Source organism: Odontesthes bonariensis, chromosome 6 (genome assembly GCF_027942865.1).
Source record: "Odontesthes bonariensis isolate fOdoBon6 chromosome 6, fOdoBon6.hap1, whole genome shotgun sequence".
NCBI lineage: Eukaryota > Metazoa > Chordata > Actinopteri > Atheriniformes > Atherinopsidae > Odontesthes > Odontesthes bonariensis.
Window position 1 is genome coordinate 21,246,880 of NC_134511.1, and position 72,089 is coordinate 21,318,968.

The window sequence follows — 72,089 nt, forward strand, 5'->3', positions numbered from 1 at the left end:
AAGTTCGATGACTCGCCATCACTCGCCACAACAAATGAAGTCGCTTATAACTCCCACATACATTACCCAATCTGTCCCAAACTTCATACGGTGAATGCTGGACCCAGCCTGAACGCGTACATATTATCATAACGACATCCACCTATAGCGCCACCTGCTGGTGGTCGGAAACATCTCTTTTTTTCCACATCTCGCATTTGATCGAACTCGTCCTACAGATTTAATGCTACAAGCTTCAAACTTGGCCAGGTTACTCTTAAGACATGGGGGGAAAGAGTCATGGAGAAACTTTTTCAAACCTCAAAGGGCGTGGCCGTGGCGACGCCTCAAAGTTATGACTCACCATGAAAAATTAAGTCGCTTATAACTTCCACATACATTATCCAATCTGTCCCAAACTTCATACGGTGATAGCTGGACCCAGCCTGAATGCGCATAGATAAAATAGTGACATCCACCAACAGCGCCACCTGCTGGTGGTCAGAAACGTCTTTTTTTTCCATACCTCACATTTTATCAAACTCCTCCCACAGATTTAATGCTACAAGCTTCAAACTTAGCCAAGTTACTCTTAAGACATGGAGGCAACAATTCATGGAGAAACTTTTCCAAACTCTGAACGGTGTGGGCGTGGCCATGCGGTGAAAATCGTGTGATGGCGTTTGTGATTTGAAAGCCTTATCATCATCTCAAGGTAATGAAACTTGGTACACACGTCCACCCTGACGACCTCGTACGTATGTAAAGGGTATCGTGTGTGGGCGGAGAAAAATGGCTCAGTGGCGCCCCCTAGAAATTTCAAACTTTCGTAAGTACACAGCGGGTATCGTGCGTGTGGGCAGAGCTGCAGCTCCAGCGTCCAGCGCATGCCCAATGTACGCACATCCCAACGTACGCACACCTCGGTCCCGCTCACAGCTGCTTGCAGCTTTCTAGTTATTATTCTTTCTTTCTTTCTTTCTTTCTTTCTTTCTTATTCTTTGCAAAAGGTATGCGAAAACTCACGAAATTTTGCGAGCGCCACGTGCTAGTCGACGACATGAAAGAATCTAAACATTATATCTTTGGGAGTTGCTCATTGGCTCTGTAGCGCCCCCTACGATGCTTAAAAATGGTGCCCGCAATGGGGTTAGTTTCGCGTAGGACAATGAAATTCGGTACACTCATTCACCATGCCCAGACGCACAAAAAAGTCTCTTGCCTCCATGGTCCCACGTACACAGGAAGGCGGCCATATTGGATGGAAAGTGCGTTTTCGTGCCATTTTTGGCCGATTCCACGCCTTGCTTAAGATCGAACTTGTCCTACAGATTTAATGCTACAGACTTCAAACTTGGCCAGGTTACTCTTAAGACATGGGGGGAAAAATTCATGGAGAAACTTTTTCAAACCTCAAAGGGCCTGGGCGTGGCAACTCCTCAAATTTCGATGACTCGCCATCACTCGCCACAAAAAATGAAGTCGCTTATAACTCCCACATACATTATCCAATCTGTCCCAAACTTCATACGGTGAATGCTGGACAAAGCCTGAACGCGTACATATTATCATAGTGACATCAACCTACAGCGCCACCTGCTGGTGGTCGGAAACATCTCTTTTTTTCCACATCTCGCATTTGATCGAACTCGTCCTACAGATTTAATGCTACAAGCTTCAAACTTGGCCAGATTACTCTTAAGACATGGGGGGAAAGAGTCATGGAGAAAATTTTTCAAACCTCAAAGGGCGTGGCTGTGGCGACGCCACAAAGTTATGACTCGCCATGAAGAATTAAGTCGCTTATAACTTCCACACTCATTATCCAATCTGTCCCAAACTTCATACGGTGAATGCTGGACTCAGCCTGAACGCGTACATATTATCATAGTGACATCCTCCTATAGCGCCGCCTGCTGGTGGTCGGAAATGTCATTTTTTGACACACCTCACATTTTATAAAACTCCTCCTATAGATTTAATGCTACAAGCTTCAAACTTAGCCAGGTTACTCTTAAGACATGGGGGCAAAAATTCATGGAGAAACTTTTCCAAACTCTGAACAATTCGGGCGTGGTCAGGCGGTGAAAATCGTGTGATGGTGTTTGTGATTTGAAAGCCTTATCATCATCACAACGTCATGAAACTTGCACACACGTCCATCCTGAACACCTCGTACGTATGTGAAGGGTATCGTGTGTGGGCGGAGCAAAGTGGCTCAGTGGCGCCCCCTAGGGTACTTAAAAATGGTCCACACATTGGGGTTAGTTTTGCGTGGGACGACGAAATTCGGTACACTCATTCATCATGCCCAGACGGAAAAAAAAGTCTCATGCCGCCATGGTCCCACGTCCACAGGAAGTCGGCCATTTTGGATGGAAAGTGCGTTTTCGTGCCATTTTTGACCGATTCTACACCTTGTATAAGATCGAACTTGTCCTACAGATTTAATGCTACAGACTTCAAACTTGGCCAGGCTACTCTTAAGACATGGGGGGAAAAATTCATGGAGAAACTTTTTCAAACCTCAAAGGGCGTGGGCGTGGCGACGCCTCAAAGTTCGATGACTCGCCATCACTCGCCACAACAAATTAAGTTGCTTATAACTCCCACATACATTATCCAATCTGTCCCAAACTTCATACGGTGAATGCTGGACCCAGCCTGAACGCGCACATATAACATAGTGACATCCACCCATAGCGCCACCTGCTGGTGGTTGGAAACATCTTTTTTTTTCACACCTCGCATTTGATCAAACTCCTCCTACATATTTCATGCTAAAATCTTCAAACTTGGCCAGGTTACTCTTAAGCTAGGGGGGAAGAAAACCCTTGAGAAGCTTTTCCAAACTCTGAACGGTGTGGGCGTGGCCAGGCGGTGACAATCGTGTGATGGCGATTGTGATTTGAAAGCCTTATCATCATAGCAACTTAATGAAACTTGGCACACACGTCCACCCTGATGACCTCGTTCGTATGTGAAGGGTATCGTGTGTGGGCTGAGCAAAATGGCTCAGTGGCGCCCCCTAGAAATTTTCAAAAACCCCTCCGCATTGGAGTTATTATGTCCTCGTACGTACGCAGAGGGTATCGTGTGTGTGGGCAGAGCTGCGGCTCCAGCGTCCAGCGCATGCCCCAACGTGCGCATATCCCAACGTACGCACACCTCGGTCCCGCTCACAGCTGCTTGCAGCTTTCTAGTTATTATTATTCTTTCTTTCTTTCTTTCTTTCTTTCTTTCTTATTCTTTGCAAAAGGTATGCGAAAACTCAGGAAATTTTGCGAGCGCCACGTGCCGGTCGACGACATGAAAGAATCTAAACTTTATATTTTTGGTAGTCGCTCATTGGCTCTGTAGCGCCCCCTACGATGGTTAAAAATTGTCCCCGCAATAGGATTAGTTTCGCGTGGGATGACGAAATTCGGTACACTCGTTCATCATGCCAAGACGCACAAAAAAGTCTCAGGCCGCCATGGTCCCACGTACACAGGAAGGCGGCCATTTTGGATGGAAAGTGCGTTTTCGTGACATTTTTGGCCGATTCCACGCCTTGCTTGAGATCGAACTTGTCCTACAGATTTCATGCTACAGACTTCAAACTTGGCCAGGTTACTCTTAAGACATGGGGGGGGAAATTCATGGAGAAACTTTTTCAAAACTTAAAGGGCGTGGGCGTGGCAACTCCTCAAAGTTCGATGACTCGCCATCACTCGCCACAACAAATTAAGTCGCTTATAACTCCCACATACATTATCCAATCTGTCCCAAACTTCATACGGTGAATGCTGGACCTAGCCTGAACGCATACATATTATCATAACGACATCCACCTATAGCGCCACCTGCTGGTGGTCGGAAACATCTCTTTTTTTCCACATCTCGCATTTGATCGAACTCGTCCTACAGATTTAATGCTACAAGCTTGAAACTTGGCCAGATTACTCTTAAGACATGGGGGGAAAGAGTCATGGAGAAACTTTTTCAAACCTCAAAGGGCGTGGCCGTGGCGACGCCTCAAAGTTATGACTCGCCATGAAGAATTAAGTCGCTTATAACTTCCACACTCATTATCCAATCTGTCCCAAACTTCACACGGTGAATGCTGGACTCAGCCTGAACGCGTACATATTATCATAGTGACATCCTCCTATAGCGCCACCTGCTGGTGGTCGGAAATGTCATTTTTTGCCACACCTCACATTTTATAAAACTCCTCCTACAGATTTAATGCTACAAGCTTCAAACTTAGCCAGGTTACTCTTAAGACATGGGGGCAAATATTCATGGAGAAACTTTTCCAAACTCTGAACAATTCGGGCGTGGTCAGGCGGTGAAAAACGTGTGATGGTGTTTGTGATTTGAAAGCCTTATCATCATCACAACGTCATGAAACTTGGCACACACGTCCATCCTGAACACCTCGTACGTATTTGAAGGGTATCGTGTGTGGGCGGAGCAAAGTGGCTCAGTGGCGCCCCCTAGGGTACTTAAAAATGGTCCACACATTGGGGTTAGTTTTGCGTGGGACGACGAAATTCGGTACACTCATTCATCATGCCCAGACGCACAAAAAAGTCTCATGCCGCCATGGTCCCACGTCCACAGGAAGTCGGCCATTTTGGATGGAAAGTGCGTTTTCGTGCCATTTTTGACCGATTCTACACCTTGTATAAGATCGAACTTGTCCTACAGATTTAATGCTACAGACTTCAAACTTGGCCAGGCTACTCTTAAGACATGGGGGGAAAAATTCATGGAGAAACTTTTTCAAACCTCAAAGGGCGTGGGCGTGGCGACGCCTCAAAGTTCTATGACTCGCCATCACTCGCCACAACAAATTAAGTTGCTTATAACTCCCACATACATTATCCAATCTGTCCCAAACTTCATACGGTGAATGCTGGACCCAGCCTGAACGCGTACATATTATCATAGTGACATCCACCCATAGCGCCACCTGCTGGTGGTTGGAAACATCTTTTTTTTTCACACCTCGCATTTGATCAAACTCCTCCTACATATTTAATGGTAAAATCTTCAAACTTGGCCAGGTTACTCTTAAGCTAGGGGGGAAGAAAACTCTTGAGAAGCTTTTCCAAACTCTGAACGGTGTGGTCGTGGCCAGGCGGTGACAATCGTGTGATGGCGATTGTGATTTGAAAGCCTTATCATCATCGCAACTTAATGAAACTTGGCACACACGTCCACCCTGATGACCTCGTTCGTATGTGAAGGGTATCGTGTGTGGGCTGAGCAAAATGGCTCAGTGGCGCCCCCTAGAAATTTTCAAAAACCCCTCCGCATTGGAGTTATTATGTCCTCGTACGTACGCAGAGGGTATCGTGTGTGTGGGCAGAGCTGCGGCTCCAGCGTCCAGCGCATGCCCCAACGTGCGCATATCCCAACGTACGCACACCTCGGTCCCGCTCACAGCTGCTTGCAGCTTTCTAGTTATTATTCTTTCTTTCTTATTCTTTGCAAAAGGTATGCGAAAACTCAGGAAATTTTGCGAGCGCCACGTGCTAGTCGACGACATGAAAGAATCTAAACATTATATCTTTGGGAGTCGCTCATTGGCTCTGTAGCGCCCCCTACGATGCTTAAAAATGGTCCCCTTAATAGGTTTAGTTTCGCGTGGGACGACGAAATTCGGTACACTCATCCATCATGCCCAGACGCACAAAAAAGTCTCATGCCGCCAATGTGCCACGTACACAGGAAGGCGGCCATTTTGGATGGAAAGTGCGTTTTCGTGCCATTTTTGACCGATTCCACGCCTTGCTTAAGATCGAACTTGTCCTACAGATTTAATGCTACAGACTTCAAACTTGGCCAGGTTACTCTTAAGACATGGAGGTAAAAATTCATTGGCCAACTTTTTCAAAACTTAAAGGGCGTGGCCGTGGCGACGCCTCAAAGTTTGATGACTCGCCATCACTCGCCACGAAAAATGAAGTCGCTTATAACTCCCACATACATTATCCAATCTGTCCCAAACTTCATACGATGAATGCTGGACCCAGACTGAAAGCTCACATATAAAATAGTGACATCCACTTATAGCGCCACCTGCTGGTGGTTGGAAATGTCTTTTTTTTTCCACACCTCGCATTTGATCGAACTCCTCCTACATATTTAATGCAAAAACCTTCAAACTTGGCCAGGTTGCTCTTAAGACATGGGCCGAAAAAATCATTGGCCAACTTTTTCAAAACTTAAAGGGCGTGGCCGTGGCGACACCTCAAATTTATGACGCGCCATAAAAAATTAAGTCGCTTATAACTCCCACATACATTATCCAATCTGTCCCAAACTTCATACGGTGAATGCTGGACCCAGCCTGAACGTGCACATATAAAAAAGTGATATCCACCTACAGCGCCACCTAATGGTGGTCGGAAACTTCATTTTTTTCCACACCTCTTATTTGATCAAACTCCTCCTACATATTTCATGCTAAAATCTAAAACTTGGCCAGGTTACTCTTAAGACATGAGGGCAAAACTTCATGGAGAAACTTTTCCAAACTCTGAACGGTGTGGGCGTGGCCAGAGGTGAAAATCGTGTGATGGCGTTTGTAATATGAAAGCCTTATCATCATCGCAAAGTCATGAAACTTGGTACACACGTCCACCCTGACGACTTCGTACGTATGTAAAGGGTATTGTGTGTGGGCGGAGCAAAATGGCTCAGTGGCGCCCCCTAGAAATTTTCAAAAACCCCTATGCATTGGGGTTATTGTGTGCTCGTACGTACGCAATGGGAATCGTGCGTATGGGCAGAGCTGCGCGACTATGGCGTCCAGCGCATGCCCAACGTGCGCACATCCCAACGTACGCACACTCGGTCCCGCTCACAGCTGCTTGCAGCTTTCTAGTTATTAGGGACCGAGCAGTGAAACTGCAAGGACCCTATTGTATCTGTAAGGTTTATTATTATTAGGGACCGAGCAGTGAAACTGCAAGGACCCTATTGTATCTGTAAGGTTTATTATTATTATTATTCTTTCTTTCTTATTCTTTGCAAAAGGTATGCGAAAACTCAGGAAATTTTGCGAGCGCCACCTGCCAGTCGACGACATGAAAGAATCTAAAATTTATGTTTTTGGGAGTCGCTCATTGACTCTGTAGCGCCCCCTATGATGCTTAAAAATGGTCCCCGCAATAGGATTAGTTTCGCGTGGGACGACGAAATTTGGTACACTCATTCATCATGCCCAGACGCACAAAAAGGTCTCTTGCCGCCATGGTCCCACGTACACAGGAAGGCGGCCATTTTGGATGGAAAGTGCGTTTTCGTGCCATTTTTGACCGATTCCACGCCTTGCTTAAGATCGAACTTGTCCTACAGATTTAATGCTACAGACTTGAAACTTGGCCAGGTTACTCTTAAGACATGGAGGGAAAAATTGATTGGCCAACTTTTTCAAAACTTAAAGGGCGTGGCCGTGGCGACGCCTCAAAGTTCGATGACTCGCCATCACTCGCCACGAAAAATGAAGTCGCTTATAACTCCCACATATATTATCCAATCTGTCCCAAACTTCATACGGTGAATGCTGGACCCAGACTGAAAGCTCACATATAAAATAGTGACATCCACCTATAGCGCCACCTGCTGGTGGTTGGAAATGTCTTTTTTTTTCCACACCTCGCATTTGATCGAACTCCTCCTACATATTTAATACAAAAACCTTCAAACTTGGCCAGGTTGCTCTTAAGACATGGGCCGAAAAAATCATTGGCCAACTTTTTCAAAACTTAAAGGGCATGGCCGTGGTGACACCTCAAATTTATGACGCGCCATAAAAAATTAAGTCGCTTATAACTCCCACATACATTATCCAATCTGTCCCAAACTTCATACGGTGAATGCTGGACCCAGCCTGAATGTGCACATACAAAAAAGTGATATCCACCTACAGCGCCACCTAATGGTGGTTGGAAACTTCATTTTTTTCCAGGCCTCTTATTTGATCAAACTCCTCCTACATATTTCATGCTAAAAACTTCAAACTTGGCCAGGTTACTCTTAAGACATGAGGGCAAAACTTCATGGAGAAACTTTTCCAAACTCTGAACGGTGTGGGCGTGGCCAGAGGTGAAAATCGTGTGATGGCGTTTGTAATATGAAAGCCTTATCATCATTGTAAAGTCATGAAACTTGGCACACACGTCCACCCTGACGACCTCGTACGTATGTAAAGGGTATTGTGTGTGGGCGGAGCAAAATGGCTCAGTGGCGCCCCCTAGAAAATTTCAAAAACCCCTCCGCATTGGGGTTATTATGTGCTCGTACGTACGCAGAGGGTATCGTGCGTGTGGGCAGAGCTGCGCGACTACGGCATCCAGCGCATGCCCCAACGTGCGCACATCCAACGTACGCACACCTCGGTCCCGCTCACAGCTGCTTGCAGCTTTCTAGTTATTCTTTCTTATTCTTTGCAAAAGGTATGCGAAAACTCAGGAAATTTTGCGAGCGCCATGTGCCGGTCGACGACATGAAAGAATCTAAACTTTATATTTTTGGGAGTCGCTCATTGGCTCTGTAGCGCCCCCTACGATGCTTAAAAATTGTCCCCGCAATAGGATTAGTTTCGCGTGGGACGACGAAATTCGGTACACTCATTCATCATGCCCAGACGCACAAAAAGGTCTCATGCCGCCATGGTCCCACGTACACAGGAAGGCGGCCATTTTGGATGGAAAGTGCGTTTTCGTGCCATTTTTGACCAATTCCACGCCTTGCTTAAGATCGAACTTGTCCTACAGATTTCATGCTACAGACTTCAAACTTGGCCAGATTACTCTTAAGACATGGGGGGAAAGAGTCATGGAGAAACTTTTTCAAACCTCAAAGGGCGTGGCCGTGGCGACGCCTCAAAGTTATGACTCGCCATGAAGAATTAAGTCGCTTATAACTTCCACACTCATTATCCAATCTGTCCCAAACTTCACACGGTGAATGCTGGACCCAGCCTGAACGCGTACATATTATCATAGTGACATCCTCCTATAGCGCCACCTGCTGGTGGTCGGAAATGTCTTTTTTTGCAGCACCTCACATTTTATAAAACTCCTCCTACAGATTTAATGCTACAAGCTTCAAACTTAGCCAGGTTACTCTTAAGCAAGGGGGGAATAAAAATCTTGAGAAACTTTTCCAAACTCTGGACGGCGTGGGCGTGGCCAGGCGGTGAAAATCGTGTGATGGCGTCATTGATTTGAAAGCCTTATCATCATCGCAAAGTCATGAAACTTGGTACACACGTCCGCCTTGTCGACCTCGTACGTATGTAAAGAGTATTGTGTGTGGGCGGTGCTAAATGGCTCAGTGGCGCCCCCTAGAAATTTTCATAAAACCCCTCCGCATTGGGGTTTTTATGTGCTCGTAAGTACGCAGAGGATATCGTGCGTGTGGGCAGAGCTGCAGCCCCAGCGTCCAGCGCATGCCCCAACGTACGCATATCCCAACGTACGCACACCTCGGTCCCGCTCACAGCTGCTTGCAGCTTTCTAGTTATTATTATTATTCTTATTCTTTGCAAAAGGTATGCGAAAACTCAGGAAATTTTGCGAGCGCCACGTGCTAGTCGACGACATGAAAGAATCTAAACATTATATCTTTGGGAGTTGCTCATTGGCTCTGTAGCGCCCCCTACGATGCTTAAAAATGGTGCCCGCAATGGGGTTAGTTTCGCGTAGGACAATGAAATTCGGTACACTCATTCACCATGCCCAGACGCACAAAAAAGTCTCAGGCCGCCATGGTCCCACGTACACAGGAAGGCGGCCATTTTGGATGGAAAGTGCGTTTTCGTGCCATTTTTGGCCGATTCCACGCCTTGCTTAAGATCGAACTTGTCCTACAGATTTAATGCTACAGACTTCAAACTTGGCCAGGTTACTCTTAAGACATGGGGGGGGGAATTCATGGAGAAACTTTTTCAAAACTTAAAGGGCGTGGGCGTGGCAACTCCTCAAAGTTCGATGACTCGCCATCACTCGCCACAAAAAATGAAGTCGCTTATAACTCCCACATACATTATCCAATCTGTCCCAAACTTCATACGGTGAATGCTGGACCCAGCCTGAACGCGTACATATTATCATAACGACATCCACCTATAGCGCCACCTGCTGGGGGTTGGAAACATCTCTTTTTTTCCACATCTCGCATTTGATCGAACTCGTCCTACAGATTTAATGCTACAAGCTTCAAACTTGGCCAGATTACTCTTAAGACAAGGGGGAAAAGAGTCATGGAGAAACTTTTTCAAACCTCAAAGGGCGTGGCCGTGGCGACGCCTCAAAGTTATGACTCACCATGAAGAATTAAGTCGCTTATAACTTCCACACTCATTATCCAATCTGTCCCAAACTTCATACGGTGAATGCTGGACCAAGCCTGAACGCGTACATATTATCATAGTGACATCCTCCTATAGCGCCACCTGCTGGTGGTCGGAAATGTCATTTTTTGCCACACCTCACATTTTATAAAACTCCTCCTACAGATTTAATGCTACAAGCTTCAAACTTAGCCAGGTTACTCTTAAGACATGGGGGCAAAAATTCATGGAGAAACTTTTCCAAACTCTGAACAATTCGGGCGTGGTCAGGCGGTGAAAATCGTGTGATGGTGTTTGTGATTTGAAAGCCTTATCATCATCACAACGTCATGAAACTTGGCACACACGTCCATCCTGAACACCTCGTACGTATGTGAAGGGTATCGTGTGTGGAAGGAGCAAAGTGGCTCAGTGGCGCCCCCTAGGGTACTTAAAAATGGTCCACACATTGGGGTTAGTTTTGCGTGGGACGACGAAATTCGGTACACTCATTCATCATGCCCAGACGCACAAAAAAGTCTCATGCCGCCATGGTCCCACGTCCACAGGAAGTCGGCCATTTTGGATGGAAAGTGCGTTTTCGTGCCATTTTTGACCGATTCTACACCTTGTATAAGATCGAACTTGTCCTACAGATTTAATGCTACAGACTTCAAACTTGGCCAGGTTACTCTTAAGACATGGGGGGAAAAATTCATGGAGAAACTTTTTCAAACCTCAAAGGGCGTGGGCGTGGCGACGCCTCAAAGTTTGATGACTCGCCATCACTCGCCACAACAAATTAAGTTGCTTATAACTCCCACATACATTATCCAATCTGTCCCAAACTTCATACGGTGAATGCTGGACCCAGCCTGAACGCGTACATATTATCATAGTGACATCCACCCATAGCGCCACCTGCTGGTGGTTGGAAACGTCTTTTTTTTTCACACCTCGCATTTGATCGAACTCCTCCTACATATTTAATGGTAAAATCTTCAAACTTGGCCAGGTTACTCTTAAGCTAGGAGGGAAGAAAACTCTTGAGAAGCTTTTCCAAACTCTGAACGGTGTGGGCTTAGCCAGGCGGTGACAATCGTGTGATGGCGATTGTGATTTGAAAGCCTTATCATCATCGCAACTTAATGAAACTTGGCACACACGTCCACCCTGATGACCTCGTTCGTATGTGAAGGGTATCGTGTGTGGGCTGAGCAAAATGGCTCAGTGGCGCCCCCTAGAAATTTTCAAAAAACCCTCCGCATTGGAGTTATTATGTCCTCGTACGTACGCAGAGGGTATCGTGTGTGTGGGCAGAGCTGCGGCTCCAGCGTCCAGCGCATGCCCCAACGTGCGCATATCCCAACGTACGCACACCTCGGTCCCGCTCACAGCTGCTTGCAGCTTTCTAGTTATTCTTTCTTATTCTTTGCAAAAGGTATGCGAAAACTCAGGAAATTTTGCGAGCGCCACCTGCCAGTCGACGACAAGAAAGAATCTAAACTTTATATTTTTGGGAGTCGCTCATTGACTCTGTAGCGCCCCCTATGATGCTTAAAAATGGTCCCCTTAATAGGATTAGTTTTGCGTAGGACAACGAAATTCGGTACACTCATTCATCAAGCCCAGACGCACGAAAAAGTCTCATGCCACCATGGTCCCACGTCCACAGGAAGGCGGCCATTTTGGATGGAAAGTGCGTTTTCGTGCCATTTTTGGCCGATTCCACGCCTTGCATAAGATCGAACTTGTCCTACAGATTTAATGCTACAGACTTCAAACTTGGCCAGGTTACTCTTAAGACATGGGGGGAAAAATTCATGGAGAAACTTTTTCAAAACTTAAAGGGCGTGGGCGTGGCAACTCCTCAAAGTTCGATGACTCGCCATCACTCGCCACAAAAAATGAAGTCGCTTATAACTCCCACATACATTATCCAATCTGTCCCAAACTTCATACGGTGAATGCTGGCCCCAGCCTGAACGCGTACATATTATCATAACGACATCCACCTATAGCGCCACCTGCTGGGGGTTGGAAACATCTCTTTTTTTCCACATCTCACATTTGATCGAACTCGTCCTACAGATTTAATGCTACAAGCTTCAAACTTGGCCAGATTACTCTTAAGACATGGGGGGAAAGAGTCATGGAGAAACTTTTTCAAACCTCAAAGGGCGTGGCCGTGGCGACGCCTCAAAGTTATGACTCGCCATGAAGAATTAAGTCGCTTATAACTTCCACACTCATTATCCAATCTGTCCCAAACTTCACACGGTGAATGCTGGACCCAGCCTGAACGCGTACATATTATCATAGTGACATCCTCCTATAGCGCCACCTGCTGGTGGTCGGAAATGTCTTTTTTTGCCACACCTCAAATTTTATAAAACTCCTCCTACAGATTTAATGCTACAAGCTTCAAACTTAGCCAGGTTACTCTTAAGACATGGGGGCAAAAATTCATGGAGAAACTTTTCCAAACTCTGAACAATTCGGGCGTGGCCAGGCGGTGAAAATCGTGTGATGGTGTTTGTGATTTGAAAGCCTTATCATCATCACAACGTCATGAAACTTGGCACACACGTCCATCCTGAACACCTCGTACGTATGTGAAGGGTATCGTATGTGGGCGGAGCAAAGTGGCTCAGTGGCGCCCCCAAGGGTACTTAAAAATGGTCCACACATTGGGGTTAGTTTTGCGTGGGACGACGAAATTTGGTACACTCATTCATCATGCCCAGACGCACAAAAAAGTCTCAGGCCGCCATGGTCCCACATCCACAGGAAGGCGGCCATTTTTGATGGAAAGTGCGTTTTCGTGCAGTTTTTAGCCGATTCCATGCCTGGCATAAGATCGAACTTGTCCTACAGATTTCATGCTACAGACTTCAAACTTGGCCAGGTTACTCTTAAGACATGAGGGGAAAAATTCATGGGGAAACTTTTTCAAAACATAAAGGGCGTGGCCGTGGCGACGCTTCAAAGTTTGATGACTCGCCATCACTGGCCTCAAAAAATGAAGTCGCTTATAACTCCGACATACATTATCCAATCTGTCCCAGACTCCATACGGTGATTGCTGGACACAGCCTGAAAGCGTACATATTATCATAGTGACATCCACCTATAGCGCCACCTGCTGGTGGTTGGAAATGTCTTTTTCTATCCACACCTCGCATTTGATCGAACTCGTCCTACAGATTAAATGCTATAGACTTCAAACTTGGCCAGCTTACTCTTAAGACATGGGGGGAAACAATCATGGAGAAACTTTTTCAAACCTCAAAGGGCGTGGCCGTGGCGGCGCCTCAAAGTTATGACTCGTCATGAAGAATTAAGTCGCTTATAACTTCCACACACATTATCCAATCTGTCCCAAACGTCATACGGTGAATGCTGGACCCAGCCTGAACGCGCAAATATAAAATATTGACATCCACCTATAGCGCCACCTGCTGCTTTTTTGAAACGTCTTTTTTTCCCCACACCTCACATTTTATCAAACTTCTCCTACAAATTTAATGCTACAACCTTCAAACTTGGCCAGGTTACTCTTAAGACATGGGGGGAAAAATATATTGAAAAACTTTTCAAAACTCTGAACAGTTTGGGTGTGGCCATGCAGTGAAAATCGCGTGATGGCGTTTGTGATTTGAAAACCTTATCATCGTCGCAAAGTCATGAAACTTGACACACACGTCCACCCTCTCAACCTCGTACATATGTAAAGGGTATCGTGTGTGGGCGGAGATAAATGGCTCAGTGGCGCCCCCTAGAATTTTTCAAAAACCCCTCCGCATTGGGGTTATTATGTGCTCGTACGTACGCAGAGGGTATCGTGTGTGTGGGCAGAGCTGCAGCTCCAGCGTCCAACGCGTGCCCCAACGTACGCATATCCCGACATACGCACACCTCGGTCCCGCTCACAGCTGCTTGCAGCTTTCTAGTGTTTTATTACTCCTTGTGTATTCTTTGTGTTAGATTCATTTTCAAAGTTGGTGTGCTCTCCCTCGCCCCTTATGTTCTGCCATCTCTCCCTCTCTCCTCAGTTCATCTCCTGCCCTCTGCTCTCTTCACTCTCCCCTGCAACCTGTTACCAATCAGCCACCAGTTCCTGCTCCAGTAATCACCTCCCCAGTATATATCTTTCTAGTTCCACCACTCCTTGCCGGATCCTTGTCTTAAATGTCTGTATTCCTTGTCTTATGGCCGGCGCACACCTTTACGATGTCATCGTTGCATGGTTTGTCGGGTGATCGGCATAACAATTCGGACCATATTTGACACGCTCGCACGTCCACCGCACACACTTGCGAACCTACGATTTTTTTTGACCGAATGTTATCACATGACCGAAATAGGAAGCCACAAATCACGTGACTTTCAAACTGAAAATGGCAATCGATTTTCCCCGGCTTGCATTATTTATCATAATTCTACTGCGTCGATGACGCCGTAATCGTGCCATTGAGAAAAGGGAGAAGAGAAAGTTGTGGTCACCAACGTGACTAAGTGCGCTATTCCCATTGGCTGTTTAAATAATCCTGCGCGATGACATCGGAACAGAGACCGCACACACATACGATTGTATTCGGCACAAGGAAAATCCGTAAGGAAATATCAAACATGTTTGATTTGATCCGATGAAACGACAAACGACAAAATCGTTTGTCGGCTGCTACCGCACACCTTTACGATTCCCATGCAAAGTCATCGGGCCGACAAAATCGTACACGAATCGTAAAGGTGTGCACCGGCCTTTACTCGTCGTATTCCCCGTCTGAAATCGTCGTTTGTATTCCCCGTCTTATTCCCCGTTATATTACTCGTCTGAGTTCCTCGTCAGTCCTTGTCCTGCAAGTATTCAGTCTGGTTTTGTTATTCTCTTAGTTTTCTGTTTAGTTTAGTTTTTCAGTACTCCAGCTTTGTTGCGCCTCTTGTTTATATTGAAAATAATTTCCTGTAACTTAATTTCTGGCTCTTGTCCGTGTCTGCACCTGGGTCTTCCCTTACCGCACCATGGGGGTATTCCTAGAAAGTAGCTAAAGAAAGCCAGGCTATAGCCGGTAAGTGTCGCTTGAACTAGCGCCATCTCCCATTTAAGCCTCAAGTCGTTCCTCAAAGATATTTTAGCTGCATCTCGGTGAGGCTAATCCAAGCGAGGCTTACATAGCCTAGCTTAGTGCGAGTGCACGAGGAACGTAAGAAGCCCTGACGAGTGGATGGTGGAAAAACGGAGATCTCTGTGAAAAGGAGAGCGAGACAAGAGCTGTTATTTTTTCGGCAGCTGAACAAATAATGCTGATGGAGCTGTATGAGGATTTTAAAAGTGTCATCACCAGAAATTGTAATACAGCTGCGATCAATAAAGCGAAGAAACGGCATGGCCAGGCTAACTGCTGACAGACTAAATGTGTAAGTTATGAAAGTTTCATACCATTGACATTCATTTTACTGTCCTCATGTATTTATACTCTCCTCTTTGTGTTATAATTTGTTTACATAAAGCATGCTAAATTGTCTCTGTATGAGATGTATAGCACAAATATACTGGCCCTGCTCAGTTTATTAATAACCCAATAATCGACACGCATCATCATACTTTGTGACTATATTATCCTGTGTGTGACCCACATATTATTTTTCACTGTTACATCTCAACAGGAGCAATCTTAACAGCCAAAAGCGTACCTGGCAGCAGGTGAAAGTAAAGTACAGGAAAATATTTCAGAGTGGTAAGTAGCCTTTGAAGAAATGTGTTTGCCCAATAAATAGAGCAACAAACTAGATACAAGAAACTGAAAATAAAAAAGATCAAGCTAGAGATTATGAAACTGGAGAGAGATGTTAGTATAAATTCAGATAAAGGAGAATTTCGTGTTGTGAACTGTATTTAATTCTGTTTTCTCTCCACAGCTTGAGAAACATGTAATAATAATTAAACAATTCAACACAACTCAAACCTGTCATTATTGTACGGTTCATGCAACGTGTTAGACATGTGTTTATACATTTATATTCACAGTGGGGTGCCATGACCTAAACGTGTGGAAAGTTATAAATCATCTCTATCCATTTAGCCTTCTTACACTTGCTCTGACTTAAACTGCTACTGTGTCAATGATAAATTATGAAAAGAAGTTCTAACTCAAGGCTAGGCTTTGATGTTGCATACAACTTCATTTCACTTTCGAAAGAAATACTGGACTATGTTTGTAAAAAGAACGGCAACGAAATTGTGACTTTCCAGAGCGTGTTACTCCACACTCGGCAAGCAACTACGGACTCACGTGACGTCTCGCGTGAGGTAGCCTCCTGTTGACGGAAGAGCTCTGATTGAGAGCAGGTACTGGCTTGATTACATTCATTCTGGACTCTATATCCGACCACATGAAGACCTCGGGACACTTCGGTTTGGCTTTAGGGACCCTCTACTCACTACCACGTAAGTGTTATGTTGTTTGGAGCTGTCGAAGAGGTGTAAAAATAGCATTTAAAACACAATATAAATTGATGCCCCCATGGCGTTGTCAGTCCGAAATCTCCGTGCAAGCAACACTGTCAGGGTTGGATGACATTTTTTTGCGTCTTTGCTTCGTACGAAAAAAATCGAGAAAAATTTAGAATAAAAATGCGAAAATGTTCTTGAATGAGGCCTAATGTCTGTGAACCAATTCACTGTGTCATTTATAAATACCGGTTAATACACTATCATGTAAAGAAGATGTGAACATGATCCAGAATCATTTGAAATGGAATGCGGCAAAGTGGAAAATTGTTTCCACTTCAGATGAATTAAAATGTGAAATTCTTTTTGGGAATTGTGGACGCTGCATCCTCTGGACTGAGGGAGAGGTGGTGGTATGGGGGTGCATTAGTGCTTTTGGGCCTGAGAGCTTGCACATCTAAAAGGCACCAACCATGCCGAAAGGTGTACAGAGGTTTTAAAGCATTTTTGGATCTGGGATTGTAAATATAATGTTTCTTCCATCAGTATAAACTGGCAATATTGGGAAGACGACAGCAACAACAAAATAAATCAATAATTTAACAAATCCAGCTTTGATCTCTAACAAGATTCATGTATGCCTGAGATGTCTCTAATTCTTATTCTTAGCAGGCTTTCTCGTCATTTGCGTTAGCACGCCGGCATTTTTTTACTGTGTAAGGCTTGATCTAAATTTTTCTGTAGGATTTTCACTGAGACGGATTTTTGCAGGATTGGCCAATGCTCTATTTCCCTTGTAGCCCTTCTTCCTTTGCATGTGTCATCTGCATGTGACTAAAATCACTGATGCATATCTGTCAACTGTATATTTCCCTAGAAAGCCCTCCAATGAAATGCCTTAAGAGAATAACCAAGAATGAATTTAGCTGTCAACTGGTCCCACAGGAGCAACTTCAAGCTTCGTCTCTTCACTGTCAATCATTTGCATGGAATTATAAGAGAGAAATATACTTTGCTGTAGAAATACAAAGAAATCCACTGTCAAGCAAGGGAAATTAACTTTAATATGAGAACAAACTCAAAGCCTGCTTTCCTCCATCTGTTTATTTCATGAAATTACAACAGATAGTAAACGAACATCACTGTCCCACTACATAAATTAGGATATTAAGTTGGATTACTCCATCCATGTTTTTCAAACTGGAACATCTCCTATGGGTGAAATATAACATCTGTACATTGGTGAAAATTCAAGATGAGATTGTACATTAAAAAAAAAACAGCTTTTCTGATAAACATGAAACATTTGATACTATTTAATGTTTAAAATAAGTTTGCAATTTCATCATTACTGATCTTGAGCATGTTACAGCTTAATTTAGGCCTGGGACCAACCGTAAAAACATCCGATCTATTAGTTACATGGATGCCATATGGTAGACTGGCTAAATATCAATATTGGTACATTTTGGCTTCCTCAAATGTTTGTTTTTCTGCCTGAGGTTTTACCAAAGCATCAACTACCTGGAAATTATAAAGGATCTGTTTCAGTTGAGGCATTTCATCTTCCAGTTGAGTGAGGGGGGCTGGTGAGGGGGGCTGACGGTTGATTGGCATGTCAGAATCCAATAGAAGTAACTCTCTTCATTACTTCTATTGGTCAGACATTTCCTCTTGCTACACCCTCTACAATGGACTAAAATATATATATTTTTCCAAACATTCTATTTTAGTGGGTGCAATGGGGTCGTGAGGAGGTTTTCACACAATATGATAAAAAATGCTCCAGAAAACATCTCATACCCCACCTTTAAAATTTTACATCCGTTATTCTCACAAAGTTAACACATTGAATACCGGCGGTGTTTATGGAATTATGTCGTAGAATCCCAGCGTTCTAAACCGTTTTTTGACGTTTTTTGTACAGTCACAGCATATTATGTGATAGGGCCACTGAAACATGTTATGGCTCGTTTGAAAGCTGATACTTTAAACTCTTTGTGGGTCAAAACTGCGTGTCTCTAGGTGCCGCCATTAGCGAGCTATCCTTAGCTAAACCAAGGCGGGTATCCACCAAAATCAACAACAAACTGAGATATCGGGGCTTTTGTGAAACGTGCGCTCTTTCAGCCTGTCGCACTTTAGATACTTACATATCCGGGTCAGAGGATTTGCATCGTGTCGCATGTTGCAAAGCTAACCTGTTCATAAGACCGCCTCCTTAGACTTGTCGCGTGTCTTCTTCTCCTTCTTGTTGTTTGTTTATGTTACTTTACCGCCACCCTCTGGAAACCGACACGTGCGATTGGACAAAATGCGGAAATGCACAACAATCAATGCAGCGTTATCAAAATTGTTCTTGAGTTGACGCAAAGCCATTGGCGTGATGATCAAAATGTCCAGATGATGACACCAGTTTTTGACTGCCATCTATGTCAGTTCTGTTCATCACATAATTACAAAAATCACACAGAATGTGCATTAGAATGTATAGATTCAGAATCCATAAAAAAACCCGTAAAAAACGTATTTTTACCATTTGGGAGCCAACGCATGGGCAGTAAAAACATAGTTTTACGTGACTTGGGAGTCAATGTGTTAACAATCCTAACATCATGTTTTATCTATCGTGCAATTTCAAGCTCTTCTCAACAGTGGTATTCATGACATTGGCAGTGGTATATGTACAGATGAAGGTATTCGGTCATTCACGTAAGTCGCCAAGGCTTCAGTCTAACAGGTTCACATCAGTGACAGTCACAGTACATCTGCAAGAAGATCAAATGATCACTTAAAAATGACCATGGTGCACTGACGTATTAACCTAAGAAGTGTCTTAGTAAAGCTACTGGCAGTTTTTTACTTGGCACTTAGAATGATTAACACAGTTATAATCAACTACAGAAAGACTTCGCTCTCTTTGTGTGACTGGCATAGAGGACAGGTTCGTGCCAAATAATGGCATCGCAGTGTATCTGACAAAAATCTTTTCCTGTTCATGTAGTACTCTTGGACGAAAAAAAACAAGTTGACCTCTAACCAAAAAAGTGAAAAAGAGTACTTCGGTTAACTATTTGTTAGATTTTTTATTTTAAACAAAATTTGTAAGGACATATAAGATTGTCTGTATTATAAAATTTGCCAAGGTTAACTGTGGAGGTCATCCTTTAATTCAAATTGTGCCATGTTTTGACAGTTTTACATAAACGTTAAGGCTGTTGTAACTCATGAAGGAGTGATCAGGATGCTCATTTAGGCTACGTGCCCACGAAAACGCTCTGAAGCATAAACGCAGATGTCCGTTTTTTTCTCCACAATTTATCTGCGTTCACACGAGCGTTTTGGGGTTGGATATCTGTCCATCCATGGGAACAGTGAAAACGTATAAAACTCATAAAACTGGCAGTTTGCCGATGTAGAATGCACGCACCGCGTCAGTTGGAAGAAAATGGCAAAGCGCGGCGGCAACAACACTCCTTCTAACTTTGTTTGGACCGATGATGAGGTCCAGTTGCTCCTCAACATGACACAGGACTACAAAACCAGGAAGGCAGTGGAGAATGTCGATTGGGAGAGTATTCAAAACAAATATTGTGAAATATGGGAGTCGTTCATGGAGAACTACCCACTTAACGACCCAAAGTACCCTCATGCTAAGGACCAGGTTAGCAAAGTTCATGTCGCAACGAAAATTAAAGCCGTGCGGATTAAATATAGGCAGGCTGTGGACACCCAGCGCCGTAGTGGGCACGGGAGGGCGGTGTCTTTGTTTTTTGAACTATGTGATGAAATTTGGGGAACCACCCCTGCCTCCACAACGGTGGAGCATGGTCTCGAAACGGCTGAAGTAAATGATGATGGGGCAGCAGAGCCGGGCGGTGTAGAACTAGCAGAAGAATCGGTGCAGGAGGACACCTCATCTTCGGAGCCGGCCGGAGAAACTCTTGCGAGGAGGAGACACTTACTTCAGGTAAAACTATGTGTTTGACGCTAGTGTTAGCCCCAACCATCATGGCAATGGAAGGGGCACCTGTCCTGTTCCGGGTAATGTGTGTGTGGTTTTTTTTTCATAATGACAGTGAGTAAAAATATTGTTTACACGAATTACAAAGGACAGTTGTGTTTGCCAGATGCACAATTACACTCGTTATTGTTTGGATGTTGAAATGTTTTGGATGTCACAATGTTCCAGTCCTACCGTTTTGACACAATTCAAGTGAAGTGTAGCCCACTTTATTGGTATCCATATTGGTCTGTAACTGACAATGGCACAATATTTGAAATCGCGTTAACACACACACACACACACACACACACACACACACACACACACACACACAGAGAGAGAGAGAGCAAACGCATAAAGACAATATTTTGCACACAACCGAAATTGCATACAAGACCTACAACTTAGCACTTGAACATTGCTCTGTTTCGGACACAGAATTATTGAAATATTTTCATTAAGATATTGTAATATTGTCATGAAGGTGGATTGTGCATGCATGTTGTACAGGACAAGGACAGATGAACGATTATAAGTCCACTAATGTTTGCTTTGGTCTGTTATTTTGTAGGCCAAACTCAACAGCTACAAGACAACCAGGCTGCAGAAGAAAGTGCGGAGCGATGAACACCATGAAGACCTCCAAATTAAAAAGAGGATTGCCGACATCATGGAGAATGCGGAAAGGGAACACAGTTCCAGGATGGATGCATTAGTGACTGCCCAAATCAGGATGAGCCAGTCTTTTGAAACTCTTGTGAGACATTTCACCTCACCCTCATACCGACCAAACATGGCTTTCCCACACAACGCGCCCACATACCCACAGCCCATGGCCTCCTCAAGCTCATACTTACCACCTGCCATGCCCTCCTCCTACCAATACATACCACAAGAACCACCCATGCCCTCCTGTAACCCATACTTACCACAACCACCCAGGGCCGCCACCTACACACACCAGCTGGTTTCAGAAACCACTGAGGAAGAAGACCAGGTTGATCTTCTTTCATTGTAAGTAGCCAGGCCGATTTTCGAGTGCAATTTCTATTTCTGTACAGTGTTACTGCATATTTGGTTTATGGCTGTCTTTGCATGATGTTCACATGCACTTTATGTCCTGAATATTTGACATAAAAAGTTTTTTTAGTAAAACTGTCATTTGCACTATATACATTTTTTTGTGGATTTATGTTTTCTGTATTTATGTTTAAACAAAGTAAAATACTTTATTTCCCCCCTGATTTGCATGTGTTATTGAGAAAAGTCTTACACACCTCATTTTGACAGGTCAAGAAAATCTACTGGACAATCAGTTACTAACTGCTCCCCCTTGTGGTCCTCATTTGTCATCATGTCTGCTAATTCTATGTAGTTATACAGAAAGTGTTACAACTGAAATCATGGGAGATATGACGTTTAAACAGTTGTCATATTGCAGAACCACTAAACATAGTAATCATAATCATAGTAAATGAATGCAGGTTATTTTGACAAAAAAGGGTTTTATTCATTACCTGTTACTGAGAATGAGTACATAAAGTCATGAACACAGAACACAAACGCAAAACATAACATGACAAGTTCTGGAAGACTGAACACAGTTCATAAGTCATGAACACAAAACTATATGAACACAAAAAAATAATGTGCATAAACATAAACACAGGTGTCACCAGTAACTGTTTTACTTTGGCAAACAAGCTGATTTTAAAAGAACATATTATGGGTCCAGATACTTGGTGAGGACTCTCCTCACCCGCTTTCCACCTGCCTCGTTGCAGTCTGTGGTATAATTGTTTCTCTGTGTGGGAGGTTGCTGGTCCCGCTCCCTTTGCATGGCTTCCTCTTGTGCATGGTGATTTACGGTGTCGTGGCAAGCCTCACAGTAGTTGTTGAGGACAAAACAGGCATAAATCACAGTAGGCAGGTCACTGAGATTTATGTCCATTTGTCGCTTCAGGCAGGCGAACCTGGCCTTGAGGCGACCAAATGCACACTCTATGACCATGCGTGCCTTGCATAGGGAGAGGCCAAAGTACTGCTCTGAAGGGGTTGCGCCTCCGTTTGAATATTCCTTCATCAGGTATGGGAGGAGGGGATAGGCCGGGTCTCCCAACAGGAAGATGGGGATGGCTTCCTCATCCTCCACTATCTGCTTCTCCAGTGAGGGAATCTTCCCAGTCTTCAAATGACTGTTGACTTTCGAGTTGGCGAATATCCGGGCATCATGCACACTACCTGGCCATTTCACCACCACATCCATGAATCTGCAACACAAATGAAGCATCATGACTTCAGTTTTTTATAACAGAAAACCCACACAACTTGTAAATTTCTAACAAAAATAGATTAATGAATGGGTGTGTAAATATAGCTAAATGTTGTGTCAATATGGTACTGTAGGCCTATTAATAATATAGACTACATGTATATTGGTGTATATTGGCTACATTCTGTTACATTTTTTGTTACAAGGCTATTGGATGGGACAGACTGCTCTGTGCCAAAGTGAGTGATGGTGGTGTATAGCTGATGTCTTTGGAGTAATAAACTGTCTGTAGCCTTACCTGTACTTGTGGTCACATACAGCTTGGACGTTCAGCGAGTGTCTTCTCTTCCTGTTGATGTAATCAGTTGCGTTCACAGACGGCTGTTTGATGTCAATGTGTGTCCCGTCAACTGCTCCCAGACACTGGGGCATCCCATGGTCTTCTAGGAACCCAGCCACTAGCTCCTCAGTATCCGGGACAGTGAATGGCAGCTTGATATATTTGGGTCCGAGATGAACCGTAATTGCACGGCACGTGTCTCTTATGATTGTTGACACTGTAGATCTCCCCAGGCCAAATGAATTCGCGGTTTTGCGGAGGCGCCCCTCATCGCTTAGGTAGTACAATGTACATGCCACCTTCTTCAGAGCCGGCACTGGCTGTCTCATATTTGTCCATTGACCCTCGATGTGAGGACGAAGTAGGTCAGTCAGGGCATAAAGGGAGTCTTTGGTCATGCGGAAATTCTCGTACCACGCTTGCTCGTCCACCACATCATTCACGAAGTTATCCCACCATTCGGAGCTTCTCCCTGGCCTCGTCCACACTCGTCTCTCACTTCGTCGGGTCTCCTCCGGTGCGTTAATAATGTCCAATAAACGCTGATATCGTCTCATATGATTTAAGTGACTCTCGGTCAAGAGTCTCGCTATTTGTTGGCATGATTCATTCATGGTATTTAACGTGGCTACTGCTAAACGTTCATCCATATTGTATACCAGGCTCAAATTTGCCGCTAGAACGTCAGTTGGCTACTTCCAGACAGCAACTGACAGCATCTGGAAGCAGAGCCGTTTCTATATAAACGGCTCTGCTTCCAGATGCGCGTGCAGAAAGAAACGTGTGCAAAAAACGCACTTCTGCGTTTTGAACTGTTCATACGGCGATGAGAGGTTGGATCGTTTTCAAGATCTCCACTCTGGAGGGCGTTTGCGTTTTCTCCGTTTTAAACTCCTAAAAACGCCGTCGCCGTGTGAAAGATAGGCACATCTGTGGAAATGTTCTGCGTTTATCTGTCGTTATCGTTGTCGTGGGCACGTAGCCTTAGACTTGAAATTGATGCGTTCAGATTCCAACTGGTTATCGGAAAGGAGTGCATGTCTGAGAGAATATTAGTGAAAAAAAAGGCACTTAAATACACAATTTATCTTTTTCTGTTCTACTGTCTCTGGGAGTGCATATGCTGTACGAAGTAAATAAACAATCAAAGTAGGCTTTTAGCGTATACTTGTTGCTTTCTACTTTAAGTGATTTTTCTTTTGATTTGAAGAAAGTGTGCAAGATTGGTATAGTTGTGCCTCTCTAAACAAGAGAGTTGAAGTCAAGAGGTCTACAATTTGATGCTTTTTTTCTTAAAAAAATTGATTTTTATATTTTCTTCAGTGACTTTATTTACCATCATAATCATTTCATTGTTCACTTCATTCATTGCGCTGATGTAATTGATATTAATTCAGTACAGCAACATCTTAAAAAGTTTGCGAACCTTAAAGCTATGTGCTTTTGACTAGTTTTGAAGTACACCAACCTTCATCTTGCACATTCTCTGGCCTCAAACTGCCCTGGAACCCCTGTGGGCTGAGACACTGCAGCTCACAACTTTGGATTCCAGCCCTTCACAACACCTTTTTACTTTATGGTACAAGGTCAAGCACCAGCAAACAAACAAAGCAAACAAAGAACGATATTTCACCATTAAAAATCAAGTTGGAGGAAAAAGAGAAACTTTTGCCACGACAAAAAAAATTTGTAAATGAAAAAATAAATAAATACCATACCAGATGCAGCGAAGAAACCAAATTAGTTCTATCCCACGCCTGGAGGGGAAAACCAAATACATTCTAAATTCTAAATTCTCTGGTGATACTTTTCTCTCTTATAAATAATCCAATTATACCATTAAAACACAAATCAGAATAAAGTGTTATTTAAAATAAGGTCAACAGTCAGAGTATTGTTGTGAATGTAACCATTACCAATGGCAGATTTAAGACAGGGTCAATATTTTTGCCTCCTTGTCCTGCTCTTTAAGCAGTTTTTGCTGTGCATCAGGCTGTGCTGTCCTGCTGGGGGATTCTGATGCTTTGCAGGGGTGTGGTCTCTCTGCAGTGGCATTCAGGCAAGTTGTTCGTGTCAAAACAACATTCGCATAAATGCCTGGAGTTTATGAAGATTGTAATGAGATGACCACTGTTTCGCAAAAACACTGTTTCAAAACCTTTGGTGTTTGCATATGCGGGGGTGCTCCCCATGTGCTCATTCGATGGCCTTTGGGAAGTCTTAGGAAAATAATTGGAATTATTTTCACAATTCAGCAGCATTTCATTAAACCTATTTACACCGTTTCGGTGCCCTGCACAATGAACTCCCAGGGAGAGAATACGCTCAAATCAAAGCTGACAGTTTTTGTATGAAGCATAAAGTGAAGAAAGATCAAAATCAAGTGATGTGCCAGAACTCTGAGAGTGGATAGAAAGAACAATCTGTGGTCGTTTTCTGCCCTCGCATTCACTGATTAGCTCTTTTTGATCTGCCTTTTGGTCTGAATATGCAGAATTTGCCTTCTCTCGCCCTCATCTCCCACCTTTCCCCCTCTCTTTAATTTCACTCTTTCTTCTCCTTCCCTCTTGCCTCTGTCGCCATTCTCAGGATTGTTGTGTTTGCCAGGAAGATTTGAAAAACACCATACGCCGACATGTCTGCTCCTCTGTATTAATGAGATCAATCACAAGCCTCGCCATTATGCACTCATTCCTGTCTGTCCGCAGGCTCCAGAAACAAGGAGAGTCACACACATATGGAGATACACACAGGCTATACCTGTGTAGGTGTAGTGTGTGTGTATCTGTGTGTAAGTAAGTGTCACATTGCAAATGTTATGTATAGAGTTTCGCAGTGTTCTGTACTGTACATCTAAATATGTTGGTGTGTGTGTGAGGGAAACAGAAAGAGCGTGGGGGTATAGATGAGTATGTATTGTGTCTCATTTGTAAGTTTGTGTGTCTGTGACTGTGTGATGGAGCAGATTGCAGAGGGCAGGGGAGAGTGGGTTGTGCCTGCACATGAACAGATGGCAGGAGAGAGGGGTTTTTAAATTTCTTTTCTCGGTTCTTAAAGAGCAACCAGTTTAGCTTGTGTGTATGTGTGCATGTGTGTCTATGAGGCTCCCTGCTGAAGTTTTTTATTTATTTTTTTTGGAGAAAAGCAGGATTTTTTTCCATTCTTGAGAGTGTGTTCACACATCTAAATTTATACCACGTAAGTAGGCTTACTCTCAGCTAAAGTACACACACACGCACACACACACACACACATAGGCGGGCAGGTGTTACCACTTCATCAGCCTTCTCTCCTCAAGGAGAGAAAAGTAAAGAGCTCGAAAATCACACTTTTCTCTGAAATGCTTTTCAGCACCTTAGGGTTGGACATGGGAAAGAGGGATGGGAATGAGAGACAAGGGTGGTGGAAGAGGTGAGACAGTGTCAGAAAGTGAGGGACAGGAAAACCAAAGTATATAGGGAGGTGTAAAGGTAGTTCTCTGAGAGCAGGAAATGTACAAATAAAAATAATTTCAACGCACTCTAACTGGCCTGAGCTCAATGCTCAAGCAACCTGCGCTGACTTGCTGGCTCCCTGGTCTCACTAACTTTCTCGCTGGGTCAGAGGGCGAAGCCACCGGGGCAGGCTGAGGGCTTTCTACCCCAGCAGATTGAGTGCAAGTATTGCTAACAAGAGCAGGCCAAAGAGATTGCAAATCTGAAAAAAAAATTTAAGCTGTTGAGCGGCGTCTCCTGAGAAAATGGCTGGTCAAGAGGCCTGCAGCATCTCTCCAGTCGCACTGGCTCTCTTCCTCATTCAGAGGGCATCTCTGCAAACGTGCCACTGAAAATAAAGCGAATACAAGCTGGCGACTCCCTTAAAAAGTCCATTAGTCTTTTGCTCAGTGAATGAGCATTAGCAACCAATATATTTTTTAAAGTGTTTTTGGAGTGTGGCAGTTCTGCATGAAGGAGACTTTGCATAGCTTGCATAGTGGTGGGCAGATATACGGGCAGGGCCACATGAGCATACTCATATATACCCATTCACTGAATTAGTAAGATGCTGCAGAGTCATATATCACATCGTAATAAGACAAGAAGAGGTTTTTTTATTGCAAAACCTTGAAATGACAAAGTTTTCTGGAACGTATGACTTTTTAGTGCATTAACAACTGTTGGGGAGAGACTTTAAAGACATGGTTGGTAATCCTGTTCAGAAACACATTTTGTAATACTGGGTGAAATGGTCCGTCTATCCCAGGGGTGGCCAACCGGTCAGAGACTAAGAGCCGCATTTTTTACTGTGTTACCACAAAGAGCCACATTTTTTGAAAAATGACCGAATTCTCTCCGTTCCATCCATCTGTTCTTCACTCGCTCTCGTCTCGGTCACGTGACGCATCAACGCTGATATTAAACCCACAAACCGAGCAAAATGAGTCAAAAACAGACGTGTTTGGAAAGCTTCTTCCCAGTGAGGAGACAGAAGAGGCTGTGACCACTAAAAAAAAGAAAGCTGCATTTTGAAGGCATGTTTAAGCGTTACCATAGCGACCAGAGAGCGTTAGGAGGCAGAGAGGATGTTACGTCAGGAGGACGCTGCTAATAAAGTTACACACAAGTACACAGTGGATTCAAGTTTATTATTATATTTACTAAATACCACAGAGTCTGTGTTAGTTAGTGATGGGAAGTTCGGCTCTTTATTTAGGATCTTTTGTAGCCTATATTTTACCTTAACTTTGCAAAAAAAAATAATAATCATGGTTTATGTGTTGAAAACCCTTTTGCTTTGAATGTTTTTATGAGAGACCTTATAATTGCCTAATTCTTTGCATTTATTCTGTGACAAAACCACTTTTACATTTGTTTATTTCAATTAAACTTTTTTATTGCACAAATTAACAATAAACTTCAAACAAATCCACAGAACAGAACCAAACTCAAGCTAACATTAATAATGTCCTCAATTAAACTTTTTTATTGGACAAATGAACCAAAAAATTTCAAACAAATCCACAGAACAGAACCAAAACCAGAACCAAACTCCTTAATTCTCACATGAATACCGCGTGCTGGTCGCCATGCTGGCCAATCATAACAAAGCTCTGTGTAACCAGAGCTGGGACTGAGCACTGAAAGTGAAACCTAAGCAGCGAATGGAAAAAAACTTGTCGGCTCTCACTTGATGCGAGCCGGCTCTCAGAGCCAATGCTTGTGCGCATGACCCATCACTAGTGTTAGTTGTATTATTTTATTTTGTAATATTTATCCGCCACACCTGAAAGGCCGGTCCGTGAAAATATTGTCTGACATTAAACCGGTCCATGGAGCAAAAAAGGTTGGAGACCGCTGCCGTATTGAACTCAAACGAAGCGAAAAAAAAAATAAATAAATAAATAAAAAAATTGGTATGAACGTAAGAGCCGCATGAAACCAGACAAAGAGCCGCATGCGGCTCGGGAGCCGCGGGTTGGCCACCCCTGGTCTATCCTGAGAGAAATCTATACAAGATGTATTTAGAAAAAGGAACGAAAATAATCAGACCTCTGTGGCAGCTGCAGGACTGAGAAAAAGCTGACCAATCGGATTGGAGCGCCTGCAAAAAACCAATCAGATGCCTCTGCTTTCTGCCTACGCCCCCCTCTGTGGGCTCCCTGCTCCGTGTGCGCACGCGGTTCTACCGGCTTTGGATGAAGCCAGAGAGTCTCTATTATGAGGAGAGGGAAAACTGGCGGCTATTTCCGGGTGGTACTGCACTCTAGGGGCGCCAACGAAGCAGTGCAGAGCACGCCGAACTCTATGGTGGTACTATGAAATCCACATTAGATCCAGCCATTGCTTTGGATAGAATTTTTTATATTTTTTTATTTTCATTTTCCTAAAGGAAGGATAAATTATCCTTTCAAACGGCACTTGGTTTGATTTTTTAGACTCGCTAGATCTTTTTAAAATACACATTTATTGTCAGTATTGCCTCACGAGTGACGTCAGGCATGTGGCATCACTTTACGGCATGGTCAGTCCTAGCGCTGAGCTAGCAGAGAGGTGTTAGCTCAAATAGTTACAGATTTCAGCACATCCCTTTTACATACTCTCTGACTAGCCTCTGGTTTAGCTTTGGTTGTTGTTAGCAGCACCAGGTTAGCACTCTGGCACAGTGGACGAGTGCCGTAAAGCAGCCGGTCGTAATCTGCCGTGCGTTCATCAGATTCCGTTAGCAAAATGCTAGCGGAGATTGACTCGCAAATGCCAGACCTGTAAGAAAACAGAAAGATATAACTCCCAGGTTATTGTACTTTTGATATAAATCTACATCCCGCTGTCAGAAATCACAGTAATATTTTCAGGTTTCAGTCGCTAGCGGGGACATTTTTTGAGTTATTAGCGCCAGCCCTATGGAAAATGGTCATTCTGCACTCGCTCGCCAGCGCCCCCAGAGAAAATCAACTGAACTGCAGCCAAATTTTTTATAATGGGGCGAATAGGAAGTGGAACGGCTGTCTGTAAAAGGGCTGTGATGAAGCACTGATGGAATGGGGAGTGGGGGTGGAGCTTAGAGGAGGGGCCACTTTCGAATCTTGCTAGCTCTCTTGCTAGCTCTCTTGGATTACCTACCATAGCTTTAAGTCTCACTTAATGTTTCTATACTATAAGTACAAAAAAATCAAGCAGATCTGTCAGCACTTGAAAGTTTCTCTTTCAACTCTCTGTAGAAATATTTATCGGAGTCTTAGCATCCTCTCTGCTACACGCAGGGACTAAAGGATCTGCTGATCCAGTACCAGACACCACAAGACATCCTCAGAAGTCACGTGACCACACTCAGAGGTGAATGAGATGACATCACAGGGACCTAAACAATTATCTGCTTTTTTTATGTTGCTGATCAGTTTAATTGTATTTGTTTAATAAGTACATGAACTTGTCCTAATGCACCAAAGTTAACTGAGAGAGGCTCCAGCCTCCCGTGACCCTGAATAGGATAAAGTGGGTTTAAAAAAAATGACAGCCTGACAAAGGATGCGCTTGGACAAACAAGTAACCCTGCAGAGACAGATGCCACTGTGGGTGCATGCATCAGAAAGGTTTGCACAAACAGCCAAGTTAGGAAACTGCACTGACTTCCATTCATTGTGGACGTCATGAGTCAAACTTTGTCCTAAACCTGAACCATAACCAATTCATAACCCGAACCAAAACAAATAAATAACTTCAAATCACCCTATGCCTTCCACGCTAAAACTACATTTCGGCCTCGAAACTGCCCTTTAAAATTCTCTGTTCCAACAATTTGGTCCTGCAAGCACCTGGACTGAAAGGGTGGAGGGTAATATAAATATAGAGAAGGAATGTGCCAGTTTCACCAAAAGCTGCACTCTGTAAGGAAAGGCAGGCAGCGAGATCAATAGATAGGCTTTTTTATTCAATTTTAATTAATTTATAACAGCTACTTTTTTCTTGTTTGTTTGTTTTGTTTTTTATTACTACACACAACACGGCGAAAAACACATATTCAGGAGTAAATCTTAACTCACAATTCTTCATGGCAGAATGGTCAGCTTTATCCATGCTCAAACACGAGGGGACTCCCTGCCCCAAGCGCAAACATCTACCATAGTCAAAGCTCGACTGATGGTATTACAGATGGACAGACAGTACACAGATTTTTACATTATGAGCTTCTAAAATCCCTGTAAATATAATGAATAGAGAAGGAGTCAACACAGGGCCATTCTTCATAAACTCCAACTTTCTCTAAGAGGAACAAAAAAATAAAGCAGATGAAAGTTAGAGCAGACAGCATTTGCCGTAAGCCCCCGTGGTCGCATATATAATTTCTTCATCTTGTCCTTTACAAATAGTTTTCATCTTTGGCAGAAATCCGCTGGCCTTCTTCTCCATAACTCAGTGGTAAACACAAACAAACTTGTTCTACAGGCACTTTTCAGAGAGACACCATCTTCTCAAATTATGTTTGATCAGTAAAGAAAAATCACCATTTTTTTTTTTTAACTGTAGTCACATTTCACTGCGGTAATGAACAAGCTGTTTAGCATCCAGCTGCTGTACAGTACAGCGCTCATTAAAGCCAATTATTTTTTCTTCTCTCTAAAAGAGATGATGTCAAAAGCTCTTTTTTGTGTAATCCAACAAACAGAATATTTTTCAGCTGAGGAGCAGTCATCTACCTTTTTAGTTTAGCTTACAACTGAATTTTATTTAATTTATTTATTTATTTATTATTTTATATATATCTATATATATGTATATTATTATTTTGTTTGTTTGTTTTGTTTTAGTTTACTTTTATCTATTCATCCATTATTTAAAATATCTTTTTATTTATTATTATTATTATTTTATTTTATTATATATATTTTTTTTAATTATTTTATTATATACTTATTATACACTTATTTATCCAGTGTTTTTCCTCATGGGGATCTTAAACACCGGGGACTATGCCCACTCGGTCTGTGGGCTCATTACTGTGGGGATCGCCCTGGTTCGGGTTGGCTGTGGTGTGGATGCCAGCCTGCCCTGATCCGGGCGGTTCCCCATGGTGGTGGCCTCTGTGGTCATTGGTGGGCTGGCTCCCGGTGTGGACAGATCCCCAAGATACCGTTTCCTCACTTCAGCGTCAAGCCAGATTTTAATGTTGATTTTAATGTTGATTGTTGTTGATATTGATGTTGCTCATGTTGGGGGTGGTGGGGGGTTGTCGGTGTGATGTTGTGTGTGAGTTAATGCATGAATTGATTTGATTACTGATTTTATTATGTAAAGCACTTTGTGCTGCTTTTTCAGTATGAAAGGTGCTATATAAATAAAGTTTGATTTGATTTGATTTGATAAAAGACAACAGTGATTATTCAATCACTCTCAGCGATGTAAGGTGATTATCCCAATGTTGGCCAGTATGTTATGTTTTCCATCTAGCCATCCCCGTATCTGTATGCATCCTTCTTGTCATCACCACAGTCAGATAGTGATAGTGACGAATCATCTTGCCTAGATACAAACTTCAAACATACTAAAGTTTATCTTCACAATGAGGCAAACAATTTAGAATTTTTGCTGTATATAGAGTAAATCCAATGTAGTACGGACTATAGACTAAAAGACTGTAAAGAGAAATACAGCCCCTCTGAATATTGAATACCCTGTGAGAGTCATGAAAGTTAACACAAACATTCACATGCTTTCTTCCTTATCAGTGAAGTACGGAGCCCCTAAAGGGACATGAAAAAAAAAAAATGTTTTTAGGTGCGCACCTGAAACTTTTTCTGGTGTGCACGTGAATTTTTTTTTTTTTTACATTTCCACGTCCCTTTAGGGCAGACCTGGGTATTTTACGGCCCGCGGGCCAGATACGGCTCTTTGCCCGTCCCTGTCCGGCCCGCGCCCCCCTGCCCCCTCCAGTCAAAAATAAAAACGGATTTTGGTGTGCATGCGATGCAGCTGTCTTTTATTTTGAAAGGGCCTGACGCATTGTTTATGAATGCACGCATAAGTGACAGTGACAGGTGATGCTAGCATCCGAATCCCTGATCCACATAAAATGTCCTCTCACGGTAAAAAAAGAAAAGTTGATTCAGAATGCCGCGTTTTCAACAAGGCATGGACAGCGAAATATTTGTTTACAGAGGTAAAAGGTAAAGCTGTGTGTTTAGTTTGTGGTGTGTCAGTGGCTGTGTTAAAGGAGTATAATATCCACCGTCACTACGTGACTAAACACGGGGAGAAATACAATAAATAAGTTCTGTGTGAGGAAGGGACATGCCATCCCTCAGATTTCAGAGGCAGACTGGCTGGCAGATCTTGCTTTTACTGTTGATGTGACTGCTCAGATGGATGAACTAAATGTTAAACTGCAACTGTTATTAACTATTAATTTGATAGAATTAGTATTAATTCTCATTTCAACCTAAACCACAATTCATGTTTATAAATATTTAAATATTCTTATTTATTACCAAAATAATCTGATTTAAATATTTTATTATAAAAATAAATATAATGAGAAAACACAAGTCAATATTAAATTTGAGTCATTGCTGGTTCGGCCCTCCAACACATTTCAGATTTTTCATGCCGCCCCCTGAAGAAATTAATTGCCCACCCCTGCTTTAGGGGCTCAATAGTGAAGTACCATCAATTTAGAGAAAAATTTATCAACTCATCAAATGCATAACTTAATCATCAAATACCCACAAAACAATGTGGCCTTCCTGTCAGCTGTAGCTCCACTACAAATATATGGCAAATGATCCATGACAGATAGGGCTTTAAGTTTTACAAAAAAACAAAAAAACTAGCACAAATTAATTTGAAATAGCCAAATTAATTTGAAAAGATTTACGTACCCCAATAAATACTAATCCCTAGTTGTTGACAACATTATCTGCCAACAGAAACACCAGGTTTAGATAGAACTGGATCTATATATAAGACAATGACAATTGTTCCCTTTTTTTAAGGGAAGTTTTTCTTGGTAGGAGCAGGGAGAGAAAGTGTGTGTTACAAGAAAAAGTGCTAGTTTCTGAATATGTGTCCTTAAGGAGAATTCACAACTGTCAGTGTGCGACCAGCTTAGCCTTGCACTGTTACACTGTCACAGTCCAAAAAATATGAGTGCACACACAACTTGCCTCTCACACACATACGCATAAGAGAAGCACCAACAAGTATGACACTCAAATGATGGCATGGAGACACTGGCACATGCTCACTGATGTACACAAGCATACGCATGCATACCACAGAGCCAGAAGAGTACTGAGGCTGGTGACAGTCCCTGTCCCTGTGCTGGTGTCAGTCTCTGCAGAGGAAGCAGGCAGAGTGACACAGGGTGGCCAGTGGTGACACACAGCCTGTCATCACAAAGTGACATAAATGACCCACTTTCCTTCACAGTCAGCCCTTTTCCATCGTCAGCACTTGTTCTAACTTTGTATATCTGGTTTCATTTAACTCTAATTCCATCTTAGTTGTCTCCTGGTTCTCTTACATACACACACATGCATATGTGTGTATGTATATGTATAAAAATATATGCATGGAGGAAAATAACTGAGTGATAGTGTTAAAAGCTTAGACAGGTCAAATAAAAAACATAAATGTCCATAAATGGATCAAAGCTTGATATGAGTTTAAGAGATAGACACAAAGATATTTACGTTGATATATGTCTTGACAGCCCACCGGGCAGGTTATACGGGTACTCATGTCATTTTTCACTCCTGCATGTCTTCTGCAAGTCATCTGCTCATGTACATTTTGGGAATTTGCTTACAAGTCTGATCAAATCAACTTGCATCTCACAGGAGTAAATGTAAAGCATAACAAAATGATTTCACCAGGAGAACAAATTATATCTTTAAAAAAAAAACATTTAAGCAAGACAAGCCAACAACTGTTTATTTTGTGTTGGAATCTTCTTTATTACTCTACATCGTGCCAGAAAGGGAATTCAGTTTACACAATAATCAAAATGTTTTTTTTGTTTTTTTTCCCAAATGTGTTAATTATGGAACTAACACATATAGTAAACAGAAAGCATTTGACCATCGTCACTAGGATTCCATGTTTACATCCCACATAAGGTTCAGGTCTGGACTCTGGCTATTTCAAAAGCCAGGCTATTTATATTGTGATCTGGAAACCATTTATTGACCACTTTGGCTTTGGATCATTGTCTTATCTAAAGATCCAGTTCTGTCTAAAGCCAGTGTTTCTGTTGAGTGTCCAACGTTTCACTCAGAATAGCTTAATCCTGTTTTCTCATGGTGCTGTTTACTTGGCTAAAAACAACAACAACAACAAAAAACATTGCAAATATTCCAATCCCCCAGCTTAGCTTTTATTTAACAAGAGCCACATCTGTGTCCAAACAACTCCATTTTAATCGAATAAGAGTGCAGAACTGACGACCAGAAGCTTCCCCCTTTGTCCAGATGAGCTACACAAAGGAAGCTTGTGCTTAACTTGGAGAGGCAAGTCCACCTTTATCTTGGTAGTACTCTCAGCCTTGGGATGTTGGTACTAGAATTGTTCAGATAGATTCATGAAACTGGCCTTGGTGTTGATCCTTGGACTTGAAGAATCACTGTTAAAGATTAGATTAATTTCCAAAGTATCATTTTTATTTGAGGTTCTGGAGAAAGTCATCTTAGATAATCAAATTTATGAATGGTAACTGTTTTTAGTACCTTCAGTATGGAACCATAATTTAGATTTCTCATGAATCCCTCATCAGTAGAGCACCCATAACAGTCGTTACTAAAACAAATAACAGTGAAATATTTGCCCATTTAAGCAACAGTTCTAAAAACTTAAATCACAGAGGAATGCAGCAACATTGAAGTCCAGAGTTTATGGAGCCGATACATAATTAAGGAATCCCAGCCTGAGCTCTTAATGGTGTCCTTTAGCTGCCAGTAACTGTTATGTCCTGTGGTGTGTGTCTTACAACTTGGATGGGTAGCCTACAAGTCCAAGCCTACCTTCTGATTACACAGCAGACAAAGGAAAATGTAAGTACTTGAGAATTCCAATGGTTATTAAGTACTACAGGTCTCAAAATAGGTAAGAGCTAACTCTCTCTCCTCTGTCCTGATTCTCCTGGACCTGTCTGCAGCATTTGACACAGTGAACCACGACATCCTTCTCTCTACCCTGGAGGGAATGGGGGTTTCTGGCTCTGCACTCTCCATGTTCTCATCCTACCTGACAGATCGCTTCTACCAGGTCACACTGAGAGGGTCTGTGTCGAAGCCACGTAGGCTCACCACCGGGGTTCCCCAAGGTTCGGTCCTGGGTCCTCTTCTTTTCTCCCTCTACACATCATCCCTTGGTTCTGTCATCCACTCCCATAACGTTTCCTACCACTGCTATGCAGACGACACCCAGCTGATTCTGTCTTTTCCCCCTTCTGACACCCAAGTGGAAGCACGCATTGCTGCGTGCCTGGCAGACATCTCGGGGTGGATGTCGATGCACCACCTTAAGCTCAACCTGGACAAGACTGAGCTGGTGTTTCTCCCGGGGAAGGCCTGCCCATTCAGAGACCTGGCCATCACCATGGATGACTCTGTGGTGACATCAACCCGGACCGCGAGGAATCTGGGTGTGATCCTGGACGACGAACTGTCGTTCTCGCCAAACATCGCATCAGTGACCCGTTCCTGCCGATTCCTCCTCTACAACATCCGGAGGATTCGCCCCTTCCTCACCGACAAGGCAGCACAGGTGCTCATCCAGGCTCTTGTCATCTCCCGCCTGGACTACTGCAACTCCCTCCTTGCTGGCGCCCCGGCTTCTGCCATCAGACCTCTGGAGCTGGTTCAGAAAGCTGCTGCTCGTCTGGTGTTCAACCTCCCCAAGACACGGTCACGGCTTTTCTCTGTTCTGGCACCCCGATGGTGGAACGATCTCCCGACTGATATCAGGACAGCTGAGTCGCTGCCCATCTTTCGCCGTAGGCTGAAAACCCACCTCTTCAAGAAAAACTACCCTAATCCGCCCTCTTAGGACAGCACCTGCGCCGTCCTAGTTCCTTACGCACTTATTGTTTCCTCCACCACTGGCACCCTCTATATTTTCATTACCCCCTACCCGAACCAGGGTTTGAATCCCAGTCCTGCTTTTCTTACCTCTTTTATTTCTTCCCCTACCCGAACCAGGGTTTGCATCCCATTCCTGCTTTTCTTACCTCTTTTATTTCTTCCCCTACCCGAACCAGGGTTTGCATCCCCACCCCGCTGCGACTGGTGTGCAGTTGGTGAGAGGCTGGTTGGTTATCGCACTTACTCTAGCACTAGTTTTGCTCTTGGCTGTTTGGTATTGGAAGGAAATGCACTTATGATTTCTTGTGACCTGAAGTTCTTTTGCCTACCGATGTTGAACGCACTTATTGTAAGTTGCTTTGGTTAAAAGCGTCTGCAAAATGACCGTAATGTAATGTAATGTAATGTAAGAGAGGCAGTGCAAGAGAGAGGGTGGGACCAAGTTAAGTGGGTCACACCAAAGGGAACAATACTGTGTGTCTCTTTTAGGACAATCTAAAAAGGAGGGCTGTTATTTCAACTGCTGAAAGTTATTAGTGCTTTTAACTACTTTTGCCATGACTACTGTCATTCACTTTTCTCAGGTATCAGTCAGGGCTCCGTCCATCATCTTCAGTTTATTTCAAGTGCCAAAGCTAGACTTATTCCCAGGACATAAAGGTGCAAACATCCCTGGGCTTGCCTCACTGTTAGACGATATTTTTTACTTGAAATAAAAATCTGTTTGCCTACCTATGGGCTAAACATATATCATGCATCATTGTATTTCAGCCTACAGGTAATCAGTGGGTGATGCTGTACAGTGGTTGTGAGCTTAAACAGAGTAGATTCATATTTAAGCTGATTAAACTATCACACATGTAAACATGTATTGTTTTTCTCCGGCACAGGGTCATGAAGACATCTCATTCCGGGTGAAGCAAATGCTCACTGGCAGGCCTTCTCAGTATAAAGAATTATTTAAACTTTCCATCATCATTATGTTAAAAATGCAACAATTTGATTCTTAGTGGAATTAAAATCTCCTGAAAACTGCAAACAAAAAGTACAGAATTTAGGGTCATGGAGGAATAGCATGCGGATACCGTTATTCTTTTCAACACAAAATATTGGATCAGGTGTGGTTGAAATTAGTAGAATGCATAAATATACATGAGTAACATGTCCAGTAAAACCTAACATAAAAACTGTAAGAAAAACTTTGGGCCACACTGAGATGATTTAGGAATAATTTCTTCAAATTGTCTGTAAATCTACTGAAGGTTCCTCACTTATATACTCTTCAAACCATAACTTAATCTGCATTTGCTATGTTTGTGTTTATTATAGTATTATTACCTTTACTATTATCAATGTTGTGTTACTATCATCATTATTATTACCCACCTGACACACTGAGTGAAAACATCAGTACCAGGGCAGGTAAAATCCCCATTCACACCAATCCTGCTCTGGATGAACGCGGGCGTATGTTTGGCAATCTCTGGGATTAAAAACGTCAGATCACTGTCACAGTGCCCTGATCTGAAGAGTGCAGACCCTACCTATAACAGTGAGGAGTCACTTTTGACAGCCGACGGACATGAATCAGAAGTTTTCAATCCCAGATACAGCTTAACACATGCCAGCCTTCACTCAGAGGTTAGTTTCTAACTGAAATGGGAGTTTACCTCCATTTTCACCCAGAGACATTATATTCAGTTTCTTGCATTTCAGCGTATGGCATCTCTCGATGAATACTGAACAAGTTGCAAGACTACATTTTCTTTATTTAGACTAAAAGATGTCAACAAAAATGTAATTCATAAAAAGACAAAACAAGGCGCAGCACGTTGGTGTGGTGGTTAGCACTGTCGCCTCTCAACAAGACGGTTCCAGGTTCTATTTCCTTTCTGTGTGGAGTTTGCATGTTCTCCCTGTGTATGCGTGGGTTCTCTCCGGTTACTCCGGCTTCCTCCCACTGTCCATAAACATGCATCAGGTTAATCGATGTCTCTAAAAATTTTCCTAGGAGTGAGTGTGAGCATGTCATCTGTCTGGTTTGTCTCTGTTTTGCCCTGTGATGGACTGGCGACCTGTCCAGGGTGTACCCCGCCTTTCGCCCAATGACCGCTGGGATAGGCGCCAGTCCCCCCCCCCCCCCGACCTGACAGTTGGATTAGGCGGGTATAGAAAATGGATGGAGATACAAGGCATTTTACTCATGACCTAAAAAGTCTGAGGTATTTATGAAATTACTTGGGTAATAGAGCGATGAGAAATGAAATAAGGTTATAGAATTAGTCGAAAAACAGATGTTACCTGCTTGGATTCTTTTCAAATGCATAGAAATTTGTCCTTGTTTACACATATTCCTGCAACTCAGTGCTAACAATGTGTGTCATGCTTAAGTCGCAAATTCTACGCTTCCTTCTACAGGCATTCACACAAAACCCTCACACACAGGAATAAGCAATTTTCAGCATGACATTGAAAATTCCCTTTGATCTTGATGTTAGAAGACGTCTGAGCTGTTTGGCAATCAGTGAGTGAGGACAGAATAAAAGGAATACTGCTTGTGCAGTGTCTCAGTTGTACTAATACAAATTAGTGAGAGAGTGCAAGGAAATGTTAGGAGGCTACATGAAAATCACCATGACACCATTCCTTGCCACATTGAATCTGCTCTGATCACCCATGCAACGTCAGTCATAAACAGGATTTCAATGCTTAACTTCTCGAAGAAAGGAGAGAAAATCTGTAGCGCTGCAAATGTGGTGGGGAAGAATAAAGAGGATGGGAAAAAGAAAACAGAAAGGGATGAAAGAAGAAAAGGAAAGTTACGCCCTGGCAGTTTTATTTGCTGCCACTGCTCTCGGATTTATTTCAAACTGCTATTTTTAGTTTTCTCATTTCAAGAGCGAAAAAACATTTGGCTGATTTTTCTTGTTACGTTGTGACCTGTTCTGCGGCCGTAAAAGCCCAAAGTAGCTTACTGGCTATTTACTCGTTGTAGAAACCAATAGTTTTGAGTTTTAGATGATGGATGAGTAGGAATAAATCAGGTAGCAGCTGTGTCTCCTCAATCTCTGTTATCTACTTCCTCTTTCATATTTCCTCACAGATAGACTTCCTGTGTTGCCCAGGAGACTATTCATCACCATGACAACCAAGTACACCATGTGCAGTTATTACTTGAGCCTATTATTATAAGGAGAGTTGCTTCTTGGTGTACAGAAGTGCATACAATTTTCATTTTTGCGTGTACACAGAAGGAAACTGCTTATGCACACCTGCATTTTAAACCCAAATGTATATGCAGTGTTATTACAATATACATATAGAACTTTTTTTTCTCTCAGGAGCTTCACTGCATGGTGTCAATCATGGCTTTTTGAATAACTTTAGCCAACTTTCCTGTTGTGTTAAACAGAGAACAGAGCAGCAATGCATTCCTGCTTGAAAGTTCCACAGCTGAACCCTTTACGTGGCTGTCAATAAACTTTTACAAAAATTTGCAATTAAAGGAGCAATGACAGCAATCTGCAGACTGGGAAAGTGCATATAGTGGTAATGTAGATGGACACACAGTTGTTGAAAGATGAATACCCACTTTGACACATACGGACCAGCTGTCTTGCTTGTTAAAAAGTAGTCTCCATGGTATTCAGCAGTAACATTAACTGAAAAGAAATCTGACAATTTGACCAAAAAGTGACAGCAAACTATCTGCAAATAACTCTGCAGAATACTAACCATTAAGAAGAAATAAAACACTGTCAAGCTGACAGCTCTACTGTTTCTTTTCTATTATTATTCATTAAAACAAAAAAAGATGCATCTTTTTTGCATCTCTGTTTGTATACGGATTAAACTTTTATTATCATCGGAATTTGGTACGTTGTGTAGTCATAATGATATATAAGACTAAACAAGAGATATAGGATTTTTTTTATTCTTTATTATTATTCAATTCTCATAACACATATAGAAATATAGTTGTACTGGACTGGTGATCCAGTCATGTTCAAAAATCATGCGCTTTAATTTCTCAGTGACCCAGCCTTAGTTCTATAAATGTTAATCAGCGCTATTAAAGAGCACTACAATGTCTTGACCATTAAGACCAACTTGCTGTATAATATAGTATATTCATATATATATATATATATATAGTGATATTAACATATCTAACAAAAAATATTCATAAACATCATTAGTGTCTTTCTGGAGGAAGAGATATGCCTTTCATTATGTAACACTGCGAGAGAGAACAAGAAGAGAGATCATTAAAAGGAAATATTTCCTACTGGGACAGAAATATTAAAAATTCTGACACAGAGGTTGACAGCTCTAATTAAGAGTTTCACAGTAAAAAAGGAAAAAAGCAATGAGTGAACTTAAACTCAAGTTCAGTACGAGTAAAAAATAAGATGTAAGAGTTAGATAGAAAAAAACACCCTCTAAAGAACATATTCATGGTTTGTCATGTAATTTCAAAGAGAGAGACTTGAATTGTGATCTTAGCAGTGACTCACAACCTTTCTAAAACAAAACAAAAAGTGTCAATAACTTTGCAGTATGAGAGCTCATTATTTTTCCTTCTTAGGAAGAAGTTTCCATTCAGATGGGAATGGAAAATGTCGCCAAAATAAAACAGCGAACAGCATCCTGTGATGACTGTGGGTATGTAACTGGGTATTAATGATATGAAAGACATGAATTGGAAAAAAAAGAAAAAAAAACACTCCAATTATTCAAATGTTTCGTGATTCTTGCAAAACTTCTAATTGACTCCCCATCAAGTTTTGAAATGATGAGAATGACAAAATGCAGTTTTGATTGAATCTTTTTAATAATAAAACAATTTGCATGAAAAAATCAAGTGATGCTCCTTAGGACCTTAGGAGTTTTTTTCCTTATAATTTTCCAGTTGGTTACGCAACGCGTGCTGCTCTGTCTACAAAGCTATTTGCAGTAAGTTTTCTTTTAATATTCAAATTCAAAGTCAACTTTATTGTCAGTTCAGCTATATGTACAACAAGACATACAGAGGACTGAAATTGTGTTTCTCTCATCCTCAGTATAGACAGAATGAAAATATACACAATAACGAATGAATCCAAATAAAATAAAAATTAAATAAAGGTAAATTAATAGAAAAAAACCTACGAAAAAAAATATTGAAACTGCTGTTTTCTTTGTTCTAAAACTTCACCTAATAAACTCTGACCTTAATTTTAGAAACAACTCCCTTTAATATTCCGCCAGTTTATTCTTCTTTCTTTGTTTCATTGTTTTCCTCTTGTCTTGCGTGCTCACCCACTTTCCCAAATATTGGCAGAAAACTGCATCTAATTCTAAATCACAACTCTAAATAAACTGAGCCACATGAGACCCAAAGCACCTTTAAAGCGGTGGAAATGATTCTTTTTCAGCCTGAATGAGCTAAAGCACCATGTCTAAAGAGCTAAAAAAAAAGGGGGGGAAAAGAAAGAAAAGAGTATATTTTGAAATCTTCATGCATGTCATTACCCAGTGGTTAATTATTTTCATTCCTGTGGTTACACTGAAAAAGCTCTGTGAGCTGTTTGCCATAAATACCAATTAGAAGTGCAGGTTTTTCTCTTTTCACCCACACATGACTCTTTAATGTTCGCCGAGATGTTAAACTAAGTAAGTGGAGAAAGAAAAGAAAAAGTGCAGTTTCCAACATCTGTTTTGCCTAAGACTTAAGCAGAGATACCAAACAACCACAAGATGAAAATCCTGTTTCTTGCTTAAAACAATGAAAAATAATTGGATTTTAGAGGATATTTTTGATGATTCCCCAACTAAATCCGATCAGCCAGGAATTTTGCAGGGAGCCTCTTATATTACAGACAACTACACAGATAAAGTCTGCTGAGATAAGAGATGTATATAAAACACAAGCTATTGGAAGAACCCAAAATATGTTCAACAAATTCAGAGATATTAAAGTGAAAGTTCGGAGTAGATTCACCCTAGGGTCATTTGAACTATGACATCCGGGAGCTTCAATGTAAGATAAGGGTTGATCTACTACTGTAGACAACAAAGCAAGGCTGCTCAATTTCTCCATTGATAAAATAAATTCACAACTCTACAACATAAAAATTCATAAAAAATCATGTAAAATATAGCATATACTTTGTTGTCTACAGTAGTAGATCAACTCTCATCTTACTTTGAAGCTCCCAGATCAAGGAAGTGACGTCGACGCAGCTTTAGCAGCAGAGAAGCTATTAGGCTTGTGTTGATAATAATAAACTCCTGGACTATTTTCAAACTTCCAAATGCATCGTTTGGTGAGTACAGACCATATTTGTACTACTGTAGAAGTTTGGTGTCATGGCATGTGATTTTAGTGTGGTAATTTTGGAGATACTGCCAGGGTCCGTTAGCGCTTGTACTAAGCTATTCGGGATAACTCAGTAACTCAGCTAATGTTCAGCCAAGATCGAAAAAACTTCGGGTGGGCTACTTGGCTGGATGTCACGGTTCAAATGACCCTAGGGTGAATCTACTCCGGAGTATCGCTTTAAAAGAATATGCCATCTACAAAATGGCATTTCCAGACGTTCTTTCAAAAGCAACAAACACCTCAACGTGTAATCTGTTGATTTGTTTTAACCTTTATTTAACAGACAGAAGTAGAAAGAAAATCATTTCCAGTGTCTTCACCGACCTACTGCATTGTTAGAATTAGAACAGTTTTTAAAGTAAAATTTTGCAGTCAGGAATACTCTTCAAAGTCAGGAGAGAGACAAGTTTACCATCGTTTGATATCACCCTTCCCTTAAACTAGTTCTTAATTGTTTGGGAATCAAGGATACAAACCATTGCAGTTTTTTGCAAGAGGAATCTTCCTCCATTCTTGCTGAATACAAGATTTTAGCTGTTTTATTGTCTGTCTATGTCAGAAATTTCAAGTTTTTTCTTCCATTTGAGTCAAAACCTAAAACCGGGTTTTTTTTTTGTCAACACAAGATGATACATGGCAAGCTTCACTGGTCATCAATTAATATGAAAATAACTATAAATAAATAGGTATTTATTTCACATTTAAACTGCAGTCTTATACTGTATAAACAGGTCTTCAAAAACATCAGACGGACACTTATCACATACACGAGCGCTCAGGGGCTGAACCAAATGTCAATGTCAAGAAAATCAAGAATTCAAATTTTGTCTTCAATTCTTATCCTTGAAATATTTCTTTTACATTTGATCATTTTCCGCAATTAATGAGGATCCATCGTCTACTATAGATATTTTTCACACAGTATGCCTAAGAAATATAATTTGACTGTCTCACATGAGTGTGAAACCTCTGCTTGACACCATATAAAATAGAAGGTGATAGATAGTAAATTGGGTCTGAGTGAGTTAATTATAGTGCAGGATTTTTCTTGCTGTAAAGCCAAAGGCCATCGATGCCACATATTTTTTTTACATCAATCATGGAAATGGACATTGATGCAGCGTGTTTCTTGGCCATATGAGCAGGGCACATAATTGGCAAACTCAATATTTGCAAATTTAATACTTGAAAAGTGATGTTTCACTGCGCCTCTGATAACATCTTCAGCGTATGTGGGTTAAGTCGTTTTCTACGCTAAATCTCTAACCACATCTATGGTCCAAAGACATGTCGTTATGGTTGAAGAAGTTTGTTGTCCAGATTAGACTAAATGATTATATATATGAATATAAAGGCAGGAGATGTTTACAACCTGATAAACTATTTCCTGCCATCTGTCGTTGCAGTTTAAGAACATTGCATGTCCAGATTTGTTTCTGCAAGCCAGCAGTCATATTTTCTATTGGCTGGCTGGGGTCCTTTTAAGTTTAGTTTGAACATTATGTTAGCAGAGTAAATATTCTTTGATCGAAACAATAGGACATATTTTCAATCACCAAAATATTAAGCTTGACAGAGGCTAGAATTGTGTGCCACTTTAGGCTCTCACCAGTTATCACCTATTGAAAGTCTGTCTCCTGCATTGAATGTTATGAATTCATTATCTGACTGTTTTCAGTCGTTATCAGTCCTATTGCAAAGACCAGATAGAACCTTTCTGCCTTGCACTGGTCATTGTGCTATTTATTTGTGACGACTGCATAGTATAACTTTTCAAAGTGGCATTCACGCAGGGTAGACCTACTTTTCTTCCAAAACAACAGTCGCTGCTATTGAGAAATACAAATGTAACTACGCATTTTCAACTTCTGTTTGACTCATGTTCTTTAAAGGATCCCCTTGTGTGGCATATGCCAGGTTACAAACATCACACTGCATGAAAAGTGGGATTTTCGTCCCTGTAAACGCCCGAAAATCTCCCTAATTTTCGGCAGTTAACGACAATTTACAGGCTGCGAACGTGGCGTTTGTCGGTGCCACAAATTCTCGGGAACGAACCATGCTCATGGCTCTAATTAGCATATGAATGCAGAAACCTCGTGCCTGGCGCTGAATGTCCTTACTCAGGATTGGATGAAACCACTACTTTTCAAACAAGTAAAATCACTCGTGATTGGTTGGCAGAGCTACCAGTAGGCAGGCTCAAATCTAAACCCCAATAATAAATTATATTTATTATTATAATATATATATTTATTATATTATTATTATATATTTATTATTTCATTTATATGCTATTATGCTGTATATCATTGTTCTCTTATGTAGGCTACTACACAACATGATTGAATTTATTGAGGCAAGGAACATTTAGCAGAAACACGTTTATGCAAAGAAAGAGCTTTATTTAAAAAAAAAAAAAAACACACACACACACAGGAGATCTGCCCACACAACATGTATAGGTAGCTGACAAAGGCCCAATCCCAATTCTATTTTCTACCCCTTCGCCTACCCCTCGCCCCTTCAAACGTAGGGGTAGGCGAAGGGCTAAGAATGTCACCCCTTCGAATTGGGACAGCACTTCACACTCACGAACGTAATAAGTCTGCGCCGTCAGTTGTTACGTAACCAAAAGCGACAGCTGTAGCCAGAAGTAAACAAACATGACCGGTGCTGTGGTGTTCGCGCTGTCCTGGGCTATTCGGATATTTTTAGAAATATCTGCGTCGAATCGACGGAGTGCGAAGGCGTCTTCGACATGTGGGAGCATTACTGGATCTTGTTACGGTATGTAGAATGAGAAATTAATGCAAATAACGCTTGTGAGCCGGCGTGTGAAAATGATTGTGTGTGTTTGAAAGTGCTTCTAAGTGTACATTTGTGATATCGTGTAATATAGAAACAATTTGCTTGTCTCGTTGGATTTGCTGATTTATTGACTGGAGTAGTATCCTAACCTGGCTAACCTAGCTGAAAGCATAAGCTAACGTTTAGCCTTTGTTACTCGCCTCGTTCCGTTTGGAATAAACATGCAGCTCATGCGTTTTTGAAGCGGTTTTCTTTGTACCAGGTTCAGATTTGATGACTTAAATAAATGCACTGCATTGTGTGTGCTATCAATGTGTTGGTTTGGGAGGATAAAAGCCTGATCTTTCCATGTTTTTCTTTCCAGCAGACGGGTCGTCCTACAAATTATTGCCCATTGGACCACAACATGTACCCCAATTTTTTTGTTATCCCTTGTATAATAAATCTCTTCATACCAATATCCGTTCCAGTCGTTAATATGATGTTGATGTGATAATCATGCTCACAAATCTTTTGTCCTTAATTTATTTTATTAGGCTCACATTACAGACTGGTAAGGCAGCTTGTTTTCAGAAATAACAGCTTAAAGTGTCTGCTGTAAAGTGTCTGCTGCAAATATGGACAATAAACAGTATGAATATAAACAGTATGAATATAAACGGGCAACAGTGCAATCATCAAGAACGAGATGACCGGAGCAGGAACAGCGAAGGCGCATCGGAGGTGCTGCAGGGGCTCAGTGATGTTGTGGGGGAACAAGACACGACATGACATTATAGCATGTACTTTCATCCATTGTAAAAAATTTAAAAAAGGTGTTTCAGAATGCGGTAGTGGTGGCTGTGTGTACAATAGGTGCATGGCGCATCAACTCACCGTAAAGTTTGTCTATCATGCGCTCAAACAGAGCTAAAAAGCGCTCCGTTTTCTGCTCGTGGCGCTTCTGCTCCTTCAGGCTCTCCTGTATCAGGTAATCCATTATGGGATTGGACTTCCTACTTCTTTTTGGGGATGGGGATGACTTTAGAAACAGATCTTCGTTTTCGGCGCTAAACCTGATCAGGCTCTTTGTTTGTGCTTGAGTCCCTGTGAATCAGTCACGTATATGAATACTTGTGATAATAGGTAGCGAAATGACGCTCAAAAGGAACTTCTCTATGGTTAACCAACTACATTGCTTGTAAATACTCGCGTTACAATTTAAAAAAACAACTCTTTCGCAGCACCTTCACATGCATTGACCGATTACTCCATGTAAAATAGCGACTTTTCCCATGTGCGTTTATAACAGAAAATAACTACACATTGCCACCATGTTAAACTCACACAATACACCAGTTATCACAACCTAAAACGATTAAAACAGTTAAATTATGGCAAAAAGATAGAAGAACTTACATTTGTGTGGTGCTCTTGCTTCTGCCATTTTTAAAAAGACTCACGATCTCCCGGTAGTCGCGTTGTACTCTGGGAAATATATCATACCCCTTCAAACGGAGTCTGCCTGGCCGAAGCCCTCCGTTTCAAGGGCTACAACGGAGGGGTAGGGCTAAGGGGAACGGCTTTGGAAGAGTATTGGGACAACACTACCCCTTCACGTGAACGCGCAAAACGGAGGGGAAGGGGTAAGGGGTAGGGCAAAGGGGTGAATTGGGATTGGGCCAAAGAGTCAAAAAAAGAGTACCCAAAATCCTGGCTACAACTGTGTGAACTGCCGCTCTGCAGCCTCGGAGCAGTAGGCGGCGTTCTGTGCGAGGGCTGGCTGTGTTGCAGACGCTTATGGTGGGTCGCTCTGTACTTCGGAGTCCACTCCAATCGCGACTGCAACATAGTACAGAGTTCGGAGAGGTCCTGGCTACGGAAGGAGGGAGAACGAACTATCCATCAAGACACCCCGCCAACAGTGCCGTCTTCCTCTTCGGACATCCGGTCGACTGTAGCAGACTTCCAGAGTTCCTCCTCGGCCGCTTCTAGCACACTCTGTCTCGCGTCCAACAGCTGTAAAAAACAAATAAATAAAGGCAATCAGCACTGTGCTATGCACTGCGTATGGACACAACACATCTATCAATGCATCTGAAAAATAGTCAACAAAAAAGTCTTACCCTCTTTTTCTCGACCTACTCCGAGCTGAAATCTTCGCAGCTTCCGCCTGCTCTGAAAGTCCTGGCTGGTTATATGGGAAACTCAGGCGTATGCTTTCAAAGGACGTCTTACAGGCCACTGGAAAAAAAATTAAATGAGGGTGGTATTAATGAAAATCAAACGTAAGTCACAGTAACATCAAGCAAGGAAGGAGAACCAGTAAAAAAAAAAAGAAGTTACTTACACACAATTTCGTCATTATCAGCATCGTGTAAATCTGGACAAAAAAATTAGTGACGGCCTCGTTGTGAGGAGAGTTTAGCCTGTGAAAACAAATTATACAGTTAAGATCGGTATCTATTAACGTGTCCATTTCCTTATACAGAAGAATGAAAGCATATCATTTCAATCTTACCCTTGCTCCGGATCGGCGTAGGGCTTCCTGTAAATTACAAGACAAAAAATACACTTTAATAAAGAAACTTACACTGCTTCTGTTGTTCTTTTGCAAGGCTACTAGGCTACTTTTAGCTTGGGCTACCAACAAAGGCGTGGTTTTATAGTACGTTTAGCTTAGCTAGCAGTCATCAAACATATTCTTACCGCAATCTTAGGATTGTGCACCCGTCTTCTTTTCTTGGAGTTAGCCTCTGGACAGCAACCTGGAGTTAACGGCACTGAACTGCTCGTTCATGCCAGTAGCAACCCGACTCAACCGACGAGACAGTCCGCTGATGGCAGCCAACAGTTTCTTGTGGTCGGTCTGCGGACTGGCTGGAAGTTGGTCGCGTTCAACCAGAGGAGTTGAGGTGGGAGAGCTAAATGCGAGACGCCGTCCAGCCATTGTAGCAAAAATCCTTACTAGCGTGTAGACAAGGCAGCAAAACCACAGGAACTGGAGATGAAGATCTGAGAGCTAGCTAGGTACGATAATGTTTGTGTATATGCTAGTCGTGCAAGTAGCCGTGGCCATGACCTCTCACGTGATGAGGAGTAGAAGGCTCGTCGGGCTCCTCCAATCACATGCGAGGTTATTGCTATACGGAAGGACTCGCGAGACAAGCTCGCCCTGGCTCGCGTCTAAACGGCGTGCCTGTGAAACTCTTGTTTGTTGAAAGCTTCTGTGAACATTGCAACTATGAACTCTCTCATTCACAGTATTATGACCACAGAAGGCGCTATTTCAAAAATGGAGTTTGGGAGAGAAAACCCAAAAGGTTAATATTGTGGATGTTAATACATCCACTGTGCATTTAATCAAATCAAATCAAATCAAATTTATTTGTATAGCACATTTCATGTACAAACAGTTCAAAGTGCTTTACATAAAATAAAAGCATTGCAGCAGGGAGTGCAAGAAGCATTAAAAATACATAAAATAATATAAAGAGAAACAAATAAAATCATTTAAATGAATTTAAAATCAGGCAACAGTCTAGATAAGTTAAAAGATATTTCATGCATAGACACATGAGAAAAGAAATGTTTTTAACCTGGATTTAAAAATGTCTACATTTGGTGAAAGTTAAGGCTACGGCTACACGAAAACGAAACGAGGTTTTTTTTTAAAACGGGTTCGAAAATTCTTGCGACCACACGGAAACGTGCTGCTGTCCAGACGAAAACGATGAAACGAGGCAGTACACACGCCACTGTGTCACGCCACGCTGTGAGACAATAGAGAAGTGTTAAAATTGGCTCCCAGCGTCAACGTGTGACTGACGCAAAAACGTTTTAGCTGTAACAATGGAAACGAAACGAGGCCGTTTTCAAACTTTCCCACTCTGGAACCCGTTTTCAAAAACTATCGTTTTGGGGTAGTGGGAACGCCGGCTCCGTGTGGCCGCGACAGCGAAACGATAAGCAAAAGTATCGTTTACAGTGAAAAACGTTTCCGTGTAGCCGCAGCCTTAATCTCCACTGGCAGTTTGTTCCACTTGTTTGCAGCATAACAGCTAAATGCTGCTTCTCCATGTTTAGTCTGGACTCTGGACTGGACCAGCTGACCTGAGTCCTTGGATCTAAGAGCTCTGCTGGGTTTATATTCTCTGAACATATCACAGATGTATTTTGGGCCTAAACCATTCTGGGATTTGTAAACCATCAGCAGGCTTTTAAAATCTATTCTATGACTGACTGGAAGCCAGTGTAAAGATTTCAAAACTGGTGTGATGTGTTCAGATCTCTTAGTCCGGGTTAAAACTCTAGCAGCAGCGTTCTGGATGAGCTGCAGATGGTTAATGCTCTTTTTGGGAAGTCCAGTTAAAAGAGCATTACAGTAATCGAGTCTACTGGAGATGAATGCATGGATGAGTTTCTCCTGGTCTTTTTGGGAGAGGAAACCTTTAATTCTGTTGATGTTTCTGAGGTGGTAAAAAGCTGCCTTGGTGACAGCTTTGATGTGGCTGCTGAAAGTCAGATCTGAGTCTATCAACACTCCGAGGTTACGAACTTGGTCAGTGATTATAAGGTCCCGAGTCTCAAGATATGTACCAACGCTGACCCTCTTCTCTTTGCTACCAAACAGAATGATCTCAGTTTTGTCTTCATTTAATTGTAGAAAATTCTCTCTCATCCAGGTGTTTACTTCCTCCAGACACTGACACAGAACGTCAGCTGGGCTGCAGTCGTACGGTGACAGAGACACATAAAGTTGTGTATCGTCTGCATAACTGTGATAATTGATGTTAAAATTCTGCAATATCTGACCCAAAGGGAGCATATACAAGTTAAACAGAAGAGGTCCAAGAATTGACCCCTGGGGGACTCCACAAGTCATGGCCACTCGCTCAGATTCATAGCTGCCAATAGTAACAAAATAACTCCGGCCTTCTAAGTAGGACCTGAACCAGTTAAGGACCGCTCCAGAAAGTCCAACCCAGTTTTCCAGCCTGTGCAACAGGATTCTGTGATCTACAGTATCAAACGCAGCGCTGAGGTCCAACAGAACCAGGACAGAAACATTACCAGAATCAGTATTCAACCTAATGTCGTTTAACACTTTGACCAGAGCTGTTTCAGTGCTGTGATGACGTCTGAAGCCTGATTGAAACTTATCAAGACTTCCACTTTCATTCAGAAAGTCGTTGAGCTGGTTAAATACAACTTTCTCAATAATCTTGGATATAAAAGAGAGATTAGAGACAGGTCTGTAGTTGTTCATCATAGAGGCATCTAGAGTTCTCTTCTTTAGGAGTGGCTTAATGGCAGGTGTCTTTAGTGACTTGGGAAAAATGCCTGATGCCAGTGAGCGGTTAACTATTCGTAGGAGATCACTTTCTACTGAGGTAAAAACAGTTTTTAAAAAGTCGGATGGTATTATGTCCAGAGAAAAAGTTGTTGATTTCAGCTGCCGAACTGTTTCCTCTAGGATTTTTAAATCAACATTATTAAATTGTGACATAACGTCAGAGTTATTTCTAGGTTTTAGACACAGATTAGTTTTCTTGTTTGTCTGTGTTGCGTGAATGTTTTGTCTAATTGTTTTGATTTTTTGGCTAAAAAAGTGGGCAAATTCGTTGCATTTCTCAGTGGAGAGGAGGTCTGGGTTTGACTGTTTAGGAGGATTTGTGAGTTTTTCAACCATAGCAAACAGAGTTCGAGAATTGTTGACATTCTTATTAATCATTTCAGATAAATGCAGCTGTCTGGCCTTGCACAGCTCATTGTTATAACTACGCAGGCTTTCTTTATATAGCTCATAGTGAATCTGAAGCTTTGTTTTCCTCCATTTACGTTCAGCTTTCCTGCATTCTCTTTTCAGATTTTTGACCGTAGTGGTGTTTCTCCATGGGGTTTTCTGTTTGATCAAGGTGCTCTTGATTCTTATCGGTGCAACAGCTTCCATTACATTAAAAATTTTCAAGTTAAAATGATCCAGCATTCCTTCAACCGACTCTGCGCTCATTGTTGGTAACATAACTATGGCCTCCCTAAACTGAGCACTTGTTTTCTCATTGATATACCTCTTCTTAACTGAGAAGCTGGTTGTTTGAACATTCTGAGTAATATGTAAATCAAATAAAATACAAAAATGGTCAGACAAGGCCAAATCAGTAACAACAACAGAAGAAATATCAACACCTTTAGAAATGACCAGGTCCAGAATGTGACCTCGAAGGTGGGTTGGTTCTGTTACATGCTGCCACAAACCAAACATGTCCAGCACAGAAGAAAATTATTTGGCAGTACCATCCGTCATATTATCCATGTGAATGTTAAAATCCCCGGTCAAGATAAAATGGTTAAAATCAGTCGAAATAACAGACAATAATTCAGAAAAATCATCAATAAAACTTGCACAGTATCCTGGAGATCTGTAAATGATTAAGAACAGGATTTTAGGAACACCCTTTAAAATAAAACTCAGATATTCAAAAGAAGTGAAATCACCAAATGATATCTCTTTACACTGGAATGTATCTTTAAATAAGGCAGCCTCCCCCCCACCTTTCCTCCCATTTCGGCATTTATCCATAAAACTAAAGTTTGGGGGAGCTGCTTCATTAAGAACAGTAGCACTTGTGCTCTCTGTTAACCATGTTTCTGTCAGAAAAAGAAAATCTAAATTGTGTGAAATTATGAAGTCATTAACTAACAGTGACTTATTGGACAGAGATCTAATATTAAGTAAGGCTAGCTTTGTGGAGTTTACAGTGGTCTCTGTTGTATTCTGAGTTGTACGTGGTACCGATAACAGATTAGATAAATTCACCCAGCAGGTTAACTGTTTTCGATTCCTTCTTTTACTAACTAATACAGGAATCCTATTGGGCCCCAGCTTGTTCTCAGAACAGCTGTCAGAAGTCGGACTTCTATAGCAGGGACCCTGAACACATCATGGCATGGTATCTTTGGTTTGAACAGTGCTATCTTTGTTTTGAACTCTGGGTGTTGTGCTGCTCCTTGAACATCCTGACCAAAGACCAAAGAAAAGGTCACTGTAGTCATGCCACTATGCACAGTGGTTGAGCTCTAGGATGACAGGGACAACAAGAAAGCAGACATTCCCAGCTGCACTCCCCCTCCAGGCAATTGCATTCCCATCCATAGCGTCTTATTCTTATGTGTAGCCTTCATTCTATTCTTACTGTTCTGTATTTTTTATTCTTTTTTATGTTATTGTTGAGTGTTGTACTTTGAGTGCAAAGATTAACCAGAGTCAAATTCCTTGTTTGTTTACGCCAACCTGGCCAAAAAAGCTAATTCTGATTCTGATTTTGTGTATCTTTTTTTACATAACATTTGCCATTGCTAATGACATACACAGTAGTTAATCTAGCATACTTTCATTAAATAAATCAATTCAAGCTAAAATGTAAGAGTCTATAATTAGGCTATACTTAGCCTGATCTATTTGTACCAGAGATTTTACCTTTTAGAAAAATCTCTCCTGGGATATAACTCCCCCTGCAACCCTGATTTGCATTTGTATAGCCTCCCCTAGAATTAGGAGCAGGGGGGTCATCGGGGTATGACTGCCAAGCCAGGCCCACGTCAATTTCCGGCAAATTCACGGCAGTTTTCTGCATTGCCTGCAAATTGCCGTAAACAGCCGTAAACCTGAAATTTCATGACAATCTACAGTGCCGCATACTGACGAAAATCCCACTTTTCATGCAGTGCCAGGAGGCGGGTGACTGGCCAAAACGACACCAAAGTGTCCAGAGCGCCCGCTATTAGGTATCAGTTTTGACATCCTCCACCACTTGGGAGAGGCAGACATAAACCCATCATCTTTGGCCTTATTGAGGTCATCATTTGACAGATCGTAACCCAACATATGATCTTTTTCTTAATCCTTGCCAGGTGCTTTTTTTTTTTTAACCAAAAAAAACAAAACGTTGCCTGATAAAAAAGTAAAAGTATCAAGTTGAAGGAACATTTAGTTCTAAATAACTTCTTAAAGTCTTAAGAATCTAACTTTACAAAACAGTGACTGAAAAAGAAAGATCAAGCGAAAAAGTCCGATAAGGGAAAACAACGGTTACATATGGGACAGGGATTCAAATTACAGCTGACTGCAATGACAGCCTAGTGAGCCTAATAAGAGGTGAAACAGTAACAGAAGTCATGTAGTCTTGTGCTCCTGTTCAGGTCTCCAGATAAGAAGCATGCTTCTTCCATCCACGGGATCAAGGAAATAGGAAAAATAATGTCTGAGACAAGAAAAGAGCGAGTGTGTGTATAGTGTTTCACTCAAATACAAGACAGTCATATCACATGTGTAAAGATTATTTATATGAAATATTTTAAAGCATCCTGACTCTAATTTTACTGCTTATAAGATCTGAACAGGGCCCAAAAGCCTAAATGTGCCCTCTTAATGAAATGCAAGGCACAAACTTTCAAACCATGAAGGGTATCTTCTCAACAGTGTGAAAAGTACCTGACAACACCAAAATAAAACAAAAAAATACAAATTACTTTTAAATAATAACTGGGCCACTATAAAATGACATAATGTTGTACTTTTTTTTTTCACTTAAAATGTAAAGTCATGATGCTACCTGCGGGTAGCTTTTTCAGACATGATACGTACGGATGTTTCAGAAAGATACTAAACACACATTCAGAGTTACAAAAAAAAAGAGACTGTAGAGTGAAAGGAAAAACTTTCAGCAACATTTGTTTTCAGTTGCCCCCAGCAAGCTGAGTCATCCAATTCTGAAAACACCTGTTTTTCAATTTTGCTTTATTTCACTTTTCAGCGCCCAGGGAAGCTAAGTATACTATCTGCTTCTTCTCAGCATAGTACCAGTACATTTCTAAAGTTTAAGCCCTGGAGGGGAAACACAACAATTTTCTACCACATATTTGCTCAGTTTGTACTGAAAAAGTAAAGACTTATCAGGCTCCCATTACTCCCATACCTTTTATCTCAAAATAAAGTAATTTTGTCTCTTACAACTCTCAGCTAGTAAAATTCTGCCATCCAGACACAAGTCATTTTCACATGAAAACAGTATATTCATATTCACATCGTCTTCAATAAACAGCCTCACTCTAAACCTCCTCCATTGTGGTGTGTTGTTAAGGCTCTGCAATGCACAAAACAGAATGGGTTGCAGGGCTTGAACTGAAAAATGCGTGTGGAGGACAAAAAATAGCCCTTAGACCATTCGCTTGCCAAAATATCAACATGCAGCAGACAGGTGAATGGAAAAACACCACCAGTTTGGTCAACAGAAATTGAAAAAACCTTGACATGAACAATTGACTTGAGTTTCAGGCACAAATCCATCAATTGCTCACAAAATGAGCGTTCAAAGATACGCTGTGTGGAAAAAAAATTGTTTAAACATAAAAAATTCAACTAAAAATATCAACAGTATTAGAATAATACTACTTTGTACCATTTAATAGGACATGAGTCACCGCGGTGTGTAGTCTTCCACAGAGCCAACAGAAGAGGAAGAAATAGCAAGGGCCAGTGGCAAATGAACAAGCTGAAAGCAAAAAGAGTACAGACACAAGTTGAATTTAATGAAAAATACTTTTCCCACCCCCCTCTCCTGCAAAGAAACCACTTCCAGTAGAAAATATACTGTAGACAGCTCATGGCCACTAAAGGACTGAAATCGGATGAAGAACTTTCTAGACTCTACTCTTCTAGACTGATAAGTAAAAAGCTTGAATTATTGATGTTGTGGATGCAACTTAGATTGTAACTTTCTCAGCTGATTACATGATGCCGTCTTGCTGTATGGAAGCACTGACTGATGTGGTGCTTAGCCGGCTCTGTTTGGTTGGAGTGAAAAAAGAAAAACAGCTGCGGGTTCATGAGGACTACAGTGTTAATTTCGCCACCATTTTTTTTGTAAAAAAGCTGAACTTGTGATATTGTAAACAGTATTTGTGTAAAGGTAGCTGTGTTATTTTAAGATCAAAATACGGGCATGCTCATCTGAGTTGTTAGTTGGCTGGTTTTTGATGCAATTAAACGAGCAGGGAATCAACAACCCCCTTCTCGTCATTTGGTTAGTTGAAAAATATATATACATACACACAGACTTAGAAACTAAATTAAAATGAATTTTGATTCTTAATAACTGAAACACTCACCACATCTGATAAAACTCTACAAGCTTGTGTTGGTCATTTTTAATGATCAAAGCTACAAAGTACACCTTAAAGATTAGGTGGTACAATCTACTGCAGCAACACCAGAAACGTCAGAGTTGTACTTTCTGTGTTTAATGTGCAGCATATTTATTTACAGATCACCCATTTGTAAAAGCAGGATGATGTATCATTTTGTTGACTAGTGGCGATTGCAGTATTCATGTACAATATACAGGGAGGAATACAAATGTAATCAGAAAAACAAACTACCAGAAAAACGAACACAATGGACAGCCTGGTGACAGAGAGCACAGTGGTCACTAGAAGTGTAAACTTTTGAACAATTATGTCCACTTGGAAAAGTTCTGGTAACTGAGAGTTTTTTAACCTATTTCCATTGCACTTAGTCACATTCACCCTCAACTACACAAGCGTTCTTTGTCTACTCTAGCTGTAAAGCACTTTGAATTGCCCTGTGTATGAATTGTGCTCTATAAATAAAATTGCCTTGCCTTGCCTTGCCTTACTTTTGTGCACTCAGTCTTATCTAGAACAGCTCTAAATTATGGTCCAGTGAATGCTGGCTATAAAAAGCAAAGAAATGGCATTACATTTTGGTCTACTTACACCTTTTCAATTTACTTGTGCTTCCCTTCACTCTGATTCTGTACAACCAGAGGTTACTCTGCCAGTCCAGAGCTGCAGGGCCTTTTATCCTCAGCAGCAGTAATCTGCTGAGCTCCGCTCTAAGCATCTTTGGCATCACATTTTTCCTGGGAGATCGTACCCACTATCGCAAGTGATATAGTGCCAGAACAGGCGTTTGCGCGGGGGAGGGTGAATAAAAGAGACACCAATCGTTATTTGCAAGTCAGTGTGGCATCAAAATGAATCTGAAGCCATCATTTCAAGGTAAAATTAGAATGCAGTATTGCTTTGATGTGACAATTCCTCTTAAGAGAGTAAAGCCTACAGATAAAATTTCTTCCAGATATGATCAACAAATGTGAAAGTGAGAGTAACTTTAGCACTGCCTTTACTGTCAGTGTTATTGCTCAGTATATGAGAGCTAAATAATATATACAGAACATTATATCTCAGGGTTTCTTGTAAACTTACCCACTGAAGCCAGTGAAACAGTAGCCATTAAAACTGAGGATTCCAAACTGTCAAATGATGGCCTTCAGCGGGATCGCACCACGTCCATGCACTCAATGGCAGAAGATGCAAATTTACTATAACCAAGAGTGTTTTCTAAAAAAAAAACTCAGTGTCAAATAGGCTGAGGGCAAGAACAATAGAGTGTAGAGAAAAGATAAAAGAGAAGGACACACTAAAGTCAGGAAGTTTTAAAATAATGAAGACACTAAAAAGACTAAAAAGTGATTAATGAATGTTGTGGTCGATCACCATAATAAATCTATTAATGTTACACTGTTGAAAGACTTTTAAAATGCATTAAAGTTGTCTGTGCGATAAGTCTGAAGCAGCTGACAGCTACCAAGTGGCTAAAAGGGCTGCTGCGTTTGTGGTTGCTGAAGCTAAAACTCAGGTTTGGGAGCAATTTGGGGAGACTATGGAGAAGGACTTCCAGTTAGCCTCAAGGGTGTTCTGGCAAATGACTCAGAAAGGGTAAGCAGGAGCCTTCCCAGGTGGTGCCTGACCTGGGTGGACAACTGCTGACCCGAACTGAGGATATTGTCGGGTGGTGGAAAGAGCACTTTGAGGATCTCCTCAGTCTCCTCCACTGAGGAGGCAGAGTCTGAGGACTTGGGGAAAGACTCATCCATCCCTTTGGCAGAAGTCGTTGAGGTTAATAAAAGGCTTCCTGACTCCAAAGTGCCATGGGTAGATGAGATTCATCCTGAGATGCTAAAGGCTCTGGACATGGTGGGGCTGTCTTGGCTGACACACCTCTTCAATGTCACATGGAGGTCTGGGTAAACGCCTGTGGAATGGCAGATCTTTCTTAAAAATGGTGGTTCCCATTTTTAAGAGGAGTTTTTTACACTAGGAGTGTGTTCCAACTACAGGGGGATCACACTACTTGGCCTCCCCGGGAAAGTTAACTCCAGGATGTTGGAGAGGATGCTCCGACTGATTGTCGAACCTCGGATTCAGGAGGAGCAGTGTGGTTTTCACTCAGGTGGTGGACAGTGGACCAGATCTTTACCATTGCAGACTTACTGAGGGGATCTTGGAAGGTTGACCATCCAGTATACATGGTTTTCTGTAGACTTGGAAAAGGCTTAAGGCTGATTTATGCTTCAGACGCAAAGCCTCTGCGAGCGTCAAAATCTTGACCACTCCCCCACGCAGAGGCTCTGCGCGCGTCCTCGTGCACCTCAGAAAAATCCTGACTACGCGACAGACGCACGCAGACCACCAACGGAAGTGCGCAGACAAAAGTGGCTGTGATTGGTCCTCGGTGTGAATTTCCGGTTGTCTGTGTGGCTTCCTCCTTTGCATTTTCGCCAACTCCAATAAAATAAGCTGTTCTTCTTCGATGTCGAGCAACTCCAGATCCATATCTTGCATACACTTTTTTTTTTTTGAAAGATAAACACTTCCAAACTGTCTCCTGGACGCCTCCCTTTGGAGGTTTTTTCTGGGCAGGTCCTGCTGGGAGGAGGCCCAGGGGCAGACCCAGGACTCACTGAAGGGATAATAAATCCTCGGGATCCCCCAGACGGAGCTGAAGAGTGTCGGAGTGGGGAAAGGGATTACTGGGCTTCTTTCCTAAACCTGTTGTCTCTCTCGAACTCAGATAAGCACACCTGGGTGTTCACCTGGACAAAAGATTGAACTGGAAATGCAACACTGAGACTTTCAACAAGAAGGGACAGACCTGACTTTACTTCTTGCAGAGGCTAATGTCCTTCAGTGTCTGCACGAAGATGTTGCATATTTTTCAGAAACGCTTGTAACACAGAATGAAGCTGCCATTAGCAACAACCCTACATGTTGACAGCTAATAATGACTGCTAAAAAATAAAAATAAAAGTAAATTCTCCAAGACGATAATTTCCCTTTGGGAAAAATAGAAAGCAATTGAATAAAATCATTTTTTCATTACATTCATTTAATTTAATTTCAAAATCAAAAGGACTTGAAATTTATCTGCAGAGAAGATCAACAGAGAAGTCATCTTTGCAACGCATTATATCTCAGTACACATCTAAACTCTTTTTGCCCCATATGGTATGCCATTGTTATTTACATTTTTCTTGAATTATAGAACCTGCAATGCCTGCAATTCATTCACTGACTTCTTTTACTTTAGACATATGGTTTGACATCTATGGATTCGCTGCCTTTTCTTGTCCCAAATTGAGCAAAAACGTAGATGGTCAGGAGTCAAGAAAATTTCAATACAACACAGAGAAGGTAACAGTAGGAGAACAACATTTTTGTTGAGGAAAGGAGAAGAAAGAAAAGACAAAACACTTGAATGGGGAGTGATGAGTGTTATGGAATTTTTTCAAGAATTGTAGACGATGGCTAACCTGATGTGGGTGTTTTACAACTTGGTCCACAGAGGATAACATTGGGGTTTCTCCAAAAAGGTGAAACAATGGGAAAATGACAACATTTTTCCCCCTGGTTTCCCTTTCCATCTATGTGGAGATGCAGTTTAAATGAAGATGTGTAGTACAATATCTACTTGTATTCTTCCTTCGGGAGGTCATTGTACATGCCACATGTTGCTGCATAATGATGTCATTTACCTGCGGCAATGAGGACACACATTGCGAACTGCTGATTTGCCCTCTTATATAGGAGTGAAGCGGTGATGAATGGCTTATAATCATATATATTTTTTAGTTCATGTTGCTGTTTGCCTCATATGTTACTTAAAAAGGATAAAAACAATACAGAACAATACTTAATCATACAGTCTGCTCTTTATCAGTATTGTTTTGCTTTTGCGAACATCGGCAGTTGGGTTGAGTAACTTGTGAGTTATCCACTGTCTTAGACTGAAAAGTGGATTTACAAAACAAAATCAAGTTAAAACTGCTTAGTGCTGAGCTTAAGCGTACCACAGCTCTACCACAGTGTAAAAATCTCAGAAGAGTGTGTTAAACCATTGATTTGTTCACTGAAACGAGCGTCTCTTTTTTTTTTTTAATATTCACAGACACAAAGATATAGCTACACATAGGAATCTCAATCTTATCTTATTGCATTCTGTGTAACTGTTAGGAAAACAGTCTCTTCCATTTTAATGGGTAAAAAAGTCTATTTTGGAAGGCTGGAGAGTGTGTCACACAAGGGACCAAAATTAGTCTCTCGTCCTTCACTTTTTACACATCAAACGCAAAGTTTTTCTTGATATCTGATGTTACAGTGAGCAGGGACACCCATTTCTATCACAGCTACCACCTTCTTCTCCACTCTGTTTGGTTGGCCAGCAGTTGCTTGGGAGCGTAGAACTCAAGTCACATGAGATTTTAGCTTTGTTACATTTACATACTTCTGGTTGTTTGAAAGCAAAGCTTTAGGACTTCAAACTTAGCACAGACATTCCTGGACACATTTCCAATCACTTCCTAATAAAATGGGCTAGTGGCTATGTTTAAATGCACAGCAATACTCTGATATTAAACAGATCAAGACCGAAGATTACTTTGGATAAGACTACATTAATCGCACTAGTTTTTATGGAATTTACTTGCTGTTTTGTTACTGGGTCTAGAGTTGCCAGGTCTTTGCAAAAACACTGTCGCTTTGTGTTAGGCTTGTTTTCTTGGATCGGGTTGCTTGTTTCAGTCTCAAGATCTGGCAACACTGGCTTCAACTGTGCTCACTTCAGAGCGGAAAGGCTGCAGGGGAAGAAAGACAACATATCTGGGTGAAGGAGAAACTTTGGTGAGTCTAATGCTCCGTGTTTTGAAAGATATGGATATGACTTTGGATGGGCACAAACATAAAAATTCAGTTGGGATGTAATGTGGTTATCAGTCTTAAATCCAAATATGCTCAGTAATATGTAAACGTAAATACAGAAAGAATAACCTGTCTGCAGCACATGTAAACACCACAATCAAAGTATTATCTAGTTTATGGTCAATAGTTTGAATGCACACATGCACACTCTTAAAAACAGCCAGACCATTATTGGATACTGTTTTGGAGGTGGCTAATGATCACCTCACCTCTGAATCTGTATCATTATTGATGATGTGGCTGAGGACTTCAGGTCTGTGCAGAACAGTAGAGGGCAGAGTGCAGTGGGGGGAGAAGCAATTTATTCTCTTCATCTCTGCTTTCTTTGTCTCGCTACAGCCCAGTACCCTGAAGTGGGAATCCTTGTTTAGCAATTTTCACTGTTCTTGTTTATCTTACCTCTAATATGAGCTCTTTTTATCGTTGCCGCTAACCTTCTAACCTATAGAGAGTACTCTGCATTTAGCATTCTTGATCTTACAGAAAAGTGTCTTCAAGGTTTCTTCTGTTGTGGCATAGCTGAGAGCTCAGTGGTTTAGTTAATTTATATATATTCTTTTAATATCATGTAATAGAGGAGCACCTGACCGGACACATGTAACCTCTGTGTGACAAAAAAAAGCATTTGGAAGATGCAAAGACTCCAAATTGTTAGGACACATAGAACACACACCTATACATAAATATATATACATTAATATTACATTACATTACATTACATTACATTACATTACGGTCATTTTGCAGATGCTTTTATCCAAAGCGACTTACAATAAGTGTGTTCCACATCGGTAATATATATATATATATATATATATATATATATCACTCATTCCTATATATATACATTATATGAATATAGGAATGAGTGATATCCATTATTAATGACGGTACTTCATGTAAACCATCCAGTACATCAGGGAATCAAACCACCAGACCATGGACCAGCACCAGCATTTGTTACAAAAATTGTCAAAATTTGCCAAAAACGAAAGGATTAAAGCTTCAGCTAAAGGCTTATCTGGTGTCTTGTTACAACCTTCAGAAATAACCGGAAAGGACAATGACATTATTGCAGATATCTAATTCCATCATTAATTTTCTCACACACTTCTCTCTTTACTCAATGGCTGCAATCTCCCAACGTCACTAACTTGCTGTTTTGAAATACAGGCCTATTAGTTAAACTGTTACTCTTTGTCTACTGACAGCAGCAATTGTCATCCTTATTAGCATCTTCATTAGACAGAGGTGTCAGTTCACACACTAACAAACACTGCTGCAGACTCATACATCCATATCCTAATCAGGTTCTAGTGTCATTCTCATTACAGTTAGTATTTCAGGTAAGTTAATAAACAGAGTCTCAGGTGCACACACAATTCATTGTTACACTTTGTAATGAAGACAAACGCTCCTCTGCGCACAGGTGTTTGTGTACATCCATGCTCGTGTGAGCCCAGAGCTTAAAATGTCATTGCGATTACTTGCATATCTGCATATGAGTGATGCATTCTTTTAAGCACAAACTCTGGTGTTTTCTCCTAAGACCAAGCATGCAGTGGCTGCGTGCTATCTTTTTTGGGATGAGACAGCAGTTTATCACACTGAATTGTACCCCCTGATGGTGTTCACCCTCAAGGGAAAGAAAGTGGAGAAAAGAAAGAGGCAGGCAGGCAGTTTGAGCCTCGAGGGCACCTCTCCACGGGCGGTCCCCATGCCTGCACCCTGACTGATAACGTGGGATGGGAAGAAAGGACAAAACTTGAGGAGGGGTGAAGGAGCTCAACACAGAGAGAAAGAGAGACATCTGTGGTGGTGGGGGATCATACAACAATGAGCCAACCAATTGCTCTATGTGTTTAATTAATCTGTCTATATGCCATCTGTAGATAGGGTTTGACGAGTTCAAGTTTATTCTTGTTTTGTTGCACCAACTTCCCACTTAGTTTTGTCAAATGATCAAATCAGAGTGAATAAATGTATTCGAAATAAAGAATCATTCTCTACACCCAGCTAACAGACACATTTCACTCGATGTTTAAAATAATATTTTCCTAAACTTACAGCAAAGGTTTTGTCTATGCTTTTGCATTGTTTATAGTGTCTTTCGTGCCTTAAAAACAAAGCTTACTAGACATTATCATTCTCTCCTGATGTCTTTCATTTATCACTGACTAAACCAGTTTGTTTTTTAAAACTGCTTACTAATACATTAATTAATGTGTTTTCTTTCTTATTAAGTAATACATAATAATAATTGATGCTTAATAATGCACTAACTAACATTAATTTGGGACCCTTATTGTAAAGTGTTACCAAATACTATATTTTGAAAAAGGTTGATGAATCTTGAAACAAAATCAAAAATTGTGCTATAAAGTGAGCATGGATTTTGGCTCTCAGGGAAATGCTAATGTTAGCTTTTCAATAGAAAAAAAATTGTTACGCTCCCCATTTTCATCAGCAAAGATTATCCGTCTTCAAGCTTCTAAAATCAAAACAATTTCCAATCATAATCATTTTACCCATGTTGTGTGACCTCTTTTGGGGGCCTATTTCTTGTGTTCAGATGAGTCTCTATTCATGGTTACTCACTTTTACAACAACTTGTGTATATGTTGTGGTTGTTGTGGCTAAAACTGCTGCCAGAGGGCAGTCTAATAGGATAAGTGTGCAGATTACAGCTGCCCTAAATATAAAAGACTAAATGCTTATTGTTGTTATTGTAGGATTTTTCTTTTTGTTACAATCACAAAAATAATTTCGTTGCACCTAGATTCTGATCGACTCGCATCTTTAAAGATACGAGTCGATCAGAATCTAGGTTTTCACAGTCAACCAATATAGATATCCTTATTCAGTAATAGAGTTGCGAGGGCTTCTCCAATACACTGAATAAAAGAAACAATGGAGGGGGTGCACAAAGTTTTCAGTCACATCTGACTGCTTTTGAGAGCTATGAAGTGTAACTCAGTGGCTTTTATCCATTTATTTATTCATTCTATCTGTCCTGCAACGGCAACATACCTCTCATTGTAGAAGTGCATTGCTTCTGTTTTCCTTCTGCATTTCCCCACCAGGTTATCGCAATTTCTCGTCTCATACTGAGATCCGTTTACTCCGCACAGCCCTGAAAGTAAAGCCCTTGCACGTTTACTCTTTTTGACCCATTATGTCCTCTGTACTTGAACTTTACCCACATGTATATCTTGCTTTACGTAAGATCACTGAGCTTTTCCCTAGTTTTCAGTTTTTTTGTCTTCCTCATTTTTTGTTGCTTCTTTCATTGCAGGAATAAATACTTTTTGTCATCATGACATTGAGTGTTTTTCAAAGTTGCATGTGTTCCACCCTTATTTCACTGAAATTAACCTTGGATGCTTGGCCCATTATTTGTAATAACAGATGAAATATGTTGAGTGAAGGGTTGTGAAATTCTCTGGCATCTGAAGTGTCATATGCCAGAATTACCGTTAACTTCCATTTTCAGTAGCATATCAGTGAGTGAAACTCGTAAGGTAGAACCGCTTCATTTTCAGATTCTCAGTCAGTCGCTAATATTTGCAACAGTAATCTAATCAAACACTCAATTATCAACAAGGCCCTTGAGTCCTTTGATCAAGTAGTGTGTGGAAATATAGTTTGACCAGTTTGAAAGTTTTAGAATGGGAAAATCATTGAATATAAATATTGAATGTTGAAAGAATAAGATTTGAAAAGAGATATCTAACACTAGAAGGTTTTGATCGGGATTCTCAAAAATACTGATCAGGGCATCCCTATTAGACTTTAGAGGTCTTCCGGTGCTAATAACTACAAGATAAGTAAACCGCGTATAAACAGTTTCATTACAACATTTGGAATAATCCATTAAGTGGCTGCAGTTAGTTGTCCTTTAATCTCCCCCTTTTTCCTTTTAGAAAAATGTGTGTGAGTTTATATATTTGTGTCGATTCATCTGAACCTCTACTTCATTAGTCAGGTCAACGGGAGAGCATTATATATTCATGAAATGACCAAATTATAAAAACGGAACGTGAGTCAATGTTGGTATGAAAGAAAGCCAGCCTTCCATGGCTTCAAAGCTCCCATCTGAAACGGGTTGCAATCTGAACGCATGGCATGTACGTGAGTGTCGTCACACTGCATGTGAGAATTGAGAGCAGACACAGAGAGACGCAGAAAGAGATAAGTGCTGACCTGTATTGAATCACCTCCCTCTCTGGAAAGCCTTGTAAGGAACCCTCATTTTGGGAAACAGTATGTTCAAAGGAAAAACACAAAGAGGAAAGAAAACTGACAATTCACTATCCATAGGAAAGAAAATTGACTGTCAATTTTAAAACTTGTTTTAATAAGCTAATACCCTCGACAAACAGGGAGCGCTACAGTACTCCAAAGTACCCAAATGTAGAAAGTTGCAAAAGTTTTGTTCAGTTCCGGTGATGTCCAAAAGTCAGGCTGATTTCTTTTTCGCCTGCACCACCATGAAGACGCAAGCGTGTCAAGTCTGGCACAAGGACAGCTTTAATAGAATTTGTTGTGGTTGAAAAGGGAAATTTTACAGAGACAACAAGGTGAGATGTTTACACCCTAAGTAAACTTGATACACCACCAATTGAAGTAGTGTGTTTTTGAGTAATATTTGGCTTCTAATAGGGATCGACTTCTCAAACAAAATGTCATTCATTAATAACCTTTCAGTATATCAAAGTTAAAGTAGTCTCAGTGGAAGCTAGACCTCTGTATCTCCTCTCGGCTCTTCCATTAACTGTGCAGATAACAGCTGACCTAAATATAAAAGACAAATTTCACATTTTATTGTTGTTATTGTGGGATTTTTTTCCAGGAAGACTGGCCACAGGTCCTTTCATGTCTTTTTAGAAAGAGGACATGTTCGTCGGAATTCTATTTTACAAAAACAGATGCACATCCTTTCAGATGGTGGAAATTCACTGAGAGGAACACTAAAAGGAGTGATTCTTTTCAGCATTTGCACGGACCACCAATGAATAAAAGGTAAAGCAACTTGAAAAAGCAGACTGAACGTAAGAATGAAGCGTAAAGGAGTCAGACAATCAACTCTCAGAATCTGTAAGTATGATTAAGCACACCCGCAAAACTGGAGTTTTATCCTCTTAGGTTTTTATTTAAGTGGATAGCCACACTTTTTGTAATATCTAAATGTGTTGTGGTAGGTTAAGAATCTAGAGTGTGTAAATCATGGATGAATGATGTGGAAGTGCCTTAAAGCGAAATACCACTGATGGCAACTGTGCGCTGGGTCCAAAGGATGAAACCTATGGCTCCATTAGACTCCCATTGTAAAAAAATTAGTTTCCAAAATGCTATTGTGGTCTTGTTAGCTAGATTCACTTGCTCTGATCAGTGTGTTGGTGATCCTTTTGAAAATAATATAATATTTTGAAAGATAAAAGTTTTTAAAAAAGCATTATGTCCAATCAGCTCTGAGGGTTCCCAATTCAGGTCCTTTCTTTTGCCCAAACATAGTCACTTCTGGCTCCAGAAAGACCTAAATCAAGGTTCAAATCCTAAGTATAACAAACAATGAAGTCACAGAGAAATCATCATAAATCATTTGATTGGTATGCTTTCATTGATAAAGTTCAATTTGGAGTTTAATACCATAACTTTTACCTGTAAAATGTACTCCACCTGCAGTCTGTGTCGTGGTAATTAATCATGTATGTTACAGAAGCAGATTTTAATGAGTAAACTGTATGCAGTAAAACTTGGTAAAGGTTACATTTACTTATTTCCACAGCAAAAATACAGTCGTATGAACGTTTTACTACATTTGTCTGTAGTTTTCTTTTCCAGTTTAAAATGATGGTATTTCTGTCATTGAGAAGTGAATGCCACCCCTGAATGGCCATCTTGCTGGAACTCCATGGTTATAAATCAAACATGGCGCTCTTTAAATAGGGAAATTAATTATTTACACTTCAAGCCAAAATACCTTGAAGAGGAAGGAAAAAATACTGACACATAATAAGTCATATCTAGGCCTGAGAGGCTGGCTACTCCATTACCATAGTCTAGATTTATAATGCTCCCAGAAGAGTCCAAGCACCAATGGAGGTACTTTGGTCAGGCAGTACTCTGCCCCTTCTTCTACTGTTCCTACTCTGAAAGAAAAAAAAAATGGCTGTCAGGTGCAATGATGGAAAAAATTTGGGTCAGTTTTTGCTGCAGGCATCCCACTGATTCCTCTTCTCTTGAACAGGAAAGAGTACAAATAAACACTTTTCTCCTTAAGATCCTCATACCTAGATGTTGTACAACATCACAGCTGGAAGAAAACTACATGTTACCTAGCAACAACAATGAAGCATTGCAATGACTAAATTATTTCTACCAGTGGTGTGGATGACATCATTTCACACAGGTGTCTTTAGAGTGAAATCCAGCTATGTTAAAAAAAATATATACGCTGAAGCTTTCAGATAACATTCACTGCCTGTTCGAGCAACTCAAAAGCAACGTAATTTCTTGAAAGCGTCAGTCTTAGCAATGAGCAAAAGTGTTTTTCTTTGGATTAGATTTTCCAAACAAAATCAGCAATGATGTTTAAGTGTAGCACAAAATAAAAAATCTGATACAGATTAAATCCATCAATTAAGAGAAAAGGGTTGCTAAACTGTTTGTCTTGTGTAGAGCGTTGAAACCGAGGAATTTTCTCTCTAGATTTGGTGACCTCTGGGGACTTGTGGCTCTTTGAATGACTGGGCAGGTAGCCAGCGCCACATTTAGTCAATCGATTCCAAGAACATCCCTTAACAGCCATTCATTGTGCCACTTTATTTATCCAGGGAGCACTTATTCAAAACTAAATGAAATATATACATTTTTGGAGCTAGCCAAGTAACATGAAACATTTATGTGTAATCTGTTTAGACTAAGTCATTTTTATTTGTTGATCTAGATAACAAGAAAACTATATTATTCATATTGCATATTTCATTCCACACAAACTTAATGTGCTTAACACAGAAAGACTGAAATATGAGAAAACAAACAATATGTAATATATTCATACACAAACAACAACAACAATAGACATGTACACATATTTACAAGCTTACATAAACCTAATAAGTAGTAACACAAAAAGTGAAATGTAGGACTTCAAATGATGATGCATAAGCCCAATGAACATCTAAGAGTCCTTGCAGCAATGTTAACAAAATACATAGCAAACTGTAGAGGAAAATGCATTATAAGCTGCCATACACACACAAACATAAACACAGCTATTAATTGCAGTCCTGCGAGAAAAATAAAGTTCTGAGTTCAGTTTTGGAATGTAGACTCTGTTATCACTGACCTCTGGTTTGAAGGGAGTTTGTTTCAGAGAGCTGGATCATAGGAACTAACTGGGTACAGTTAACAGACCTGCTGTGCACGCACTCTCAGTGTTAACGTCCATTCATCTGATCCCCATCAAACTTGACATATTCATTGCTGGGGACCTGCAAAGGTGCAGTACTGATTTTGAACTTGAGTGGATTTCACATCCAGTAACTTTACATCAGCTCACAGTAGGGGCACTGCACTCTCGCGTGCCTGGCTGTTTTGCTAAGCTGGTTTGAAACATTTAGTGCAAATGATTTTTCCTCATCAGTGGGCGCTAACATCAGATTCCCAAGAGTTATCAAAAAGAACACGTGTCAAGTGGTGCTGACCTTTTAGCTAAACAGTAACATGTAGTTTAGTCTTTAAAGCTTACACTCACTTGCATGCTGGAAAGGGTCAGTTGGGTGTGAAGTCACACTGTTCAGTGGCCGGATACATATAGTCAGTAGTAACATCAGGGTAAAATCCACCATAAGGCGGTTTTGCTTTCTAATCCTCAAGTTACATCAAGTTGCAAACAAACACAATCTCATTCATGATCAGAGCCTCGCTGCAGGCCATGATTAGTTTAATCAGCGAGAGCAATAAACAGACATTTGGCTTAATAATGAAAACATTGTTAATTCTAATAAAGTTTAAAGTTACTATGGATCCTATCTTTGCAAACCGTTTGTTTTAATGTGATGCAGGAGTTTGAATGTTTCATGGGTCATCAAATAAAACTACACACGGACAACAATATCTAGAGGAGACTAACATTTAGAAAATTAATCTGAAGGATCTCTGTAAACAAAGAAAGAATTTTACTGTGAAATAAATGTGAGATACTGGCACCAGTGTCACCAGTTTTCTGTAGAACAACAGTAAGTTCTGTGCTACTTGGCCGTAATGGTACTGTTAATTCACAAAGAGTGATTTAATCGGCTAATTTATCTATTATGATTATAGTAATTATTATTATTCATAATAATGATAACAATAATAATGATGATGATGACGACAACAATAATAATAACAACAACAATACATTGTGTATTACTGCATAATCTATCATATACATTTCCAGTTCGAATTGCGCATTAACATTCTTGAAATTCTATGCACTACAATTTTCCTTTATTACTTTGTGTCCTCAAGACTCTTTTAAATCATTTTCTTAGCAGCCAAAGATTATTTTAGTTTCATAACCCTGAGGTTTGCTTTGAACAGACTGCCAATTAAAATCTACTGGTGTGTCACAACAATCTTCACTCCAACAATCTTGGGCAATCAGTGGTATCCAATAGGTCAGGCCTTTTGATATAAATGTTAAATATATAAATGCATACATATATACAGTTATTTGGTAAACTAATGGCATTTACTTACAGTTCAGATGTAAGATAGATAACTTTAATAGTAACTTACAATGATGATGAACTATGATAATTCACTGTTCTAAGTCCTGTGTAAAATTCATTTGTTCCTTGCTTTTAGTGGCTCATACATGCAATAAAGAGCTAGATTCTCAACTGGACTACTCTGCCATTACTTATAGAAGCCATTTAGTGTGCAGCTTAATTAGCTTAGCTGATTTAACCACAGTGCTTCCAATACCAGAAAATACTGCACAAACAACATTAGCCCTGCTGTTCAAATCAGTTCAGCAGTTTTTATGTGTTATACCTAACCTGAGTCACTCCACCTACTACTGAACAGTCATCGTGACTTAATATACAAAAGCTAAGGAAAATACAAAGTCATTACACATTTTTGGGTAATTCCATATTACCATACATTTGCATTTATTAGGGTGTGAAGTGACCTTAATGCGTTCAAAGTGCTACTTTTCTGGAGATGTGATGCACCATATTTAGCATTTTCCACTTCTTTACGGCCTCTCACTCACTTAGAGTAACATGTTTTTTAGTAAATGACGGAGCCGAAGTTGGAGAGCTGTCAACATAATGCAATGCGATCAAGAAATAATATTCTCAAATATATGTGCTACAAGGTTTATTTTACTGCAGTGTGTAGGCCTCAGTGTGCAAAAGAGACCAGAGTCGTTCCTCTCTCATTCGCATCCCTCCCAAGTGTATAACACTTTCACATGCTCAGGCAGGTTTGGGATTTGTGTTAAAACTCAAATTCAATTAACATCCTATTCACACATCATCTTACTATAAAGGTATTATGTAATTCTATCTCAGTTTAATTAATCTAAACACTCAGTTACAGATTTTCTTGGCCACATGCGGAGCGCGACGAGTATAACTCTAATTACTTTACAATCAAATTTTAAGTCCATATGTATCATTTATACTGTTAGGAGGCAGTTGCTTTTTTAATTATGTTGCAGATCAAAGCTCAAAGTGATTAGCTTTCATATAATTTAATGTTTGTAGTCATAAAACAACTCAAAGTCCAAAATTTTCTCTCGCTAGCTTTACTTTAAACTGCCAGTTTTTGAAGGGAAAAAATAAGCACATTTGTTACTGAAAGCATCACGTACCGCTCCTCTGCCAGGAGACATTGGAAAAACAAAGCAATGCACAGGGAGTGCTTTAGTCAGTTTTTGACAAGCTGGGAATACACAGTAAAACTTTTTCTGTGTCATCATTCAGTGAGCTGGATTAATGTTGTAAAGCAATGTATTTTACATTTGCCGCCAAGGTTTTCCTCAGCCTAAAAAAGTAGTTTTGGTTCTTTAAAAAAAATCATGTCAAGCTTTTTTGTTTAACCTTGAAACAGAAAATAATGTTGCCTAAACCTGAATATGAACATGAAAAGACTGTTTCTACAATCAGAGAACAATGTGAGAACAGGCTGAAAATGCTGATTTCCTAATTGTTTGTGCAGTTTTCAGGGCAAGTAGTGCACCGTGGAATTTGTGCAGAAACTTGTTACGATGCTCCATAAAGCAGAGGCCAGTTGCAAATTTAATTTAATAGGTTCATCCCTGAGAGTGACATCTTTCACACCGTAACTGAGCTTTAACGTTGTCCTTGTTATAAAAATGAAAAATAAAAAAAACATTAAATGTTGCTTATTACTGCTTATAATTACATAATTATATGATAATAGTCAACTGAATTACAACGTTTTAAAACTTTCTATCAACATCTTTGTTCTTATTTTTGATTTGGCTGATCTCACTACAATTGAATTTGATTTTTATTAGATTAGAATTTCAATACAATTAACTGAATTGCAACTGGCTTGTATTGGGCCATATCTTTGAAGTGTATTGAAATTACTGTTGCTGTGATTTGGCACCATATAAATAAAACTGAACTGAATTGAATTATTCGGCTGGTATGTACTCCATATTGTCTGGTCTTATTAGTTATGTGTCCTAAAGCTCCAAGTGTAGATTAATATAGGTTGCCTGTGCCGTTACATATGATCTACAGCATGAATGAGTCTGTGATTCATCGTGTATGCAAATAAGAACAGCTGGGACTTGGATGTGTCATGAGGAGTATGAAAGATGTCCTAATTTGGTTGTGTGAGTGTATTA

At 41.0% G+C, this 72,089-nt stretch overlaps 1 protein-coding gene across 1 annotated transcript; it reads left to right on the forward strand.

The window, feature by feature from the left end:
- Window positions 1-20,379: 20,379 nt before the first annotated feature.
- Window positions 20,380-21,790, forward strand: LOC142382741 (uncharacterized). Its single transcript, XM_075468860.1, has 2 exons — window positions 20,380-20,736; window positions 21,344-21,790. Exons 1-2 carry the CDS (start codon window positions 20,380-20,382, stop codon window positions 21,788-21,790), a joined length of 804 nt encoding a protein of 267 aa, XP_075324975.1.
- Window positions 21,791-72,089: the final 50,299 nt, after the last annotated feature.

What these genes read in the sequence shown, in the direction of transcription:
- LOC142382741 (XM_075468860.1), top strand. Translation starts at nt 20,380, where the DNA reads ATGGAGAACTACCCACTTAACGACCCAAAGTACCCTCATGCTAAGGAC. An exon ending in GGAGGAGACACTTACTTCAG is followed by an intron (nt 20,737 to 21,343) that starts GTAAAACTATGT and finishes GTTATTTTGTAG; the next exon opens with GCCAAACTCAACAGCTACAA.